General features: G+C 35.3%; 1 protein-coding gene across 2 annotated transcripts; it reads right to left on the reverse strand.

Annotated features, from left to right (window-relative positions):
- Nucleotides 1–5848: 5848 nt before the first annotated feature.
- On the reverse strand, nucleotides 5849–38121 carry C1GALT1 (core 1 synthase, glycoprotein-N-acetylgalactosamine 3-beta-galactosyltransferase 1). 2 transcript variants are annotated; one of them, XM_039878027.1, is made up of 4 exons: nucleotides 37918–38121; nucleotides 20360–20596; nucleotides 16230–16897; nucleotides 5849–10953 (listed from the first exon to the last, which is right to left on the reverse strand). In XM_039878027.1, the coding sequence occupies exons 1-4, from the start codon at nucleotides 37922–37924 to the stop codon at nucleotides 10738–10740; spliced, it is 1128 nt and encodes a 375-aa protein (XP_039733961.1). In that variant the 5' UTR covers nucleotides 37925–38121; the 3' UTR covers nucleotides 5849–10737. The 2 variants fall into 2 exon arrangements, with proteins under 2 accessions (XP_039733961.1, XP_039733963.1); XM_039878029.1 differs by lacking the exon at nucleotides 37918–38121 and adding an exon at nucleotides 37355–37628 and having other exon boundaries at nucleotides 10092–10953.
- Between the last annotated feature and the right edge of the window lie 33968 nt (nucleotides 38122–72089).

Genomic DNA, 72089 nt, shown 5'->3' on the forward strand with positions numbered 1-72089 from the left:
ACAGGACTCAGAGTGGGTGGGCTCCTCTCTTATTTGGTTCTCTGAGGACAATCCTTTGCTGAGCTCTGTGTAACTTCTTCACTTCGATGAGTTAGTCAGCAGAAGGTGAGTGGGGTTCTTGGGTTGACACTTACATATATGCCACTGCCACTGGAAGACTTTGGGTGGCACAGATTTTTATGGTTTCTGTAAGGTGAGACAGATTCACTTTAACTAAAGAACTACTGAGAAGGGTGATGTTCCTGCCAAAGATGGTATTCAATCAAAAATAATAAGAAAACGTAACTGAATTCCCAAAGGAGAAACTAACAACAGAAACAGACCCATGCGGGGCTGTGGATAATGGGGTAGCAAACATGGATTTTATAATGTCTAGGTTTAATATGTTTAAGGACTTAAAAAAATAAGACTGAAAACATTAGCAGAGGCCTGGGAATTTAAAAAATATGTACATCAAATTCTAGAATTGAAATATTTGATAAATGAAACCAAGAACAGTGGACAAACAATACCAACAAAACTATTCATTACAGAAGTTACTGGTTGACTTCCCTCACACTTTGATCTCACGAAAAGCTTAGCCTCTGAAAGGCAACCTCGTTCACCCTTCGCCCTGTACAGTTCTCCTTGAGGGCTTTGTTGCTTGTCAGATTGTTTCTGTCATTCTTTCTTATATGAAAGAGGGTATGGACTGACGAGTTTAGAATTAGGGTATTAGGAAGTTTGACGCCTGTGTTACCACGCCCCAGCCTTTTGGGTGTGATTTTGACTCACATAAGAGCTAACAAAACAAACGAAATATTTGCTGACCTTGTGTGTACAGAACAGCCTGGGTTGAATCTTGGGAGGAATTACCTCTGGGAGAGGTGAAAGAGGGAGTAACTGACAACTTCTAATTTTAACATGATATGCCATGAGGTGAGATTAATTTTTAATTCTTAGGTGTGAGAGGTCAATAACTACTTTAGAAAGGAAACCACTATCTGTCATATAAGGTAGAGTCTAGAGAAAAATGGTACCAGTTCAAAGGAAACCAATTACTTTCTTTAAGGTCATTTAAAAATAATCTCACTGATACTCACCGCTTCACATTTTCACAGCATCCATTTCCCTTGCTCCACTTATTTCAGTTCCAGTAACAACAGAATGTTTGAGTAATTATACATCAAAAGTTTTAAATGCAATGAGGAAAAAAGAAAACCCTTTAAGATATTCTCACGAGTGAGTTTCAAATAATTCTATATGCAGTGATCGAGTTATCAAAGAGCAAATTTAGAAAACAATCTGCAAGTTTAGGACTTGTAAAGACTATTTAATTAGGAAGAAGCCAAATAAATTTCTATTGCTTCATATACAGCAAAAATTCTATATTAAAGCACTAGTTTACATTATTCTGAGGTAATCGATTCCCCTAAATGAGGTCATTTGTGATCTTAAATGAAGAATTTATGAGCGTGCAGCTGTTTTTCATCTCTTTCCACCCTCTAAGTTAGTATATTATAAGAAGACCGGATTTTGCTGTGTTTTGGAACTTCAGATTCAGGTTAAATTTCACCACTCTGTTCTGCTTCACTTATTCTCACTGATTCACTTGACCTTTGAACACAAGTTTTCCATTTGGTAAATTTGTTTGAGGATTTAGTAGCCAAACAGGGTCCAAGAAAAACAAAACATGAAACAAAAGTCTAATGCCTGGCAAAGATTATGAGACTTTCGGATGGATAAAAACACCAAATATCATGATTATTTAAGGATCTCAGAAATATCTGGTCACATGTCTAATTTAGGATCACTAAGAAAATAGAGGTGATTCACTTATTCCCCAACTCTTTTGATTTGCTTCCACTTTCAAAATTTTGATAAAGAGGACAAAGACTGATTTGAAATTAGCTAATTTAAAAAAGGAACCATAATATAAATGAAATTATAAAATAATTTAACATTCTGTTATGTTTCAAGGCTGCATAGTATTCTAGCAAGCTAATCATGGCTGAAATTGAATATAAAACATATTTGAAACCCTTGCCACTCCATATGTGACTTAACTTCAGAACAAATTCAGACTTCGTGAAATATATTGATGTCAGACTATTGGACAATTTTCTTATTGTGGCCACAAATCCAGACCACACTTTTCTGGGTAAAGATGAGATGTGCTCTGAAGAGAGTAAATGTTTTCACTGCCAGTTTCCCAGGGGAAGGGTCAATTCTCCAGCAGGAAGTGAGGAGTAAGAGCTTCAGGCTGGGGTGAAGGAAAATCTTCATTTTTCTTAGGATAGATGCCAATTTGGCTCAGACTCTAAAGATGTAGTGGTATACAGAATGCTTCCAGTGGGGGTGGTTCAGCTAGCTACTTCTGGAGCCTTGGAAACAGGTGGTAAAGAAAAGACAGCTTGGTGAGAGGCAAGAGTCCCACTGGGTCTGAGCAGCTCTCATCAATTATTCTATGAAATTTTCCTCCTGTTATTCTGGAACATCCACAAAGTCTGGTCTCTGTTGTGCTGTGGTAATATGGGACAAGTTCTTCCCACAGGGCCAAACACGATGGTAGGAGGAGGTCACAACAGAAGATGGCAGTGCCCAGTGAAACAGCGGGAAAATCTCAAGCACCACTTTTGCCAGACAAGATAACATCAATTTGAGGTTAAATAAGGAAGATACTTAATGGTTTTCAAGTATTTAAAAATCCATCCATATTTTAGTTGGGTAGGTTCTCGGAAACACTTCCAAAGGGAAGGAGACATTCTAGGATTATGCTGGCACATATTCTCCAAGCCCTTTCTAATTCTAGGAATTTCTGCAGCTAGTGAGAGGGAACTGATATTCACATAAGAATTGTAATTTTTTAAAAACATCTGCTGATAGAAAATGGGGGCAATAAAGTCTTAAGAAACTAAAGAACTGCTGCCAATGAAAAGGAAAAAAGAAAATACATGTGATCAGAGAATAAAGAATAGGAGAAGAAGGTTCAAAGAGCCAGAAATTCAAAGACAAAAAGTGAGAGGAAATTCAACCAGGCAAGTAGGTTTATAACTTACTTTTTATAAACAATAAATCATCTCTATGCCCGATTATTCTAAGCACAATAGTTACTGTCACTTCATCAACTAAAATTACATATTATATAAATATACTTAGTATGAAAAAGCAAGTTTTAATATTTTAAAGAAAAATCCAACTATTAAAATGTCTTTTATTCGTCTCGTCTCTGACACACACACACACACACACACACACACACACACACCAGTACAAATACAGGAAGAAAGCCTTGTTTAAGACAAAAGGACAAGTTGAATCATTACTTCTCTTTCAAACTACTTTCTGGTTATCATTATCCTTCTACAAACTAACAAAAAAAATTAATGAGAAGTGAAATTCAACCTAAATTCTACCAGGAATGTAATTCTAGTGCTATAGGTACAGGAGGAGGAAAGACAATGCACTTTAGAATAAGTTCTATGAAAACAAGATTTGAAGTTGACAAAAGTCAGTACTTGTTGAGTTGTTAAAAGACACTGCACTCAAATTAGTTCTATGATGGCACATCACCAAGCAGTTGTACAAATGAGTAGGTACTTTAATCTAATCTTCTATTAGACATTCGATAAAAAACCAAGTAGCTGAACTCCTAGGGCTTAATTTCATAAAAAAAAGTGAATGAATATTTCATTACTGCAATGTAAGCAGCTATATTCAACTGCACTGTACGGAGGCAATATATAAAACAGAGAATATAAATGCCCTGGACAAATTTTCAGTCCTGGAAAAAAGAAACATCAGTAACAGAATATGAGAAACACTAGCAAACAACTGGTGGTTCTTTTGGCAGAAATGATACAACACAAAGATAGCTTCAAGAACTTGTTAATCTAAAAATAAAAAGCCAGAAAGAAGAAACAAGTGTTAATTTGAGATAAAAAAGAATATTTGGGAAGCAATGATTCAGGCAAAAACCCAAATATGTTTTGATTAGGTGGTGAAGGCAACGGGGTTTTTATGAGAAAGGGAAATAATTACATGAGTAGAAGGAAAGAATTTCTATAGGTGCATGTAAACTAAGTTATTCTTTAACTAGACATGGTGGTGCTAATTCTAAAGCATGTCTTTAATTTTCAGTCCGTATTCAGGACGCCTGCTTTCCTGTTAGTTTTGTAAACAGTTGTTTGAAATACTATGTTGGTTTGGCCCAACGGTTATTTTTTCCAGTTCAAACATACCACCGTTTTGAGTAGTAAGACATGCAAGATGTTCCTTTAGACTGGCTGCTCTCGCTCTATTTTAAAATGGCTCCACTTATGTTAACTTTTCACAACTATAGTAGTTAAAGTTCTAAGCAGCAATACTAAATTAATTTATTAGTAAAAAGTCAAACTCATGGCAAAACAAAGTTTATTTCTATGTTTTACTAATACTGACAGATTTATCCAGAGAATGTCAATATTGATGAACTTAATCAACTTTAGTTGTTAAATGTTCATTTAGTCTTAATTAAACAAAGGAATTTCTATTTGGACAATCTATATTGTCAGCATTATTAGATCTGACGTTTGAGGTAGAGCCCTTCCCTTCAGGAAGAAGATCAATCCAGCAATAATTTTGTATCCTTCCCAGAACTATACCTTTGAGGAACTTTTAATAGGTAGTAAATCTGTATGTATTCAGGCAAATAAATCTTTCTCTAATAACTTATCAGTAAACAGTACAACTAAATACAACGAATTGGAAAACATGGGATTAATCTGAATAAATCACAGACCTTTGAAACTAGAGCAATACAAAGTGGCATTTATCTCCTTAGCTTTTCTAAAGCTGTTTAATCCAAATAACAGCATGTGTGTATGGAGATGTGTATACATACATACATACATGTACATATGCATGAACAAGGGACAGACATACTGGGTAGATTACTGAAAATTGAAACATATAGGCTAGACTCAAGGGCCTTATGAACATTTGTAATCATTTGCTTTGGAAGAGGTAGGTTAAATTTTATTCATATCTTACAAAGTCCCAGACTGATCTAATATCAATAAATCTGAGCTTTGGATGAAATATGCCTAAAGACACAAAGTATGTGGCATTTCAGTGAGCCTTCACATGTGCCCAAAGCATGATTAAGCACAGGTGGAAACATTTTTTTTTTTAACACGGTAAGAACAAAGAACTTCATAAATATAACTAACTTATAAAGTACATTAAATGTGTCATGCAGGTCTCAGATCAAATATTACTTCCTTAGAGGTCTGCCTTCACACTCCCACCCAGAAAATTGCTCTAATATATCACTCTGTTTTATTTTCCTAACACTACTCTCTGAAATATCTTGTTCATTCTACCTATCATCTAGCTGTAAAATTAAGGCTCTATAAGAACAAGAATACGGTATGTCTTGCTCACCTCTGACTATATTTCTAGTAGATGCTAGGCATGATTGTTTGAATAATTAGTTGAATATATGAATTTCTCAGTGTATATGATAGATCAAAATATACTAACAGAAAAGCAATCTTTCTTTCTATATATAGTATACATATATACCTACACACACACACACACACACACACACACACACACACACACACACACACACACACATCTAGACTTCAGAGTACATGTTTCTATTTTAAGGTACATTATTCAAAATCAGAGGTGAAATATTTTGTTGCTTTGAATAAAAATAATATATACTGTAGTAAAAATTACTTAAGCCTATTCAAAGTAAAGAACTTTGATAGGAAAACAATTTAAATTAATATTTTTGGTAAAATGACCAAAAAATTACCCATAAAAGACAATGTTTCTCCCACAACTTCTACATCAGTTAAATAATCAGATAAAACAGTTTTAAACATGGTAATTTATTTTATGCAGTTGTTTAAATCCACTTTAAAAATGTTCAAAAGGCACTTTAAGAAACATATTTAAAAATACATTTCTCTGACTTATCGGTGATCACTTAAAATAAGCAAGTCACCAGACATTTTTAAACCATTCATGATACTATTATCTTACATAATTTTTAATTCAAAAACACAACTATTCACTGTGTAATATAGCACACTGCTTAGCAGTAAGATTAGTTTCCCTCTAATAATATACTTTATATGGACTATTAATTTGCAGAGCCCTGCAAAGTTATTTAAACTGATATAAACTGAAAACTAGAGAAGGTAAAGAAGTCGAAATAGAACACTAGTGTTAGAGTTGGTTTCTCTAGAGAATTTCTAAAATTTCTTATTCTAATCTGTATTAAAATTATATTTCAACTCCAATATATAAACAAGTCATTTTCTTAATCAATAGAGGTTACGTTTAGCATAAAATAAACCACAGGTTGCCCCCCAGATTTCTTGAGTATGTTTCTGTCAGGCCTACTGTAAAGAAGTAGAGAAATGAGGAAAGTGAGTTTCTTGTTTGTTTTTGAGAAAAAGGAGGTGGTGGTGGTGGAATCCAAATAACTTTACTTCATTTAATAATTGTATATCTAGAATTTGTTTAAAGCTGTGGACTTTTAAGTAGGGCAAGTATCCTGAGAACCAGCAGGCTTTATTCTTGGATCTTTACTTCTAATCTCATATGGAAAATTAAAATTAATAGGCATAAAATGATAAGTGATACAAATTCTAATCACAAATAACAGACAAATTAACCATGTGAAAGCAGCATTAATAGTTAGAAAACAGAAATTAGTTATAAAGGAAATAAAGAAGGGCAATAAATACAAAGAGGCAGAAACTGTCAAAGACAATAAATTAACTGAACAAATTAAATGGTGACTAAAAGGATAGACTTGGTCTAATCAATAGAGGGATTTTTTTCAAGCCTCAATCTGGTAATAATATGGTTTGATAGGCTCAAGGAAGTGAAAAATCAATACTCAAGAAAGAATTATGAAAAAAAGTCAGCAAATTTAATGTTCAAATCCAATTACCATATTTCAAAAAATATTAAAAACTGGTCAATAATTTATTTTTGACTTTTTTTTACAGTAGTTAACAAAAACTTCTCTGAAATTTAAGGTATTTGAAAACAAATAATTGAACTCTGGCCCAACAATCTGCTTTGTATCATCTATGAACCTCCCAACTGAAAATATAAGTATACTATTATTGGAGAACATAATATAGCAAAAACTTTATAAGACCACACTAAGATCATTTATTCAAATGACAGAGATCTTAATTTAAAAGGTAAGTCATTATCATCATGAAATCTGGTTTCAAGTGATCTACCAAATACTTGAAGAATTTTTTGCTTTATTAGGTCATATAAAACAATTAACTGATTCTTGAAAGTGATGAAATTTTGATAGTATGAATTAGCAAAAAAAATTCTATAAATGTTTTTAAAATGTTTTCATAAAATATTGTAAGTGTTTTTCTACCTCTATGTAAAATTTTTTACTAACAACTGTGAACATTTCTGATGACTCATTTCAGTGTGCTTTTAATGAATTAGTATGTACTTATTAGTACTTAATGAACCCTTGCTACCTCAATGTGAAATTACTAAACTTGGAGATTTAAGATTTTACTGTGGGCTCTGATATTAGTCACTCTGAAGAAGCTAAAGAATTTTGCCAAAATGAATGATCCACTGACCCTTTAAATCATCTTTAAAGTCTTTTACATTTAATACAGTTAATCTTGGACTACATATATTTAAAACATGCTTTATTTAAATCTTTGAAAGATGCCTTACTTATGGGGCAGTGATCCTCAGCATGTTTCAAGGATTATCTGCATCAAAATCACCCAGATGTTAGGGCAAAGGTTTCAAACTGAAGGGCTTGTCTAAACATAACTGCTAGTCTTCCCTGCAGAGTTTCTGATTCAGTAGGTCTGGGACGGGGCCCGGGAGACTGCATTTCCAAGTTCCCAAGCAATGCTGATACTACAGGTTGGAATCACACTTGGTAGGAATGCATACTCTTGGGCCCCATACTAGATTCAGAATTTCTGGGATTGGGGCCTTAAAATCTGCATTATAAGAAGCTCCTGGGAGCTTTATATGAACCACAATTTGAGAAGCACTATGACAATCTAGTTAATTTTACTATTACTGGCCAATGTATCAGATGTCACACGTCAATAAATAAAAATAGAAATAATGCTAAATGACTAACCTCAAGGCTGACATGGTACAAAGAACACACAAGATTTGAGTATAAGTCTTAGCTCTGTTACTTGTCAATTTTGTGACAGTGGAACACTTTAATTCTTTGAGCCTCAGTTTTCTCATCTATCGTATGGGAATCACATCCAATTTGTGAGGATTAACACTAATGTACACAGACTATCTAAACACAGTACTTGACATACAGTAGGCACCAGATAAAAACTAGCTATTACTTATAAGAAATGTACAAAATATTTCCTTCAATATTTGATTTGATTAAAGCAGATTTTTCATTCATTGAAAACAAATACTTACACTCCAAGTTAAGAGAATAATAAAACCTTAATCTTATTGCTCCACACTCTGGGCCAGACAGTATTCTAAAAGCCATATGTATATTCACTCATTTAATCCTCATAAGAATCCTGTGAGGTAGGTAGTATTACTGTCCCTAATTTATAGATGAGGTAATTGAGGCACAGAGATATTAAGTAAATTGCTGAAGGTTACAAAACTATAAGTGATGGAGCAAGAATTTAAACCCAGGCAGTCTGACGCTAGACCACAGGATTCATCACAATGTTAATTTCCTACGAGTAAATTTTAAGGTTTTTGGATGTTTATGATAAACCATTTATACTTCTAGTAGAGAAAAGTAGCATATATGGACTCAAATAAATTCATATCCACACCAAGGTGAAGAACCGTTCAAAGAATAGAATAAATGCCTTAATATTGGCAGATGATACCACCATGAAAACAACAGTAAACAATTTAATAGGTAAAAATTGGTGTGAGTTTTCACTGTGTGGACAGAATATCCATAATTAACTACGAAGATGAACATCCTCTCAAATATAGCATCCAAAGAGGTCGTGGTTTTGACATGTTTTGGCACAATAAATATAAACTATTTAGCTAAGCAGCAGAGTCAATGGCGTTGATAGCCATGTAAAATAAGCATAATGATAAGCATAAATGTAAATTGTTTGTAACATTTAAGATAATCTTATAGAAAATCTGTAAAATATTTTTTATGATACACTCAGATAGTATTGCTAAAGATAACAAAAAATAAAACACTTTTTTCCTTCCAGAAATTCTTTAGAGGGTCACTAAATTGGAACAAAACATTTATGAATGTGTTTTTGATGACAGTCTTGAATGGGTATTCTGCTCAGTGTGAATTATCTACCCACTGACAAAACAATCATCCCTAAATAGTAAGTCAGCATCAAAAGTCAGGCTGTTATTTGGTCTTTTAACACCTGACATATTTCAACTCGTTTAAGCATTCTGCATTTTCTAATTTATTTAATTAACTCTGGTCAAAATCTTGCATTCATATTATTTTGCCAGTAACTAATAGCCATCTCAGATGCTAAAAATGAATTTCAAAACTCTGCTTTAAACAAGTTATGAAAGGCACAAACAAGTTCTCATCTCTCAACAGGATGAGAATGAAAGGAACTGTAACTATGTAGTTAGAAAGTTTTAAATAATTGATTAAAAATGTCGCTTAGTAATTCCTGAGAGTGGCACTGATATAAGAAAAGCATTTCCAACTAGCACAGATTTACTATTTATTAATTACCCATAATTAATAATGGGTAGATATGGGAACAAAATATTTAAAAATCCATGTTTACCAAATGCCTTGAGTAAATAAATATTAATAGTTGAAAATGGTATCCAAGAATGGTTAAACACATTTAGAAGAGACAACAGGGACTCAGTATAGGCATACCTTCCTTAGAGATATTGTGGGTTCAGTTCCAGACCACCGCAATAAAGTAGTCTCACAATAAAGCGAGTTGTAATCTTTTTGCTTGTGGAGGTCTTACCTTTAATTTGTAAAAAATGTAACATATATGAAGCACAATAAAGCAAAGCGCAATAAAACAAGGTATGCCTGTAAAAGATTAATTAGAACCAAATATATATAAAATACAGTCAAGGCCCATGACAATTTCAAAATGTGGTTTTATTAATGCACTTTAGGACAAGTGCCATTCTTATTCTACCTTCTTCTGGAAGAAATACTGTCAGTTATAAATAGTAACAGCAAAATGGTGATTAGCCAAAAACTGCACATGGGTATGTGTGGGCAAGTTTGGTTCATTTGTGTCATACTGCAAATATAAACTCATGTCTTGAGTTTATAAACAACACTGAGCAACAATATTTCCTTCTAAAATTTTCTTTAAGGCAGATCTGTTCAGCATCGTGTGTGTTACTAACATGGTGCATTGCAGTTTTAGCAAATTTAACTATTTTTATTTCCCAGTGAAAATAATACATGTGGTCAGGAACAGACAACAAAATCTCTTTTCTAGTCCCTCTGCCTGGCCATCATTATAAAAACACAAGTTTTTCATATACATATATATATATATATATATATATATATACACATATATATATTACTGTATCAAAACACATTTTAACAGATTTTGCAGCTCATTAAAGCTTCAGTTTACAGTCATTTATATGAAAGATTTCTAATATGGAATGTTCACTCAGAAAGAATTCCTCACTGGAATTCCAGTGTTCTTTATCAGAAATGCAGAAGTTCTTCTTCAGTGCAATGTGAGACATTTTACCTCTGTTCATTTATGTTTTCCTTTCGAGGTTTCCCAATTTTACTTTTGGATCTTCATTTTTGTAGGCTCGATTTATTTCCTTTAGTATATTCTCAGGTAAGGCAGGTTGATATCTGTATAAATATCCATATGGACGAAGATGATAAACGAGGTATTCTAACTCATACATAGTTGTAGGATCAACATAGTGAAAAGAAACTGCAAGATCAGAACAGCAACCAGGACCCTAAAAAAGTAGTGGAAACAGGTATTACTAATAAATATCATGTTATCAACATACAGCATTCACATACTGATAAAGGAAACACTAATTTTAAAAGAATCCAATAATGAAAGCTGGCAAGGTTTTAAAGAGGCACCTAATTTATTAGACCTGTGGAAGAATTAGTTTCTAATGATTTAAAACCAAACATGACATTAATAATATCTAACTGAAGTAATATTCTCTCATACTCAACAGCGTTTTAGCAGAAAAAAATCTTGAGACTTCTTTAAACGAAAGGGGCAGCCATACAAACACTAAAGCTCTACTTCTTCAAGTTTTGCTTTCTCTTCATGTTCTCACTATAAATTTTTGCTTGGCTCTTTAGAAAGACACCTTTGGAGCATTCAGTGACAAAAAGCCTTGCCTACTATGTTAGCTATTATTGACAGGCGGCCCTCAGTAAGTCAGTTAAACCTTTGGTTATATAATTTTCACTCATTACTAAACAGTTGGTATGAGAAAGGTTTAAAACAAGACAAAAACAAAATAACAAAAATACAACAAACAGGAATGAAAAAGCATGAAAATAAAAAAACTAATCACAGAATTAAAGTCATAGGAGATTTGGGGATCAGAATTGGCACCTGGAGGATGTTTCACCCAGGTGACGCCAAGAAAATTTGACTCTAATGTCTTTACAAGGACTCAAGGAGAAAGACAGTCTGGCAAATTCCTGGAGAAGATTCATAAAGACATATTAAACTAAACATTTAATGATTCATGCTTGGAAGTATGTACCTTACAATGCAGTAAAAATTATCAAGAAATTGTACATTATATTTTCTGTGGCCTTCTCTTTGAACTTCTCCTTTGAAACAAACACTGGATATGTGAGAGTCTTGGATAACTATGTAGATACTGAACAATTATCTGGTGCCTACTTATATACATTTAGGAAATAGGAATAAATATGAAAAGTAAACATATAAGTCAATTTGTGATTACCCAAACCAGCTCTGTCCAATAGATGTATGTGAACCACATAATGCAGTTTAAGATTTTCTAGTAGCTACATTTGAAAAGTAAAAATAGGTAAAATTACTTTGAAGGTATTTTATTTAATTGAATAAATTCATGTTATTTTTTCAATATGCAATTAATATTTTAAAACTTATTAATAAAGTCATTCTTTTTAGTTGTGCTAAAGGCTTGAAATCAGGTGTGAATCTTATACTTACAGCACATCTCAATTTTGACTAGGCACATTTCAAGAGCTTAATATAGTTAATATATGGTTAGCAGCTACTGGACTGGCCAGTATATATTAAACTAAAAAAGTAGAACAATAGCAGTTAATTTTAAATTGCTGATCCTCTATGGAAGCAATTTTATATGAACTCTAAAATATTGTATTAATATTTTTGATAAGATTTACTGCATTATGTTACACTTTATAGCATTATTGTGTACTGAATAGCTAGAGTATTGTTATTACTAAGCAATATAAACAATAAAAGACAATAAAAAATAGCTAGAATTATTAGAAATAAAATAGTTCTATGATTATGGTTACCCCCAAAACTTAAGAGTCAAGTGGAAAATCATCAGAAATAAAGAATCCAAGAATAGAGCAAGATTTTTGAGATGCTTTAAAAAAACTAGTTTTCATACAGACCAGTTAAAAAGTTTTAAGAAAGAGCCCAAGTAGAATAGTAACAAAAATATTAAATATCTAAGGAACACTTAAAAGAAGAAAAAAAGATCTGAAGAAAACTATAAAACTTTACAAAGGGACCTAAAGAAAACAAAAAATCTTGGGCAAAGATGTTCACAGTCCCTAAATTAACAAATTTATACACAAAGATAAAGACATGAGAGTTGCCAAAACAATTTCAAAGAAAGAGAGAGAAATAAAGGAGAGAAATACACTCTTAGATTAATAACTTAAATATTCTGTAAAGCTACAAGGTACAAACAACATGGTGCTGAGTCAAAACCAAATAGAACAATGGAAGAGAACTGAAATTCCAAACACTGATCCCACTATAAGTAATGCTATAGTGTATGATAAAGGAGGTATTTTAAATCAATAGTAAGACTCAGTAAAAAATGGAACTGGAATAATCAGTTAACGATTTGGAAAAATCATGAGCTCTCTAACAACCATATGCCAGTAAGTTTCAGATGTAATATAAGTAAAATTGAAGAATAGAATAAGTCATATCTGATCAGTTCTGACCTATGAAAAAGGCAGTTTCACATGTAGAAGGATGGATATATACACAAACATCTATGTATATTTTAAATTCACCATAAGACTGCAAATTCTCTGGTGAAAAGTCTTTTCCTATGGAATAGACTCACTTTAGGGAAGGAGAAGGTGGCATGAAAGGGAACTCTATGAAGAGTAAGTTCTAAACAACCAAATTAAGAACATAATTCTTTCATCAACTAGAATATCTCACACCCTGACTTCCTAGATAAAAATTTTTTACACTGTATTTTTAGTTATTACTACAGAGAATGTATGTGTAAGATTTAGGATGGCTTTGAAAATAGTAACTCACTTAGGGAAGAGAAAATTAATTAAACGATGGATGAGTAACAATACAAGTTTGACTTCACATTGAGTTTATATAGAACCTTCGAAGAGAGAAGCAGCAACATTAGAAGGTTGGGTCAACTTTGGTACTCCCAAGGCTATTTTATAGTCTTCAATATAATGAATAAATTTTTATAGAAAAAAACATAAATTTTGCCATCCACTTTAAAAACCACAATTTAAATAAAAGATGCACTATAAAAAATATTCATTTTGTTCATATAAAGCAAAAAGTTAGGTATACATTATTTGTAGTGGAAATTGTAGGGAGCATTCTTAAAGGATAAAAAAAGGAAAAAAGAATATTTTACTGGTTACGAGATAATGATAATTATGATGTCCCTTTACTATTACTGTATATGAACCCAATATCAGATACTCTTGGTGAAAATTTTTATGCATTTAGGTGTATTTGTTACATGTATTTACAATGTTCTTGAGTTTTTGTATGGGAAAGAGTGCAGAATTACGAGTGGAAGTGGTCAAGTATTCTTGGAGTGGTCAGAATATACTAAGAAAAGGTTCCATTAAAAAGTATCCACTAAAAACAAAAATAGACTATAAAAAGGCAGGCTTGAGAATACATCTGTTTTATAGTCTAGGACACTGTTGCACCTGCAGTAGCAATAAAATGCTAGCATAAGGTTTCAAACAGCCTCATTTTATAGAACTGACCTTTACAATGTTTCTTCCTTAAAGGGTAAATTTATCCCAACAGAACATTTATTCTAACATATCCTCTCACCATCCCCCTTTTGGGCACTTATCTCATTAACCGTAGAGGGGAAATCATGATGAAAATAACAAGAGCTTGTAGAATCAGAGTGGTTTGCAATACTCCCTAAACTACTTAGCAGGAGAGGCAAGTCACTTTCCTGAGCTTCAGTTCTGTCACCTATTAAATGCAGAATTACTATAAGGATTAGTTATGGTGTCTGTATAAGTACCAAGAACACACTGGCGGTGACAGCAGCAGCAGAAGCAGTGGTGAGTTGCTCCAAAGTTTCCTTTTAAAGCTGATAACCTAAAGCTTGGGTCAGATGTTCTAGGTCAGGGCATTTTAACTTCAGTACTACTGACATTTGGGGCCAGATAATTCTTTGTTGTGGAGGGCTGTACTGTGCATTGTGGAATGTTTAGCATTTAGTGGGTTTCTACCCACTAGATACCAATAGCAACCTTCCAGTTAACAACCAAAACTGTCTCTGGATTTGCCAAATATTCTCTGGGAGGCAAAAGAAAACTCCTGGTTAAGAACCACTATTCTATATGCTGGTTTGAAAATACTGGCTTGTGAAGAAGAGAATGGTAGAATGAAGTGTCTTATTTGTATCTTAGGACGAGAGGAAAGAAGGTACAGAGTCCTAGTAACTTGCCCAAAGGCCTTATTAATAATAGAACTGAGTCTAAAAGCTACGTTTTGTGACTGCTGCTCTCCTTCAGTCATTCACTGTAATGCTCATATTAGTGAAAAACTGGCAACAACTTACTAATATATATCAGCAGGAGAATGGATAAATTACAGATATTCATATATTAGATTATACAGCAGTCTAACTTAATAAAGCAGATACATATATTAATGTTGATAAATTTTAATGTATGAAAAGGGAAAATGTATAAGAATATATATGGTATAATTTCATCTATTTAAAAACCTGCAAAAAAAATGCTATAGATTATGGGTAAACATAAAAACATCCATGGCAGTCAAAAATATTATATTTATGATCATGATTAACTTTGAAGAAAGAGGCAGGAGAACTGTGTTGGGGAGGGTACACAGACCTAAACTGTATCTATATCTTTTTCTTAAAAAAAAAAAAATCTAAAGCAAATGTAGCAGATTAATATTTGGTAAAGCTAGTTGGTAGGTATAAGATACTATATTCTCAAATTTTGTCTGTACATCTGAAATATTTAATAATGTACTTTCGATAAAATTCTCAGAAATGTAAGCTAAGGCATCAAATGAAAGCTAAGGTTTATTAGGTACTTACTCTGTGACAGGCACTGTACTATATATAATTACAACTGGATGAAGTATATCAGGTCTATTTTACAAATGAGGAAACTTATGCTTGGTAGGTGGGCAAATTCTGTCCATCCAAGATCATTCGACTATTAAATGGGAAAGCAGGATTTGAACCAAGGTCTTCCCAAACCTTAAAGTCTTTTCATGCATTGTTCCTGAAGACTAGAAGTCTCTTTAGTCTTCTTCCCATGGGCTTCTAGCCAGCTCTCTAACCTCACTCAGTTTTCTGTTCAAAAGTCACTCTTTAGGGAGGCCTTCTTTAAACTAGATACCCTACTCCCCTCTGGGTCACTCTCTTTCCTTTTACCTGGCTTTTTCTTTCAGGGCACATGATTTTATATAAAATCATATATCTTAACTAGTCTACCTGTTTATTGTATGTTTCCTCATCCAGAATGTAAGGTTCATGAGAAATGGAACTTGGCCATATTTACCACTCTATTCTCAGTGCCTGGCATATAATAGTACCAATACTTTTTGAATGACTATTGATGACACTTTTATTTTCATTTACTTCATCATATTGCCACTCTATAAAAAGACAAAGGGAGATTCCTAGTGGTACTAAAGAAACATTCACGCATCTCAACTAGGTTTTTTTTTTTAAGGTAACAAAATTCAGTCTAAGTATTTATACTGTAATACAATTTCTAAACTTACCTCTACAGGAGGATAATAGTTATAATTCCAGTACCAAAAGGTTCTAGGTAGATAACCCTTGATTAAGTGGTGTTCTGGTACAAAGGGATGAAAAGTTTCTTTCCCAGTGGTATCTCTGGAATCTCCTGCTTCTACATTTATAATTTCCATGCATTTCCCCAGTGCTAAATCTTCGATGGAGGAACTATGTGTACATTTCTCTGTTTTAAACGCATCGACAAATCTCTTCAAGGCTTCTTTGCTCAATACATATCCTGCTCCTCCACTCATGTAACCCTGCTTTACATAGGGCTTAAATCTTCTCCCAAAGTATATGGGTTCTTCAGGGTTGTGTTTTGAGAGAAGCCATCTCAAATTGTCTAGTATAACATATGTATCATCATCTGCTTTCATAAACCAATCGGCATCTTCTAAATAATGATCATGAACATACTGAAAAGCTTTAATTGTTTTCCAGTATAGTTGGTCTCTGCCTTCTCTGGTTTTTAACCCCACAGCAGGGAAGTCTTTATTTTCTTCAGAACTCATAAACAACACTTTGTTACAACGCTGGGCCCATGTAGCTTTGACATGTTTAGCCTTTTTCTCTAGATTTTGAGGCCCTGTCATAACCCAGCAAAGAATTTTAACCTTCTGATAGAGGTTTCCAGCGACGTCTGTGTTCTCATCTATTAAACAAAAATTTTAAAAGTTATATTTACACATATGTAAAATCCAAATAAATTATTCTGAAGACATTTTCTTAAACAATTTCAAAAAACAGCCCCGCGTCTACTTACTTATTTATCATTAGTGATTTAGCTGAAAGAAAGCAAAACTCAACCTAATATGAACCGACATTATGATTTATTGGTTTCATGTCAATCTTATCCAGGAGATCACTGGAGCTAACAACAGTGTCACTATGACTTAAATTCTTATTATTATGAACCATGGTTCATTTCCAAACACTACCAGCATCACCTGGGAGTGTGTTAGAAATGCAGCATCTCAGGTCCCACCCCAGACTAACTGAATCATAATCTGCATTTTAACAAGTTCTCCAGGTGATTCACATGCATTTTAAGCACTACCTTAGATAATCTTTGCTTTTCACTCCATTCTACAATGAAACTACAGCAGGTTAACAGAACATTGATAGGAATTTTTCGCTGCTCTAAATAAGCTTCTGAAGGGCAGGAAAGACATACCACTGAAGTGGCAGTTCATTTTGAAGCTCACAAGAGTCCACTGTTATGAATTTCTACAATTACCCTGAGGTGCCTTTAAAGAGGCTTTCATAACTACCCCAGTTTGATGGAGTTAATGGTTAACGTAGAGCTGACATTTCTGATAGTAACATGCCTCATTACGAAACGCAAATAATGGATGAACAGGTAGAAGCAGTATTTCCAAGATTGTTAGAGTAGTGTTTTTCAAAGTATTGGTTTGTAAAGAAACATGTAAGGAGCTTATGACAGAATATAAAGCAACATATTAATCTTTTCATTGAGGAAGTCTTGCTCCCCCCATGGCAAAAGTCCTAAGCAGTGAGCTTAACTGATTTACATCCTGGTGCAAGTTCCTTATCTGTGTGCAGACAGGTAACAAACAGCTCACAGACTGTCAGGCCAGGACCACGTACTGAGTAATGCAATTGCACAGGAAGAGTTTAAACGTAAAATTCTAGATCAGTACTTGGTAAAGGACAAATTTTTATTTCCAATAGTTAAGAGATCTATACTTTTATAAATATGCTAAAAATAAAATACTGAAATATAAAAATTAAAAAAATATATCAAATACAAGCCCCAATAAGTTTTTATATATAGATTTAGACGAAATTACTGTCAAATTACCATAAAAGTTTCTGTTTAATTACAATTTCAATACTTATTTAGTTGTAGATCAGCATGAGTCTGCAAAGCCACACTTTGTGTAGCAATGCTGTAGGCAGAATCCTGAGAAAGCATATCCTTAAAGTTAAGGTCAACCAGTGAGTTACAAAAATTTAGTCCTGTGAAAAATTAACAACGGGAAGCATAAATTTCTAGTTAACTGACTGAGAGAATAGAATAGCAGGGCATGAAAATAGACTCATGCCTCTCTGAATATTAAGAATTCATAATCTAAAAACAGACAAAATCACCCTATTTTCAGTCAGAGAGAATTCAAGTTTCTTATATTGAGGAGCCCAATCTCTTAGCTGTACAGATATACCAAATCCTGGATGGATCGGGGAATTGGTAGATATAGGAGACTCCAATATGTTTCATTTAGAACAAGACTTTCTCCCCACTGTTGGGATTTGGTAGATATTCTTTCTCATTCTTTCAATTATTTACTCATTAATTACTTTGAAGGAGATGAAAAGAAGAATAAGACACATGTGCAAACCAACACTTGCCACATACTAAGAGAAGCTATAACAGTGGTATGTACAAAGCGTTCAATGTGCCAAGGGAAAAGAAAGCGGTTGCTGATAAATCCTATAGAACAGTGCAATGGAACTTGGCTAGTACAGAGAAGGGGAGATAAAGCAATAGTAGCAAAAATAAGAAATGATGCAGAAGATAGGTCTTTAAATGAGTAGATGCTCACCAGAAGAAAGGACAAAAGGCATGGTGAAGTTTGGCTGAGTGCAGATACATGGGAATAACTGAAGGCCTGAAATAGGGAAATGCACTATAGATTGAGAGAAGAAATCTGAAAAATGGTAAAGAAGATGACTTGTTAGAATTAAGCGATAAATGGGATTGGTAAGTGAAGGAAAGCATCTACTATAACTTCACAGTTTCTGGCTTAGGCAGATGGTAATGAGCTATGTACAATAAGGAATATAGGAGACAGATGAAGTTTTAGAAGGAGGAAGGAAAAGAAAAAGTGTTTTATTTGTACATGTTAAGTTTGAGAGGAACAGACAACTTTTAGCATATCCTACATTTTGTGGGCTATCGAGGAGGACAAGTAGGTACCTAATATATGTGTCTGTAGTAAGGCCAACCAAGTGCAGCCTACTAGGAGTAGAGGAGCCTCAATTCAATTGATCATTTCAAGACCTGGAGTGATGCTACAGAACAAAGGCACAGTGATCAAACTGCTTTACTGTAAGAACCCAGAGCACCTGCTCAGAGATGAATCATTGTTATATAAAACATTCACACAACATAAGATAATTTACAATAGTATGCATGTGTTTGCTAGTTCATAAAACTCAACCAAGATTTGATAATTTGCCCTCAACCTCTGCTTGAGAAGGAAACAATTTACAGCCAGAAAGATAAGAGAAATAATGCTTAATGGGGACCCTCTGCACCCTATAATTCTAATTGTTTTCAAGTTGTATTCTTTTGTATATTCCTTTCTGTCAAATCAACCATAAAATCTGCAGAGGTCTTTTTATTGTATTAATGCTGTCTCATAGTCTTAAGAACTGGGTTGAAGATAAAGACAGTAAGGAATAGGTGCAAATGAAAATTATAGGGTTTGATGATATCACACAGGCAAAAAAAAAAGAGCCAAAGTACAGAAACTTGTCATTTAGCTCTGTGCCCATTAAACCAAAATTTAATGGGCACAGAGGACTCAATTGAGAAAATCTGGTTAGAGATCTGAGGCCAGGAGAAAATGGAGTAATAATAACACATCCCTAGTATTCTGCTTCCCTAGTTCTTTATGCTTCTCAAAAAGAGAAAAGATTAGTGATATTAGCTACTGATAAAAATATAAACTGAGATTTATATATACCTCTTGAGTTTCTCTAGGAAAACATGACTAAGCAAAAATTAAGACCAAAACAATAGCGGAAACTAAAGACACAAATATGAACCATGATAACAAAATTAGACAAAAATTTCAGAAATAAATCTAATCTGAACAAGTTTGCCTTTTGCCAAATTACAGCTTCTGAACTATTTCTACGAAAACTGCATACAAAATTAATACTTTAATACCTAAACAAATCTACGTTTCAACAATGTGTTTCTCCTGATGCAAACTGAGAATTGTCATTTCATATCTGGAATTAAGCTCATTTTCATCAAAAAATATGATGTGATATAACAAAATTTATATAAATTACTTTCTAATTCTCTTAGCACTTATATAGACTAAAAAATACTGTGTTTACTCCTTAATAAAGTAAATCATACCTTTATGTTGGCTAGCATCTGCATTGAAGTTCATCTGTCCTTTTTGATGATTCTGTCCATTATCATCTGAATGCCTAGCATGAGGATCATTATGAAGAATATTAGGCTGGGTGTCACCCTGTTCTCCCAACAAAATACTAAATAACTGAGAACATAAAAAAAATCCGACTGCTGATCCACAGAGGAAGGTTAAAAAATTCAGCCAAGATTTAGAGGCCATTTCCCGAAAGTGTATTTCTGTAAGAAAAGAAATTAGCAGGATGTTATAAATTATAAAGCAATATACATACCAAGAGCAAAAAGCGTGATAACTCTTACCTATACTGGAAAGTTAATTCCTTCCATTTAAGAACATTTCTCAGAGCATTTAATTTTAATCTATGAGTTTATCCCTCTATTTGCTGTTAAAACGCACTGATGGACGTCAATAAAAAGAATAAAATAATCATTGTGAGGGTGGGGCGTGGGTAAATATGAAGAACATTTTAAAAATACAGATTTCCGGTTGCAACTGAGATCTCAGATGCAAAAGATTTACATTTTTAGAAACAACTAAAATTTATATTTTTACTTTATTTTTTAAGGGACACTTTTGTGATACTATTTTTTAAAAAAACAACAAGCAGCAATAAAATACTGCATGAAAAAGAAAGAAATCACTCTATATCCCATGAACCAGAAACAACTTTTGATGAGTATCATCACAAATATGGGTAATACTTTTATGAATAACAGAGACAGAAGGAGAAATAATTATAGCTAACATCTGAGTCCTGAACTCAGGGCTTTACATGAATTACCTTAAACTACAAACTAGGGACAATTAATCCCATTTCAAAGACGAACTCACTCAGAGAGACCAGTGACTTTCCAGGGTTTAACAGAAATCTGAATCAAGAATTCAGATAACCATTTTGCTATAGTTCTTCAGAATTCAGATTATACTATTTTAAAGATTTAACATATTAAGTTAAATTTACTTGATTTATAGGAAAAATGGAAATTAAATGAATCTAAACAAACTTTGAATAACAGCTAAACGTTTATAACATGACCTCCCTCCTCTAAATGATCCCTTTGAAGATAAAGATTATGAAAAACATAAAACTGGAGGCATGTATAAAACTTGTATGATTAAACACTATAGAATCCTAATTTAAAAAAAAAAAAAATCTAATACCTAACTAAATGGAGAGACAGACCATGTTCATGGATTAGAAGACTCACATAGCAGAGATGTCAATTCTCCCCAATCTAATACATAGGTTTAATGTGATTTCTATCAAAATCCCTTCAAGATTTTCTGTAGACACAGACAAGTTTATTCTAAAATTTATATTAAGGCAAAGAAAGTAAATAACAATTTTTAAAATTTTAATTAGTTTCAAGTATTCAGTACATTGGACAAAAATTCTCTCCTCTGACTCTACACCTAGCCATTACAGTAATGCTGACTGCAGCTCCTATGCTGTGCTCCCCATTCCCATGACCATCTATCAATTACTAATTTGTACTTCTTTAACCCTTCATCCCTTTCTCCCAGCCCCTCAGTGTCCCTCCCCTCTGGCTATCAGCAGATTGTCCTCTATTTGTGAGTCTATTGATGATTAGTTTGTTCTTTTTGTTCCTTAGATTCCACATATTAAGTAAAATCATATGGTATTTATCTTTCTCTGCAACTTATTTCACTCAGCATAATAACCTCTAGGTCCATCTATGTCGCCGCAAATGGTATGATTTCATCTTTTTTTACTGGCTTAGAAATATTCCATTGTATAACTTCTTTATCCAATCATTTGTTGATAGGCATTTAGGTTGCTTCCGTATCTTGGCTATTGTAAATTGTGCTGCTATGAACATAGGGGTGCATAGATCCTTATGAATTATTGTTTTGGTTTTCTTTGGATAAATACCCAGAAGTGCAATTATTAGGTCAAAAGGTAGATCCATTTTTAATTGAGAAACCTCAGACTGTTCCACAGTAGCTGCACAAATTTGCAATCCCACCAACAGTATATGAAGGTTCCCTTTTTTCTACATCCTCACCAACAGTTGTTGTTCTTTGATTTATTGATAATAGCCATTCTGACAGGTATCAGGTGATATCTCACTGTGGTTTTAATTTGCATTTCTCTGATGATTAGTGACCTTGAGCATCTTTTCATATGTCTATTGGCCATCTATTTCCTCTTTAGAGAAATATCTATCCAGGTCTTCTGCCCATTTTCTTAATTGGATTGTTTTTTGTTGTTGTTGTTGTTGAGTTGTATATATTTTATTGTTTGAAATATATAAATTCTTTATATATTTTGGATATTAACCCCTTATCAGATGTATTATAAGCGAATATCTTCTCCCAGTCAGTTGTTTTTCATTTTGTGGAAGGTTTCCTTTGCTGTGCAAAAAGTTTTTAGTTTGATGTAGTCCAATTTGTTTATTTCTTTTGCTTCCCTTGTCCAAGGAGATATGTCCAAAAAGAAATTACTGTTAGCAATATCATAGAGATTACTGCCTATGTTTTCTTCTGGAAGTTTTATGAGTTTGGGTCTTATATTTAAGTTTTAATCCATTTTGAGTCTATTCTTATATACAGTTTAAGAAGGTTTTACATGTATCTGTCCAATTTTCCCAGCATCATTTATTAAAGAGACTGTCTTTACCCCTTTGTATATTCTTGTCTCCTTTGTCACAGATTGAGTGTATAGGCTGGATTTATTTCCGGGCTCTTTATTCAGTTCCACTGATCAATGTATCTGTTTTTATGCCAGTATCATGCTGTTTTGACTACTGTAGGCTTGTAGTATAGTTTGATATCAGATAGTGTGATACCTCCAACTTTGTTCTTCTTTGTCAAGATTGCTGTGGCTATTCAGGGTCTTTTATAGCTCCATTTAATTTTAGGATCATTTGTTCTAGTTCTCTGAAAAATGCCACTGGTATTTTGATAGGGATTGCACTGAATCTATAAACTGCTTTAAGTAGTATGGCGATTTTAATGATGTTGATTCTTCCTACCCATGAGCATGGTATATGCTTCCATTTATTTGTATCTTCTTCAATAACATAATTTTCTGAGAACAGGTCTTTTACCTCCTTGGTTAATTTGACTCTCAGGTATTTTATTGTTTTTGATGCAATTGTAAATGGGATTGTTTTCTTAATTTCTCTTTCTGAAAGTTCATCATTGGTATAAAAATGCAACTGACTTCTAAATATTAATTTTGTATCCTCCTACTTTACTGAATTCATTGATCAGTTCTAACAGTCTTATGGTGAAATCTTTAGAATTCTCGATGTATAGTATCATGTCATCTGCAAATAATGAGTTTTACTTCTTCCTTCCCAATTCAGATACTTTTTATTTCTCTTTTTTGTCTTGTTGCTGTGGCTAAGACTTCCAATACAATGTTGAAGAGGAGTGGTGAAAGTGGGCATCCTTGTCTGTTCCTGATCTTCAGGAAAATGCTTTTAGCCTTTCTCCATTGAGTATGATGCTACAAAAATTTTTAAAAAAGAAGACTAAAGTGGGAGGAATAGGTCTAACTGAGTTTAAAACATGATAAAGTGACTGAAATCAAGACTGTATAGTACTGGAGGAAAAACAGACTCATGGATCAATGGGACAGAGCAGAGAACCCAAAAATAGACATACATAAATATGTCAAATGATTTTTGACAAAGGTACAAAAGCAGTTGAGGGGTAGAAAGATAAGACTTCTCAATAAATATTGCAGGATATTCCCAGGCAAAAAAATAAGGCTTGACCTAAGTCTCACACCTTATACAAAAATTAACTCAAAATGGATCCTGGACAGACTTAAATGTAAAACATGCAACTATAAAGCTTTTAGGAAAAATATTTTTAAAAAATCTTTGGGATCTAAAGCTAGGTAAAGAATTCTTAGACTTGACACCAAAAGTACAATTTATAAGAGGGAAAAAAAATTGATAAATTGGACTTCATCAAAATTAAAAACTTATGCCCTTCAAAAGACCATATTGAGAGACTGAAAGATAAGCTACAAACTGGATGAAAATATCTCCAAACCACCCATCTAACAAAAGAACTAATATTTAGAATAAAGAATTCTCAAAACAGCAAAAACAAACAAAAATCAAATTAAAAAATGAACAAAAAACATCACCATACATTTCACTAAAGAGGAAGTGCATATAATAAACGAGCAAATGAGAAAATGTTCAAATTCATTTGCCATTAGGAAAATGCAAATTAAAATTAAAATGAGATAGCTCTATATCAAATGCTGGTAAGGATGTCGAGAAACTGGATCACTATAGACTGATGGTGAGAATGGATCAAAGGTAACTATGTGGGGAAAAATATGTTCTGACTCATTCAATTTCTTATCAAAGTAAACTAGTGACCCAAAATTAGAAAAATGACCAAGCAAATCTGAAGATGTTCCCAACCTAGTGAAGCACCTCTTAAGTCCTAGAGTCTAATAAGAAAAATCACAGGAAAAAGGTCAGATCAATTCCCTATTCACCTGTCCAAGGTCCCAGCTCCTCAATTTACCTCTCTCAGGTAGCTAAATAGCTACATAGAAACTAGCAGCAGCAGCAGCAGCACCAACACAAATCCCTAGCTCAAATTTTAAAGGAAAGATCCAAAGAGTACATAAAACAAGCGTCTGCACACACAAGGTAATACAAGAGGCTTCCATTTATACAATTTTTAAGCAAGGCTAGCTAGAATCGATTCTATTCAAAAATAAATAAACAGAAATAAATGAAACCTACATAAAAATCTTGCAATGAGAAACAAACATAGGAAGCAAAAGGTAGGTGAAAGCATAGTTTTGAATACTTCATAAAAAAGAAAATCTTAAACTACATAGGACTATTTTCTCAGAAATTGAAGAGATCAAAGCAGTTATTGAGATGATAGATATGATAGGCATTACAGAGACAACAGACAACTTATTTCTCAAATGAGAAAAGAACACATGAAAAACAAAAAAAAGCCAAATACAGTAAAATAAAAGAAAATGCACTGAAATGGATGCTATGCATCTGAATATTTAAAAGTCTCATATATAACTCAGTAAAACCTCATATAGATGGCTCAATTTTAAGAGATCCTGAACTTCACACTTAAAAAACAACAAGAACGAAAATCCCCTCTAATTATCCAGGAAAAAATAAGCAAGCTAAAGGCAAAACATTAGGCAAAACTACAAAGGAAAAAACATTAGGCAACGTTTTCCTCTTTAATATTATATGCCAAAAAAAAAAAAAAGCTGCAAAAAACCAAGTATTTGAGAGTGAAAATGTATTTCAATAGACTTAAATAATCAGTAAGTTGTCATTCAAAAATCAAGATAACAGGAAGATATTTTCAAATATGCAATGACTCAGTACCATATATCCTTGATTTACTACCTAATAAAGAAAAATTCATCTGAGAGTTCAATTCAGATTTTAAAACATTCACAAATAAAAAAAATGAAATACTATACACACATCACACAGAATGAATTATAATAAAAATGTGTTATATTTACTTCACTTATTATTTTGTCAATTGATTATAGAATTTCAATGCTTATCTCAGACATCAAGTCATCTCATTTCTACATACAATATACTTCTCTGAAAATTTTCTTATAAACCACAATACCATTATGAAATGCCTAACAAAAATGAACAATAATTCTATAGACTCATCCGACCCACAGCCTAATCAAATTTCCCCAACTGTCTTCTAAAATCAAATTGCATCAATTAGCTCACAAATGTATTTTTTACAGTTGGGTTTATTCAAATCAGGATTTAAATTATGTCCATATTCATATATAAAACAAAAAAAAAGAGAGAGAGAGAATAAGTTACATAACAAATAGCTACTAAACATGAAAACCTAAATGAAACACACGCTTCTTTTAAAAAGCAAATTATCAAAGCTTATTCAAGATATAAAACCTAAATGGACAAATAACCACAGAGGAAATAAAGAATGTTGTCAATGAGCCAGACTTCAAAAACATCCAGGCTTTTCATAGATACTTCAATCGTCCAAAAACCATAATTTTTAGGCCACACAAATCATTCCAGAAAATTAAGTAGCAGAACTTAATGAACTCTTTTATGTAAAAACTTTATACCAATATCTGACAAAGTGAGCCCCCAAAATAGATAACAGAGAAAACCTCAGTCCAATCTCACTCCGAAATAATAAATTATCGAAGAAAATGCAGCCAAATATTTAGTGGTCATTTTAAACTAGGTTCTGTGGAAGAAAGCTCTGAGATGAGGCATTTGTGTGAAAGTGATTTATTAGAAAGTATTTCCTAGAAACACTAATAGGGAAGTAAGACACAAAAGGAAGCCAAGCATGGGTAAGATACCAAGCAAAGTTCTATTGAGGATAGTTTTAATTCAACCCTTCAGGGTAGTTCTAAAGGGACCGTAGGCACAATTCAGAGCTGTACCCATACAGTCAAGCGTTGGTTAAGGGCTGTCCTTAGGAAACAAATTCCCCAGATACTTCCACAGCTTATACAGTTGCAAAGCAGGCTGCAACAAAGAACCTTAGGAGATAGATATTGAGAGTGAAAACACATCAGGAGTCTATGAGCAGCAAGGAGATATAGGCCTATAAAGAGAGCATTAGCGTAATCTGCCATAGTGACTTTAGGACAGAGAAAGTTAAAATCCACTTGGTTTGGATTTCACTATGGAATCCCCAAAAGGTTCAGCAATGAACCATTCCAGTTGGATCACCCAACAGTGAAGAGCAGTGGTGATAAGCCCCAAGAATGCATACAGAGATTTCAATTAGTTTAGTACCTGAAATATGAATGACCAATTAAGAATTGCCAGATTGTTTAAGAAAATGCCTTAATATGAAAAAAAAGGTCCAAGACAGTCAAATTTAAAGCAACTTAGAAGAGACTGAATGCAATGAGATGAAAACGTAAAAAAAAACCCTACCATTTATATCCTAATAAAAAATGCCATTCCATTTCATTCATGAAATTAGAACAAGATACTAACGTTCTAAAAAATTCTGAGAACAAAAAGAACTCCTACAAATTAAAATTTAAGAAAACCAAAACCTCAATAAAAAAGCTATAGGAAGTTAAGGATGTTAAGCAAAGAGACAATGTGATGAAAAATAAGTGAGAAAATTAATAACTAAAGATCAGCTTACAGGTGCAGATAAAAGAGAAGGGAAGACATCAACAACCAATATTTCAAAGAAGTTTTCAGACTAAAAAGGTCCAACGATATTCAACACAGTGATTAAAAAGACCCATAAAAAAAAAAAAAACAACCAACATTATCATGAAATTTCACAACACTTGGGTTAAAGAAATCATTCTGTAAGCTTTTGGAGAAAGGGGCAAAAGGTTACATATGAGAGATCAGGAATTAAATGGCTTTGGACTTTCATATAGCAACATCAAAAGCTGGAAAGCAATGGAGAAACGCCTTAAAAATTTTAAGGAAAAATGACTTCCGGTCTAGAATTTTATACCCAGCCAGACTATCCTATGAGTATGAGGAATGCGTAAAAATCTTTTAAAGATATGACAGACTTTGGTCAGATCAATACTCAGTATATCAGACTGTGTCTATTTTAAAGCATCAGTAGGGCACTGATGCAGAAATGTTTAGCAAACTGTTAGAGATGCAGGTCTGGAGCTTGGGAAAACATTCATAGCTGGTCATTGGTATATGGAATTACAAAATGAAAAATAACAGTCAAATCTAAAATATGATCTAGCAAATTAAAGTAGGTAACACTAAATAATTATTCAGTGCAAAGAATATTCTTCTAAGTGCTTTAAATTAATTCACTTAATTATTCCACAATACAGGCTAAAAGAATTGTATAAATTCCTAATATTTTTAATAATTTGCAATAATGGCATAATACTATAAAATACCCAAAAGACAAGTTAAGATTTCATTTAGCATATGCCCTTCTTTGCCTTCAAAATGTATTTCAGTGATTCAACTCTTTAAGGAAATTATCGTAATAAAAAATAACAAAAAGCATTTATGAATAGTACCTGCACATAAGCCCTCAAATATATGCTAAATGAAAGATTCATAGTTAAAAATTAGAATCAATAAAAGGGGAAATTATATAAAGTATACTCATTAAATAGAATATTACACGACAAAATTTTTTTGAAGATTACATAATAACATGAAAACATGGTTAGAATACAAGTGAAAAGAAAAGGATGCAAAGTTTTAAATACAATGTTATTCCAACTATGTGCTTAAAAATTATTAACAATTTCTAACTGCAATCCTAAATTCTAATTTCAGTGGTGGAATTAGGGGCAACTAAAATTATTTTTTTCCTTATTTTTCCAAATTGAGTTTAATGATTATACATTACTTGAGCAGCTCTCAAAAATTTTAGTCTTAGGATTCCTTTAAACTCTTAATTAGTGTTTATAACTTGTTTATGTGGGTTATATCTATTAGATTTTTATTAGAAACTAAAACTGAAAAGTTTTCAATATTTATTCATAAACAGTAAAGACAAACCCATTACCTGTAAACATAAATAACATTTTATGGAAAATAAGGTATTTCCTAAAAATATTAGTGAGAAGAGTAGCATTGATTTAAATTATTACAAATCTCAGTAATAAAAGACAGCTGGATCTGAAATTCCATATCTCATTCTCCATTCAATTTGTTCCAATATATTAAGTAGCTTCTAAGAAACCTGGCTGTACACTTGTGAGAGAATAAGTGAAAAAGGCAAGAAACATCTTGGTATTAGTATTAATAGTTTTGCATTTAAGGATCTCCTGGAAGGGTCTAGGAGATGTTACTTTTCGTGGACCATGCTTTGAGAATTACTGCATTATTTTGACTAAAAATTTCTCCTCCAAAAATATTTAATGGTGGCTGATACCTTGCTGGATCATGAAATAAATAAAATAGTGGCTTGAGAGTTCTGATTTTTGGGTGAATAGAACCCAAAATGGAACATTCTATATTCAAATTCCCTTCTCAACACAAAGGGTAATGTTCAAAGTAGGGAAGCAAAGTTTTGCCTTAGTTGAGTACTCTTTCTATTTGGTTTAGGTCCAATTCTCTTTAAGTTACTTACGCAGACTTGGAAATCCCAGTGTGAGTGTTAGCCACCAAGGAACAACTGTGGAAGGAAACTATGACACGCTTTTCCCTCTCCCTTTCTTCATTTTGATATAAAACAGTAAGTGTAACACAGTATTAACCTTAGGTATTATAGAAACCATTGGAGATGCAAAAATTATTTGTGGACTCACAGAATAGTAATAAAAAGGCATTTTCACCTTATGATCTCTGAACCTGAAACTGGTGAGAATAAAAACAACAAAAATTACAGTTCAAGATTTATACAATTTGATTTTAACTTGATTATGAGGTTTTATGTAATCTTTGGAAGGTGCTACTGATTGAGCACCTTTCGACGTATCAAATACTGTCTTAGGAGCTAAGGATATAGTCATTAGTATACAGTCCTCTGTTTAAAGAGTGTAAACTTCCAGAAAGCAAAAATAGTATTTTGCCTCTCAGAGTATGTAAAGATAAGAAAAAAATAAATCTTCTAAAGATTACATAACACTTCTCAATCAAGTTAAAATTAAATTGTAATAAGTCTCAAACTATAATCATATTTTAAAAAATATTCCCCAAATATCTGATTATCAAAAAGATATCTTTTTATTACTGTTCCATGAGAACAAATATTTTTTTGCATCCTCAACATAAATTAAAGTAGATATAAATAAATGGAGACATCTCAATTCATATATTGGAAGAATTAATATCATTAATACCTCAATACTACCCAAGTGAACTACAGATTCATTGCAATCTCTATCGAAATCCAACAATATTTTTTGCAGAAATAGAAATACCCATAAAATTCACATGGAATTTCAATGGACCTCAAAAAGTCAAAAGAATAAAGCTGGAGAACTCACATTTCCGGATTTCAAAACTTATTATAAAAGTTATGGTAATCAAACAGTGTGGCACTGGCATAAAGATACACATATGGACCAACGGAATAAAACAGAGCTCCCATAAACAAGCCCTCAAATTCATCGTCAAAAGATTTTCGACAAGAGGGCCAAGTCTACAAAATGGGCAAAGGACAGTCTTTTTAACAAAAGGTGCTGGGAAAACTGAATATTCACATGCAAAGGAATGAAGTTGGACCCTTACCTAATACCATCTACAAAAGTTAACTCAAAATGGATCCTAAACATAATATCTGAAACTTAAAACTCTTAGAAGAAAACAGAGGACAAAAGTTTCACAACATTGGAGGTGGCAATAATTTCTTGGATATGACATCAAAGGCACACGTAATAATAAAAAAAAAGTCAAATTGAACTTAGTGAAAAATCTAAAAATTTGGGTGTCAAAAGATACTATTAAGAGAGTAAAAAGGCAACCCAAAGAACAGGAGAAAATACTTGCAAATCATGTATCTAATAAAAGATTAATATCTGGCATCTATGGAGAACTCCTAAAATTCAACAACACCCAGTTCAAAAATGAGCAAAGGACATAAATACACACTTCTCCAAAGAAGACATACAAGTGGCCAATAAGCATGACCATGTTGAGGATAAAAAACACTCGACATCACTAATCATTAGGGAAATGCTCATCAAAACTACAATGAGATTATCATCTCACATCCATGAGCATGGCTACCATCAAAAATAAAAAAAAATAACTAGTGTTGGTGAAGATGTGGAAAGATGGAAACTTTTGTGCACTGCTGGTGGGAATTTAAAATGGTACAGCCACTGTGGAAAATAGTATGGCAGTTCCACAAAAAAAATTATAAAAGAATTACTATATGATCCAGCAATTCCTATTCTGAGTATATGCCTGAAAAAATTGAAAACAGGGTCTCAAGGAGATATTTGCACACCCAATAGCAGCATTATTCACAATAGCTAAATGTGGAAGCAACCCAAGATCCACCAATGGATAAAAGGATAAGCAAAATGTGGCATATACATATATACAATGAAATATTATTCAGCCTTTAAGGAGGAAAGAAATTTTGACATAGGCTATGACATGGATGAACCTTGAGGACATTATGCTCAGTGAAATAAGCCAATTACAAAATTACAAATACTACATGATTCTACTTATGAGAGATACTTAGTTTAAATCACAGAGACAGAACATAGAATGGTGGTTGCCAGGAACTGGGGGAGGGAGGCAATGGGGAGTTACTGTTTAATGGGTACAGAGTTTCAGTTTTGCGGGATAAAAACAATTCTGACAATAGATGGTGGTGATGACTGCATAACAATTTAAATGTACTTGTACCACTGAACCTTACACTTAAAAATAGTTAAGATGGTAAAATTTATGTGTATTTTACCACAACAAAAAAACTGAAAAAAAAAAATCAAAGATAAAGATGTCAACTTTCTCCACATTGATCTGTATGTAATGCCATCCCAACTAAAATACAATAAAAATTTTAAAAGTTAAATAAATTGGTAAAAAGTATTTAAAATGTATGGGAAAATAAACGTGTGAACATGGGAAATTGTGGAAAGGGGCATGAGGGGTCGGTAGACAAAGCCTACCAGACCTATTTAAAATACAAGATATTAGGCCTACCATATATTAAAATGTATTATTTACAATAAACATACATATAGTAATAAAAATAATTTGATATTCGGGTTGAACAGGCATATCAATGTATCTGTGAATCTGTAAAAAAACCAAAAGTTTTAATGCTTGTGTTCATACTATAGACATAGTGCTGAGAAACTTTTTTTTCCTCTAATCAGACTGTCAGAAAGTGTATCAATGAGATTGGAACATCCCACTCTTGAATAGATGATGGATCATTAATGAAAAAGCAGCAGCCTCAATTTCCAACTCAGATAGAGGTTCCCAGACACAACATTCCATATTTACCTTAATTTTACAGACTCCAAGTAAACAAGACTCTTGAGTTGGCTTCTTAGCCTAGGTCTGATGTTAATTAACCCCTTGGCATATAGTCTTGCTGTGTTTAAACTTATCGAATATTGCTTCATTTAAATTTTTTCTAAACTCCACCCTTCAAAATCCTATTATAACCCCATCTCTTCTTCATTTAGTGAAATGTTGGCAGGTCCTCTGGTGTTCAGTTTCCCTCACAAGAGCAAGTTAATTAACCTAACTTTGTAAGCCCGAAGATATCGCTGGTCGTCTTTATCAGATTAAAATAAAGAATCCATAAAAAAACAAATGCATATGGAAATTTAATACATAATACACATAACATTTCAAATAAAAAGATGGCTTATTCAACAAATGATACTGATTTAATCTTTTGGGGGAAAAGTAAAAAGCAACCAGCTGTATCCCTACCTTTCTTTCAAACTCCCACTGTTCCTAAGATTCCAATATTTAAAAAACAAAATTAAAACAAAACTAGAATAAAATATTTTTTATATTTTATATCATGAATTGAGATCTCCCCCAAACTCAAAAGCTATGACTATAGAAAAACTTTGAGGTTATTCACTGAATAAATTTCTGGTGGTAAAACTGTTGGTTCAAAGGCATGTTTCTGTATAAAATGTTCAAAAAAGTCTGTATAGCAAAAATAACCCAAAAAACATCGTAAAGAAAAAGACAAAAGATCAAACTAATATAAAAACAGATAAAGAAAATAAAAGTTCACAAAAAGAAAATACAATGGTCAAAGATGTTCAAATTTCACTCATATTAAAGTAAGGTAAATTAAATGAAGAGATACTATTTTTAACCTATCATACTGGCAAACAAATTTTAGTAACATTGAGTATTGACACAGATATGAGAGAAAACTGGAAAGCATACATTCTTTCTCACAATATACATACTTACTGTCTTTTGAAAGGGCAATTTGGCTATGTTTTTTAAAATGTTTAAATAAATATTCCTTGTCCTGTCATTCCATGATCAGAAATTTCTCTTATGGACACAGAGAAATCTGAAAGACATTCATGGCAGCCATAGCTATAAGAGGTTTGTTTATAAGGAACTAGTTAAAATATGGTACATCCACACCACAGAATACTCTGCAGCTATTAAAAACAATGATCCATATGTGCTAATAAGAAAAATCTTTGCATTTATGGCAAAGATTATGATCTTTTGTTAACAAGGTAAAACAAACCCAAAGTGAAACCATAGATTAAAAAAAATATATACAGAAAAGAATACGTTTTCTTTCCCACCTCTATCCCTAGTTCTCCCCAAAGGTAACTACTATTGTTCCTCGTGTATCCTTGGAAAAAAGTAACAGCTATATCAGCATGCATATATATATATATATGTATATATATACACACACACACACACATATATATATATGTCCATAAATGATGATACTCTATATCCATTAGTCTCCACTTTACCTTTTTTACTTATTTTCACTCATAACACAACTTCACTCACTTTAACTGTATACGATAAAAAAATTTACTTTTAAGACAAAGCACTACAATCTGAACAGTATAACTGCGTTTGGCTCTTTGAATGCTTCTGTATATATAAAAAATTTTGGAAAGATATATACAGTAGTTCCCCCTTATCCAGTTTCACTTTCCATAGTTTATTACCTGCGGTCCAAAAATATAAAATGAGATATTCCAGAACAATTCATTAAGTTTTAAAATGCGTGCTGTTCTGAGTAGTGTGATGAAATCTCGTGCCATCCAACTCTGTCCCATTCAACATGAATCGTCCCTTTGTCAAGTATCTAGGCTGTATATGTTCCCCTCCCCATTACTCACTTAGTAGTCTGGTTATTAGATCCACTGGTTTCCATCTGCAAGTGCTTGTGTTCAGGTCATCCTTATTTTACTTAATAATGGCCCCAAAGCACAAAAATAGTCATGCTGGCAATTCAGATATGCCAAAGAGAAGCCATAAAGTGCTTTTTTTAAGTGAAAAGGCATGTAGGTATATATCTGCATATAGGAAAAAGGAGTATATACAGGCAAATCTCATTTTATTGTGCTTCACAGATGTTACATTTTTTACAAATCAAAGGCAAAACCCCCCACCACCAAAAAGATTATGACTGACTTTATTTTAATGGTCTGGACCGAACTTGCAATATCTTCAAGGTATGCTTGTATAATAGGGTTCGGTACTATCTGCAGTTTCAGAAATATATTAGTGGTTTTGGAATATATCCCCTATGGATAAGGGGGAACTACTATATATAGGATATTTAACAAGGGCTATCTCTGGCAACTAAGACTGGGTGGTCTGGGCAAAAAGAGCAAAATTTTCATTTTATAACCTTTTTATGTTTTAATTTTATCAAGTACATACCTATTACTTTTCTGACAAAAATTAAATAAAGGTAGGCTATTTTATCTAGAGGGAAATAATATAAGAAAAATCAAAGAGCACTAATTCCTCCACACTCGTTACACAAAAAGATCTCTTGATCTTTTTCGTACTTCCCCAAGTTTCAGACTCATATACACACTAAATATTTCTACTTGGACCATAGGCATTCTTAAATTTGACATGTCCAAAAAAGACTCATTACGTTCCTCCTTTAAACCTACTCATCTTACCTAAATTACTGACCAGTGGGTTTCTATATACTAGGAGCCACCTGATTTTCTAAACTAGAAATCAGGAAGACACTCTTAACACTCTCCTTACCCTTACCTCACATCCAATTACATATCTTGCCAATTTTATTTCCTAAATATTTTTCTAATCTATCCTCCGCTCTCCATTTCTACTACTCGTCCTATTTCAGACCTCTCCCTAAGCTACTGCAATACTTAACTCGTGTCCCTGACTCAAGAGCTCTCTCCTCAACTCATCCTCATTCTGTCACCAGAATGACCTATCTAAAGTGGAAAGTTGACCATGTCACTCTACAAATCCTTCATGGAACCCCACCGCCTATAAGACAAAAACTAAACACATGATATATAAGTCTTCCTTAACCTCGACTCTACCCAGCTTTCTGGCCTCATATTTCCATACTCCATGCCTTATAATTTATTCTTTGGCAATCCTGAACTATCTATAGTTTGCTAAATAACCCAAAGCAGTCAGCTCCTCTATTTCTACTGCCTTCTTTGTCTACACAACAAACACTCTTTTCCCTCCACCATGTATGCCCAACTATGTAAGTCCTACTAAGCCAGGGTTTCTTGACACAACTGACATCCTGAGCTGAATAATTCTCTGCTGTGGGGGATGATGTCCTATTTACGGTAAGATGTTTAGCAGCATCCCTGGCCTATACTCACTAGATGTCAGTAGCACTTCCCCAGTTGTGAAAATGAGAGGTTTTTTTTCCTCTAAGGGACATTTCCTATTTTCATAGATTACAGATTTGGGCATGTGTTTTCCCCTTGGACATTTGAATTCGATGCAAAGTGAAAATTTACACATTAGATACACATTTATATTTTAAGAAAAACTGCTAATTTCTCTTTTTACGGAAAAATTCTCCATTTATTTTCTTCTTTCTTTTAAAAAACTGACCTTAATCCCACTGATTTTTGGGTAAAAGAATTTTATCATACTTTTCTTTCCACCTATAGTTGATACACTAGCTTTTTTACTCGAATATCAACAAATCCTCTAAAAGTAACATGGTTATACTGAGAAGCTTAAAATTTTAAGTGAATTTGAACTGAACTTCAGCATAGTTGTCCATTTTCTATTTAATGCTTGTTTATACCTGCCCTGTCACAAGAATTCCAATCAACAATTTTACCACACACAGATTACTTTAAATTATCATGGTTTATAAAGTTGTAAATAATGCAATTTTTATCTCAGCACAAATCAATATACAAATAGTAAAAAACATATGTCTAGAGACAAAACATATTTCTATGACTAGGTGAACATTAATTCATATGTACTTCTAAATAAGTTTGTGATAAAATTCTAAGAATTCCTAGATATTGAATTTACTCAGAAATATATAATCTACACCAAAAAAGCATATTTAAGAAAAACTATACCTATCTTTAAATACTACCTATAGTATTTTTAAAATGCTGAACCCTAAGGAAAACGATTCAGAAAAACATAAATTACAGGCAAATTTAAGAGAGACATTTAATAGTCCTTCACTAGTACTGAAAAACCATATTCTTTTCCCAAGAAGAACTTTAAATGAGTCATACTTTCCTTACTAAATCACTGTTTTACTTAACACAGGGTAAAAAGAATTAACTGTTCGGTAACTTGAAACTTTACGTTCACTAAAATTTCACAATATACACTAAGGATGGCAGAAAATAAAAATAAGTATAGTTTAGTATATTCAATACTTAGAAAACATAGCATCATGTGCATAAAACTCATTTGACATTTATCTGATAAGGGCGTGAAAAGCTATCAAAATACTGCCCTCAAACTCAAGATTCCCACTGTCTAAACTTACACCAGAATTAAACAACGTGAAATGATGCACAACACTTTTTCCTGGCACTCAGGCAGAGCTATGTTCTATGCCCAACTTTTAGTAAACGAACATATTTCTGCCCCTTAAAGATTGGCCTAATTATTCTCTCTGATGCATTAAAGTTCTAACTTTATAACTAACTTTTAATCCATAATGAAATCAATTCATTATTAGCGCAATAGTTTCCAATGTGAAAAGCGTTAAAAAGATATACCACTATACCTATAACAAATTCAGAGAACTAGATCATAGTCAACTTCCCCGCAGTGTGTGTGGTGTTTTTTGCCTGTTATTTTTTAAAAATAAGGGGCAAAAATAAATCCCCACCCCTAAATCAGGTTCATCTTTTAAGAGTATATAATTTATCCAAATTCAAAGCTGTATGGCCAACTCGCCAGCATCTACTAACCAAATCACACAGGGGGGCGGGAGGCTCTTTTCTTGCTCTTTCCCCACGCAGCAAGTGCCCAAAGCACATCAGGCTTGCTCATTGGGCAGGGTTGGGGAAACTTTAAATAATAAATTAGTCACAGACAAACCTGATGATCCAAAAGAGTCCGAAGGAAGTCCCCGGCACTTGTAGAAGGTGCCAACACGCTGGGCACTCGGGTGGCGCGGCAGTCCGACTACTATCGCGGAAGGTGCCCACACCTGAGCAACGTGTCCCGCCCAACCCACAGGTTCGAAGGGGGCGAGGAGGGCCCTGTAGAACAGGACCGCTAAGTGGTCCTGCCGCGACCAGGGGCGCAGTCCGTGCGTCACCGTCGCCGCCAGACCAGAGGCAGCGCGCGAGTAGGAGAGAGGCGCGAGAGGGCAAAAAAGAAGGACCCACAATGAAGTGGAGACAACATGTCAACAAAATAGCGGCCCGGTGGGCGGGCAGACCCGATGGCAGCTCGGAGAGCGCCGGGAGCAGGAAGTGCCCCGCGCTGCCCTCAGGAGCCGGCACGTCCCTAGCCCGGCAGCGACTTCGAGACACCTGTTTGGCCGCACAGGGGGTTTGGTTCCACCCTTCACGCTCCCCAACACACTCCGAGAGGGGGAGGGCAAGGGGAACCAAGACCTTGGACTTGCAGTCTGAGGGCGCCTCCGCCGGCCGTACCTGACATCAGCCGCGGCTCCCTCTCGCCCCTCCTGGGGGGCAGAGAAGGGGACGACACGAGACCGGCGACCTTCGCTCTTCTCGGCAGCTGCAGGAGTGGCCCGTGGCCGCTAGCCGGGGCCGCCCGCTGCCGCCCAGATTATTCCCCGGCGGCGGCGGCGGCGGCGGCGGCCGAGGCGAGCCCAGGGCGCGCTCCCGCCCGCTCGCTCCGCCCCTCCCGGCAGCGCGTCCAGGCCGCCGCCCGCCGACGGCGCAGCCACCACCCAGGGGTCTCCTGGCGCTGACGTCGCCGCCGCCGCACCAGCCCCAGGGAAGGGCGGAGCGAGAGGGGACCGGGTGGGGCGGGGCTACGGCGACGTGCGGACGCTGGGATTGGCCGCCGAGCTCACGCCCCGCCCTTCTGCGAAGGGGTCTGGGAAGTCGGGTCTTCTGTGAGTGATAGTCGCAGCCCACTTGCAGCTCCTCGCTGCCGGCTTTCCCCTTCCTCATACTGCTATAGGCTCTTGCAGTAGCTTCCGGACCTTGCGAGGGGTTAAAGCAGTGACACAACAGGGACTGAGGCTGGGGATGCCTTATGGACCTTTGTCTGACGGACCAGATCTAGCCCTACAAGAGTCTTTTGACCTCTAGCATGCTCTTACCCGGATTTTTACGTTTTCCCCCAACTCACCCGCATCCCCCTCCTCCGTACTCAGTATCTCTCTGGCCTCAATGAAAGGAAATACGGCAAGATGAGGTATGCAAACGGGTGCTGGCTAACCAGATGTGTGAACCAGGAAGGGCTGAAAATTCAGTTAGTGGTAACACCGCAAAGCCGCCTGTAGGCACAGGGGGTATTTGGTTCTGTCGTTACTTCAGCGCTGTCATAAAGCCCTTCTTCTTTAGTTTTGCAAAACTTATCTCCCCTTTAGTTGACAAAAGACTTTGAAAGCTGTCTTTTGATTAGAGGGAGGAGCCTACTAGCCATTGAGGCAACCCCAAAGCAATCGGGAGGTGGAAGTAATAAGGTCTTGGCTTTATTGGTGTTAACCATTGTCTACAAGGCCTAACTTGAGGGTGAGAAAGCTATCTTGCTTCCTTTAAATGCCCTCGTCAGGCAGTTCTTCAGTAACTTTCAGAATAGCTGTTAGGAGTGTAGGATCTAGGCTGGAATCTTGGTTCCTCCACTTCTTAGCTACGTAACCTTGTCATGTTGCTTAACAACATGGCTAGGAGAAATAATAAATAACATTTGGAAGTTATTGTTATTTTTCCTTTAATTTGATTCAGCTCTAGTGTAGTTTGCCAGGATGTGCCATTAATAGATCCGAAAGACTCTTCCAAAAGAATTTTAAAACATCTAGTGCTTGTTATCTACACCTCTCATTTTTCAGATAAGGTCAGAAAGATAAACTGATAGGCCAATGCTAGAAGAAAATTGCAAGTATCTTGATGTCCAGGTTAGTGCACTTTCCCTGGTCTATGCCTCCAGACTTCTCTTCCTTACATCCTACCACCATCCTCTTTTCTCTTCCCCAACCTGTATATATTACTGCCCAGCCTCACCCTCTTCCTTTCCACAGCCACTGTAAAACAGGGAAAGGAAACCTTTCAGAGGTCACAGTATTCCAAATAGAAAAAAAAGCAAAGGACCTCAGGATTCCTTATCTCATTTTAATTTTATCGAAATTTATAATGAACAAGGAATAACATTTTTCCAGTGAGCAAAGGTAAGAGATCTTTCCATGGGTAAGTTCGGCCACAGCATTTCTAAGAAAATTACTGGCAAGATGGAATGTTGATATGAGCAATACTGGATAAAATCAGCCCCTCCTACCCTTTTTAGTTACTTTTGCAAATAGCTACTATTTTGATGAAAACAATATAACTATTCAAAGAAATACAATTTTTTTCCCCAAACCTCATAATCCAGAGATAACCATTTTTAAAAGTTCATGATATATTCTTTCAGATATCTCTAAGAATAAAAAAAACCTGAGACATATAAATACAATATTTCATAAATGAGATCTTATATACACAGTTCTTTTCTCACTGAACAATATGTCACAAGTAACATTATTTTAAAAAGTTACATGGTATCCATTAAGTGGACATACCATAATTTATCTAACCAGTATTCTATTGATTTACATTTTTTCCAAATTTTTACTAACATAAACAACTCTTTGATGAACTTCTCTATGCATGTCCTTTTTTACAACTGTATAGTAATCTTGGAAAAATTGCTAGATGTTACATTTTTGTCAGCCAATTCTTTAAAAATTAGCAACAAGAAAAATAAGTTTGGGCCACTTTGGAAAATATACTGTATCTATGGGACTCAAATTGACCAGATTCTCCCATTTGAAACAGATAAATATTGGACAGTGTTGTTGTCTTCCTGGTGTGGTATTTCGATAATGTGTCAAGGCTCCTTGGAGCATGGTGGTAGATACTGCTAGTTGTTTAAGACAATATTCTTTCTTCCTTAGTAGCAGAACTGATTTTTTTTTTCAGGGTGATAATGTGTCCAATTAAAAATCTTTACTTCTTCAGACTCTTGTAAGCCATGGTTGTCCATGTGACCTATCAACAAAATTAAAGTGGATGTTGCTAACAGTTTTATGGAAGAACTGTTCATTTAGTCATTGGACTTGTACCCATTTTTTTTTTTTTTTAACTGGAACAGTGGTATGATGGTGAAGGTGGAACAGCCATATTTCAACCATAATAGCAAAACTCTACACACTGTTAATAGTGTAGGAAGACAGAGGTGTCTGGCTCATGATTGCTTTGGAGGGCCAGCTTACCAGCTCTGGATTGCTCATTTCTAGGCTTATTGTTACATGAAGGAAAATAAATCCCTCCTATTTAAGGTTTTGTTGTTTGGGTTTTCTATTCCAAGCACTGAATGCAATTCCTACCTGATATCTTAAGATAAAAGATATCATTTATTTAGCACTGTATGTAGAATTTTTCATAGAGTAAGATGAAAATGGGGACACAATGGAAACAAGCAATAAAAACAACAAATCACTCTCTTCTCTAATAAACTTAGTTTCCCTTTAAATGCCCAATTATTACAATTAGATTAACAGATCATTTTGTAATAATTAGATTAACATCCATAAAGTAAATTACATTCATTGATAGTAGTTTTAAAATATGTCCACAAGTTCTTTGATACTTCTTCCTTCGAAAGGTGGAGCTGAATTCCCCTCACCTTGAGCTTGGGCTGTGCTTAGTGACTTGTTCTCATGAATTGAACTTTGTAGAAATGATATAGTGCGATTGCTTAGGGAAGATTATAAAACATGCAGAGAGGCCCACATTAAGAGTAATTAAGGCTTCCAGCCAACAGCTGGTGAGAAACTGAGGCCTCCTGACGACAGCAATGTGAGTGAACTTAGAAGCATATCATCCAGCCTTTATCAAGCCTGCAGATGACTGCATCCCAAATCATCTTTACTGAACCTCAAGAGAGAACCTGAGCCAGAACCACTTAGCTAAGTTGCTCTTGAATTCCTGGTCCACAGAAACAGTGAATTAATACATGTTTGTTGTTTTAAGCCATTATATTTTGGAATAATTTGTTATACAGCAAAGATAACTAACATAGGTGGGTATAATAGCACCTAGCACAATGCCTGACACATATCAGTATTTAATTATTTGTTGTTTGAATGAATAAACAATTGAATGAATTAGAATATTTTTTTCCACTTTAATTGGTGAAATACAATGCTGGTATTATCTTTGATTCCCTGACACTTGTATTATATGAGTTTTCCAACATAATCATAGAGAAATCAACTGTGAATATTACTGAAATCTAAACATTAACAGTCCTTGGAGAAACATGTAGTGAATAGAGCAATAGAACCCTTGAGACTTGAATAGTGTTCTCAATTTTATCACTGCTTAGCTTAGTGGCCAATGGCAAGTCACCTAAACCCTCTATATCTCAATTTTGCTATCCATAAATTGGGGAAGATAACCCCAATCTGCCTCAAAAGGTACTCAATGAGATTATATGCAACTGTGTAATTGTAGAGCATTAATATTCTTTTAATTACATTAGGCTCATGAGGTCTATCCTATTGCATTTTTAAGCAATTAAGCATTAAATATTTTAGGTGTGTACACCATGAAAACATTTTTTTTCAAGAAGTGATAACTTACTGATTTTACTGTATGCCATTGTAAAATATTAGCATCATTCATAGTATGCAGTTAAGATTTAAGAATATCCAGGATGGTAGGTTGTTATATGTCAGATCTCATTTTATTAGCCTGTTGAAAATTTATTGCACTTTAAAAAGAATATATAATTATGACTGGCTTCTTTTTCTTTTCATGAATTAATTTGTAATTGTGGTTGGGTGTGTGCCCATCTTCATGGTAACAGTGGTAGTTAAACACACTTAGTAATCGACATACGTTAACCAATAATTTGGTCTGAGTCTAAGAGTTTATCCTAGAGCAAAATTGCATCCAGCAGCAAGAAAATAAATGATAGAATACATGTCTTTCTCTTTTAAAGAAGAGGACATGGGACACAGGAGAAGTCTTTATACAATGGAACATCAGAAATAGGTATTATGCAATTATTGATTGCACAGTTTGGTGGCCAGAGGTAAATATATGAGGATGAGTAAGACACAGTCTTACTGTAAGATTCGAGTCCCGATTACGTACTGGATGAATTATCCAAACTCCCTGGTTTTATGTGGTGTTGTTCTTTCTTGCTTTCTGCTATTCAGCTGTGACTCCAAATCAGTTGAAACCACTGGCTTAACTAGACATTAGATTATTTGTGATTGTAGATGACCCCTGCTACCTACCATCTTTATTAACTTCAGTAAGAAGAAGAACCCTAGAAAGAAAAGGATAGAGCTTCCTTTTCTGGCATTATTGTGCTTTTCAACAGAGCTTCTCATTTCATATTGGAAAATACCTGCCAGGATAAAGTATTTTCACTCTATGAAACGTAAGAGAGCATTTTTCAAACAATTTTTATTCCTTGCAGCTATATCTTCACAGAATCTACCAAGATTTTGAGATAGTTGCAAAGTTTGGTGTTATTTTCTGAATTGACTGACACATGAAGAGAAAAAAGGTGGAGAATGGAGCAGAGGAAAAGATAAAGGAAAAAAAAGTCTAGGAAATACATTTAACCTCAAGGGAAGAGAACTCAGCATGACTCACAACATATTAGCTTAAAAGTGAGACTGCCACGTGTGTACTGAGGGTTCGTGTTATCTAGAGAAATATTCTCAATTTATGAGGCTGGGCTTCCTGGGGAGAGAACTTTGTGTTTCTCTATTTCCCTGGAATAAGAATCAGGATATTCCTTAATTGTTTTTTCCTAGTGGCTCAACAAAAGTAGAGAACATTTGTTGCAAATGGAATAGGTGAAATTGGCTTTAGTTTAAAATCCCTAAGCAGTAAATGATTTATAAATGTGTATATTACCTCTATTATTGTAAAAAACGGACTTAGAAATTTTAGCTACATAACATGGTATTTTTTTTCTTCTTTTTTTTAAGTTTTATTTAAATCTAAAAATTGATTGTGATAGATACTTTTTTGGGGTTTCTATCCATCCTCCATAGAGAAGCATACACTTCCTCATCCCTTTTCACCCAACCAGCCTTTACAGGTTGGGTCCCCATAACCATGTTTATATGAAAGGACCTTTCTCCCTTCCTGGCTACAGCTGATTCAATAGGTTTTGATCCTTTAAGGAATCTGAATCAACCAGATTCTCTCTTTTGGGAATTTGAAATTGGGAAAGAGAGGCCTTAGTTACTCTCTGTTGAACAATGAAACTGTAACCCAATCGTGGGCTTGTAACTCAAATATGTAAACCCAAGATAAAGGGAAACCGCTTTGCAAGGAGAGACAGAAATGAAGCAGACTATGAGAGATTAGTAACAACCCTAGGCTTTGTGCTCCCCGAGAGAGAAAGAAAGGGCTTCCCACAGATTTCCCTTAGCCCCTGTCCCACAAATGGCCTGACTGGTCTTGAGTTCCATGAATCCCTACACTATATTCTTATATTAGATTAAACTATTTTAAAGTTAGTTTGAATGGATAATTTTCCTATCCTTTAAAATACATTTCATCACTTTAAGAGACATCTAAATAATTCTTTTAATTTATAGTAGGTAAAAAGCATTTTGAAAGCTTTGGTCTGAGAAATGACACAGGTTTATGAAAAGCACGTAAAAATTACAATCTTTTGAATAAAGAGCAAAATGGCAGAGTAGGAAGTTCCAAGCTCTCATTCTCCCACAGAAACATAGAAAACCAGGAGAAACTGTCGGAACCAATTTTATGAGAACTCTACAAAACAATCAAAAGTTTGTAGCAACCAAGAGAGCATTAAATCAAGAAAAAGGTACTTCAAAGCAGTATGGAGATTTTTGTGGCGATTTTACTTTCTTTCTCCTACCAGCTTCCCTGCATGAGGACAGTCTTATAATGTTAGCAGTCTTAAAATGGCAAAAGTCTTAAAGCAGCAGTAGTCATAAAGCTGCTGCAATCACAAAGAGACAGCAGTCTTAAGTGGTAGCCATCTTAAAGTGGCAGCAACCTATGTTCCTAGCGTGGGACTGTTTCCTTGGTTTAGAGGGAGCAAAGTGGCCTTGCTCATAGATTATTGTGATATCGGTCCAGGGGGTGCTGTGGACTGAATTCTGCCCTCCGAAATCCCAATTTTGAAGTCCTAACCCTTCGTGTGACTGTATAGCCTTTGAAGAGGTGATAAAAGTTAAATGAAGTCGTAAAGATGAGACCCTCATCCAATAACATTAATGCCCTTATAAGAGATGCCAGAGCTCTCTCTCCATCAAGTGAGGACACAGTAAGAAGGCAGCTGTATGTAAACCAGGAAAAGAGCTTTCCCCAGAAACTGAATTAGCTGGAACCTTGATTTTGGACTTTTGGTCCTCCAGAATGGTGAGAAATAAATTTCTATTTTCTAAATCATCCAGGCTGTGGTATTTTGTCATTTCAATCCAAGCAGACGAATATAAGAGGCAACCTGAAGGACTGAGGCAAGGTAATCTGCTCTGTTTCACCTAACTCAGAATTCAGATAAAAAAAGCTTGAAAATATTGTAAGCCAATGGAGAGGTAACTGTTGAAACATACAACAGACTGCCTAAGGCCAAAGCTAGAAGAATTTCTTTGGGAAATTATGACATTCAAATGCAACCATGTATTCAGGGGAATTCAGAGAGCCATGTGTACACCCAGGGCAAGATGCATGCTCAGAAAACATCCGAGAAGACCCTTAGCTTTCACCTTGGGCTGACCTGTTAGCATAATGAAAGTCTGGCAGATTGAAGGAGAACCCCAGCTCAGAGACAATTTGTAAAGACCGGGAGATTTCTGGCATTCAAGGAAATTTTTATCAAAACATTAGATGAACACAAGCTAAGGAACACAGACTTCAGTGACCACATTGACAATAATAGTTTGGGAAAGATATTAAATAAACTGCTATAGCCTTCAACAACCAAAACATAGCAAACCCTGTGAAAGCGAGAGAATTTGACTTCCAGTTACCTTATTATAACAGTCAAATGTCCAGTTTTTATCAAAAAAAAATACATATATATTACAAGGCATAAAAAGAAATAAAAAATTATGACTTGATCAAAAGAACAGAATAAATTGGTAGAAACTATTTCTGAGAAAGTCCAGGCATTGGAGTTACTAGACAAAGATTTTAAAACAACTGTCTCAAATATGCTCAAAAAACTAATGGAAAACATGAACAATGAACTAAAGGAAATGAAGAAAATAATGTCTGAACAAAATGAGAATATCAATAAAGAGATTGAAATAAAAAGGAACTAAACAGAAATTCTGGAGCTGAAGAGTACAATAGGCACAACTTGGATAATCTGTTCGCTCTAGGACAAAACAGCTTTTACACAGGAGATTCTGGACCTGGTCCCCCACCAGGGAATGATGTCCATTAACTCAAATTATAAATTTGTCACAGTTCGGTGGAAAGATCTTGGATCTTGGAGTGAGATTGATGTGTTTTAATTACAACCATAAATAAAAATAACAATGAGTAACATTAATTAAAGTGGAAAAAGCTCTAAGAAGGAAGAACTCAGAGTCTAGGACTTCTTATATGACTTCTACTGCTAACTTACTATATATTAGACACTATATTACATTTTAGGCACTATACTAAACACTTAACTCACTGACTTAATTTTCACACCAACCTGCTGAGGTAGGTGTTATCAGCCCTATTAGTGAGTAAAGAAACTAGTCACAGAGATTGAGCATTTGTAAGTAGTATAACAGAGATTCCAACCCTGTTTTTTTTAAAAAAAGTTTCATTGAGGTATAATTAACATGCAATAACTATACTGTGTTTTGACATATGTATACACCCATGAAACTATCACTACAATCAAGATAGTGAACACGTCTATTGCCCCCAAAAGTTTTCTCTTGCCACTTCCCACTCCACCCCATCTCTAAGCAACCATCGATCTGCTTTCTGTCACTATAAATGAGTTTGCATTTTTTAGAGCTGTATAAATGGAATTGTACAATGTGTGCTCTTTTTTATCTGGCTTTTTCACTCAACATAATTACTTTGAAATTAAACCATGTTGTTGACTTTATCAAGAGTTTATTCCTTTTTATTGTGAATAGTATTCCATTATAAGGATATACCACAATTTGTGTATCCATTCATCTGCTGCACCAATTGTTTCTGACCCTAAATCTGTGCTATACTCTCTCCCTAGTTCCATAACTTAGAAAACAGAATTATTCTCTTTGAGCCTCAGTTCCTCACTGTAAAATGGCAATAATCTTTTCTTTACAGGAGTGTTATTGAGATAACAATGAGATAACATGTAAATGCATGTCTGGCACACAGTAGATGCTTATAAATATCCATTTATTTTTCTCCAAGAAAGAAATATCTCCAGGAAGGAACTGAGAAAAAATATAATAGTGCATGCCTTTCTGGACTCTTTCTTCCTGTGTATTCACCTCTTGCTGGCAGCTTTCTCTAATTTTCCCTGCTTGCTTCTCATCTGTACCCCATGCACATGATGTTCTCCATCTTCTTCTAAAACATGTATACAAACTCTTTTTTCTTATTCTTGTAGCATGGCTGAGATAGCATGATGTTTTCATAAAAAATTAAGAGAAAAATTAAAAGGTTTTGTAAAGGTTTTTTAGTTACATAAAACCTAGCAGCATAAAAATAGTCAAGTCACCTAGATGTATACTTTTATCCCAAATAATTCCAGCAAAGTAAATCAAAGAGTCAGTTTATTTCATTTCTTTTTTCTTTTCAGTTTTTATTTTGTCATTATTGCAGGAAATAATGGAAGAAAGTTGCAAGAATAGTACCAAGAATCTCTGTGCAACCTTTTCCTTGATCGTTGTCTTAAAATTTTAATGACTCACTTGAGCTATTCCCTTATTCTCCTGCCTCCAAAATTTAAGCTAATAGTGGCTTTGCCATAAAATGCACAATTAATGTAATAATAAATATAACAACAATAACAATTCCAAAAATTGCTTACCGAATAAATACCTGATAGTGACAGACAGCCTGTTCAATGTTTGACTTGCACTATCACCTACTCTTAACAACGCTGTAGAGGTACTATTGTTATACTCATTTAATAGATGAGGATATTGAGACATAGAGAGCCTTAGAATCTTGCCCAAGATCTTGTGGCGCTGGATGCAAATGAAACCAACCCCATACCTGGGTCTATGTTTTTAATGCTAATCTTTTAAATTGGGTGTCAGCAAATTACAGCCTTTTGGCTAAATCTAGCCCATAAAAGAGCTGTATGTAGTCTCAGGTCTGTTTATACAAGATCACCACTCTCTTACACAGATGACTGGGCACAACCTGGTCTGAGCTCCTTCCTAGCCTGGCTTTTTTCTTTCAGTTATCTGGCCATCTCCTCTCACTGGCTACTGTGATTTCTTGTCCTACTCACAGAAAAGAACTTGCCTGACCCTTTAAGTTCTAACTTCCCAGACACCATTTGGTCCTTCTACTGAGGGACTCAGGTCTAAAAAGAAACATCTAAGTGTCCAATAAAGTTGACATGCAAGGTTAATCTTCACCAGGCTGGGGCATTTCTGGGGCATTTTATGATGATTCACCCCATACATCTTAAATAATATAAAACGATACTATACATGCAATCAAAGGTAGCAAAGCTGAGGTGGACACTGTGATGCGTTGCTCTGATCCCCCCTTCAGGACTGAAAGATTTAGTCCCCTAGCTGTTGGGAGTGCTGCCAGCAGACAACCCTCAGCTGCCAGCCCTCTCAGGTAATTGTCTCAGGTGCCGACAGCTGCCTCAACTCATTCTCTCTTTAAGGGCACCCACATCTAATGGCTGATCAACACAGGGATATGAAAACCCAGTCTCCCAACATCAACCTGTGACATTCTCTAGGGCCATTCCAACATCAGAGTTCCCCAGCAGATTGAGTAAAGCCTTTGTTAACAGTAGTTATAGCCCAGTTTTTCCCTCTGTCAGTCCTGCTTCCTTCTCTTCCCTTTCACAAGTGTGATCTCAAAAGCCCTCCCTAGTGAATTGTATGCATGCTGATCTCTGTCTCAGAATCTGTTTTCTGGGAAACCCAGCCTATAATAAAGCCTAAAGCAAGAGAAAGGCCGTTTTTCAACCCCCTTGCAATTCAACCTTCTGTTTAAGTATCTACAGTTAATAGGTGATATAATTTTGAGTGACTTTTGCCTACCTGGAGTTAGGTCTTCATAAGTTAACATCAATGCTCTACATGAGAAATGAAGAGAAATAGATCCAGTGCAACCTATCAGTCTTGTTCTCTGCCCAGAAGTGAGCCCATTAATCATTTCACCATACCGTTCAATGGTGGTTTGGACAATTATTGAAGCTTTTGGATTTTTTACCTTTAATCAGAGGTAGACTTTTAAAAAACTTTCAGTATGTCAGCCCTCTTTATGACCTCTTTATGACCATGTTCGCCTTAGGGTAAACTTCAATAGACTTTGTACTTGCACACATATTTTAAGGATACTTGAAAGATCACATACTAGAGAAAGAGTGGAAGGTGTTCATGTTTTCCTATCTTTCTGGTATCTTTTAAAAAATGTTTCCATGGTGATACAGCCTGATAAAATACTAGGTATTAGATAAAATGTGTTCTAATCCTGGCTCTGTTACTTACTAGCTGCTTTCTGAGCCTCATGGTCCTCAGCTAGAAAAGGGAGATGATGATGCCTGTATTTTAGAGTGATTTTGTTGGTTAAATGAGAGGATATTTACAAAGGCCTACGGTATTACAAGTACTCAATAAATGGTAGCTCTTTTTATGAACAAGTATAATAATGATAATAACTGCATTAACCAAAAATTTTAAAAGGAAATAACTTTTCAATAAATATTTCAATTTGTTGCTACATTTTTAGTCCCTTTGTAGCAAATATTAATTAGCAAACAAAGATATTAACTATATAAATTTCTATACTGATATGTGCATAAGTGATTTTCATCCAAGAGGTAATTATTTTTAAAGTAAAGGAGTTAGATTAAGTGATTTCTAAGGTTCTCTCCGCCCCGCCCCCTGCAGCAGTTAAAGCTTCATGGATTAAGATTATCCTCCAAAAATAGAAACAACTATTTCTGGGAATTTGAGTCTCTCTCTGTTGAGGGTGGCTATATGTCAACAGAACTGCAGTTCTAAGTTCTCTTGACTAATAGTCTACTTGAAAATAATTTAGACTTTTAGTCTATTATGCCATTGTTTGTACAAAATACCCATCAGTACAGTAGTCAGTAATGATTAAATTATTATAAAAACAAAAGTTACTGTCTATTATTTTGTCCTAGCCTTATAGTTGCTTAATCTCTAAATTGATTGTATATTATAGCTCAGTGCTTTTCTCTCAATACTAATTACTTCTGCTGATTAGTGCTATATTTGCATATGGAGGCATTTCTGCCCAAACACAAGTGAAGAGTTCTGCTTTCCCTCTGTCATCTGTTAGCATCGTTCCCAGGAACTAGTTTCTCTGATAACAATTCCTGCAGCTGCATCACATGTGCCCTCTATTTTATCTCTGTCTCTGGAATGAGTTACATGTATATGTCCATACTTTAGAACCAGTTTAGAGTCAAACCTTTCCTCTGCTTTGAGCTGGACTTACCTTCTTTTCTACTGAGTGGATTCAGACTAGCAGACACACAGGACCATCTTTATTTTCCTCCCCTTCTAAATATTTATCTCTATATCCATTTTCCTACTTCTTGCTTAAGAAGAGGAGTCTGACCTTTCTCATAAGAAGCAGGGTAGCATTTTGCCTCTCTTTGTGCTCTCCCTAAACCATTTGATATATGTATTGGAGCATTGTAGTCAAAATAACAAGACCTATCCCCTTATACATTAGACTTCCATCAAGGATATAAATGATGTGGGGAAATGGTAGGGGCTAGGGGTCGAGGGTAGAATGTGGAGGCTGATAAGCAGGAGGCAAACTTTATTGTTGAAGCTCAAAAGATCTAGATGGAAGATTAAGATGCATAAAGAAACAGAATACATAGAAATGTTCAGAAGAACCAGAACTCCAGTTCTCCGAGGAGACTGGAATTTGTACCCGATATAAAATGCGGAGAGACACTGAGGGCAAGAAGGACATACATGTGGGGCAGGAAAGAGTTGAAGGAAGAAGTAAAGATTAGGAAATTAAGCTCGGTTTTCTTCTTATGTACAAATGTTCATTCACGGTATTACTGCCTTTTATCTTTGAAGTACAATGTTCCGCCACGCCCCCCCCAACACACACACAATTTATCAACACTGATAAGTACAAAGTTCTCCAGGTTAGGAGAAAGGAAATGAGAAGATATGCTGTGCTCCAGTTTCCCAGGCCCCCAGCTGATGACGCAAAGACCAGTTCCCCTTTCTTTCATTACATGTTAAATACGCTTACGGACTTCCATGATGCTGTTTTAAACACTGTTTCTATAGGAAAATGCATTCTTACTTCAAATGAATTTTTGGAATGCAGCTCACATGGAGACAGGGATTTTTCTAGTTTACTAACATTAACCATCTAGATGTTGCAGATAAAGACAATTCAGGTGGTTGAACAGTGACCTGCCAAGGGCATTATGATGAAATTAAGCTAAAGTTAGAATTTCATGAACCTTCATTCAGTCTGTAAAACTTCTTTTTCCTTTGGACCTCTAAGGAGCCTTCTTTGCCTTGAAAGGATTATTGTGGAAGGGGACAGGAGGAGGGGAACAAACGACCACAGTCCAACAGCTGACCACTTTATTTTTCTCTCTCTTCCCCTCTGTCTCTCTTCCTCCTTCTCTCTCCTGCTTTGCATTTTTATTTCTCTAGGAATAAATTTCATTCCTTCTCCCCTTCCTCCTCTTCCTTGGTCTGTGTGTGTGTGTGTGGGGAGAGGGTCTTATTTGTTTGCTTTTCTCTTCTCCTTTTTCGTTTCTTACTGGCCTTTCACTGCTGTCGGTATTTGACTGGCCTCTTTACAACCTCTTTAATTTTCAGTTCTTGTTTTTAACCTGCCCCTCCTAGTAGATAAAAGAATGTCATTATTATTTTCATTTTTTAAAAAAGTTTAAGCTTAACTCGTTCTAGCTCTGTGCTAGCCATTGTAAAAAGGAAATTATATAGACAGTGTCTGACTTCCAAAAGTATAAAATCTATTGTGAGACCCAGCTGTGATTTTATAACACCTTTATGATTCTTGACTTTTTTTGTTGCTCAGTCCCATTAAAAAATTGTTGATAGCAATGAATTGCTTCCCTACAAAAAGTCCCAGGGCACAAACACGCCTGGTTCATATACTACTTCAGAAGGTTCAAAAACTCCCTGAACCCGAAGGAGTTTATGGTCTAAGATCAAGAATCTTCTGTTTGTCTCAATAGATTTCACAAATGTTACACAACTTGAGATACGAGGAGTATCTTGAAACATGATCAATTTTAATTCATTTTGGTAAGAAAAATCAATAGGCTATTTAACAGCCATTTTGTGTGGTTGGAGAGGAAAAAAGGAAAGAAATGTTATCAAATTATAAGTAGATTGTACTTGAAACTAATAATAAAATAAAATTTTTAAAAAATTCCAAGCAGATTGTAACATTATTCAAAAGGAACAAATATTTATGGAGCACCGCCTATTACATACATAACTATATATATAATTCCTACATGATACATGATACAGCTGTTGTAAAAAATTATATATATAGATTTGTGTATTTATATGTATACATATACACAAATATATACATTGTATAAAGAATATATTTGTAAAGGTATGCAAATATGTGTGTATAATATATTAATGATATGTATTATATAAAAAGTATAAGTATAATTTTCATAATCTGTATCATGTAGGAATTATACTCAGATATGGAAACTGAGGCTCAGAGAGATCAAATAAGTAACTTAAATAACCTACTAGTGAACAATGAATCAGGACTCTAACCAACATTTAACTCTAATGCCTCCTCAGAAGATGATTTCTTTTTTTTTTTTAATTTTTTAATTAACTTTATTGGGGTAACATTGGTTAATACAATTATATAATTTTCAAGTGTACATTATAATTTGACATCTGTATATTCTATTGTGTGTTTACCACCCAAAGTCCAGTTTCCTTCAGCTACCATATATTTGATCCCCTTTACCCACTTCATCCTACCCCTATCCCCCTAAATTTGATGATTTCTTATTTACTTTTCTACTCAACACAAGACTTAGCACATAGAAGGTACTCATGGAAGGTTAGAATGTTGATTGAATTAAATGAAACGGGGTCAAGTACAGAGCCCTGCAGTAAATCGCTGGAGAATAGAGATCACTCTTCCCACTCCCACCCCCTATTTAATTTCATTTCTTTAGAGACATTAAGGGGGAAGCATTCTAACCAGCTCTGAAGAGTAGAGGGAACTCTATAGAATTGCAGAGAAATACAATAAATTTACTCATCAGGGAACTATGTTAAGTCTAGCAGTGTGCAATATTAACTTTTTAGGAAACCATTTTTGATTTAGTGAATCCTCTGAACATTGAAGGAAGCTTTCTGACTGTGGGTCTTTAAATATAAAGAACAATTTGAAACATGCCTATGAGGAAAATACAGCAATTTTATCATAAGGAGGTTCTCAAACAGAGTCTGATTTTAAAGGAAAAAAGAATCTCATTGATTAAAGAAATAGTTCAGAATGTATATGCACATACTCTAACTGAGACTAGCTAACAAAGGAAGCTATCATGTGAAGAGAGTTGGTGAGGAAAGTGAAAGCAATATCAGAATGTGGGCAACTCTCAGATAGAGGCCGATTGTACAAAAGAACATCTTTAGGGAAGCTAAGAAACACTAAGTTGAACAGAAACTGTATTGGAAATATTTATACTCTTAGAAGCCAGTCAGGGCAATGGAGTGATGCAGAATCAGAGACAGTGTTACCCTGACTGATAGATTCATGCTTTTAAAATAAGCCCATCAAGGCAAGATCATGATGCATACTTTTTGAATTTCTTCAATCTATTCCTAAAAATATACTAAATAACTAGAATAGCAATAAAAAATTTCTACTCACAACGTCCTCTAGAAAACCAACTGACAGAATGTCCCCATGAACATCAGAAGAGCAGTGGATTTTGCCCCCACCTGAATCACAGACAATGTAGGACCCTCACAGGACATGTGCAGGTTTAGCAGCTGTGCAGAGGTAGCGGAGGGAAGAGAAAGAGAATTTTGATGGTTCTGTAAATGCAGCAGTATAGCAATTGCCAACAAATGCTCAAGAAGAGAGGGTCCCTTCTTGAATGGAGCTCTCAGCATGTGAATATTGTGAGAATAACAGTGAAGAGGAAAAGGTTCCAGGCTCCAATTGTGGATGAGTGGAATAAAATGAATACAGCTACACACTAAGGTACTGTGGAGAGATCAAATGTAGTGCAGTGGCTTAAGTCCTCAAAGAACTGAAGTATCTAATAAAATTCCTTTCCTGAGGAAAATGCTACTGTGAAAAGAATTCAAATTGAGCAGGACAGGAACTCTGCGGGCAAAGTGGAGAAAAGGATCAAACACTGTGGGTGGGTGGTGCTGGGGGAGAGGTGGGACCCCAGAGAAGATAGATCTCAGTAAGCAGGCGTGACTACACTGAGGCTATCTACATTTATATTTGCCTGTCTGTCTCTCTCTCTCATCTACCTTTCTACTTAGTAATAACAATAGAGGAGAAAGCTCTTAAATAGTGAAGCTAGGAAAGCTACCATGATGTATCCCAATCCATTACAAGGGAACTGCTTTCTAAAAACACAGAACACTTAAACTTTTTATACATGAACAACAGAAAAGGGTATGGTCAAACACCAAATATACATTATAGAAAAGAAAATGGACTAAATAATGCAACAATGGATAATGAATGCATACCAAAAATATATATAATCAGAAAGCAGGTGAAAACTAAATAATATAACAGAATTAGCTGAAAGAACTTAAGAAGATAATAGATGCTGTAAGAGAGCAGCTTAGTTTAGAACTAGGAAACTCAGAAATGGGATAGATAAACATCATTTGGGGATTGTATGATTCATATTGGGCTTAAGTCACTGTGAGGGCTGGTCTACTTCCAAGTCACCCTTACCTGTAAAGTATGTCCCTTCTTGGTTCCAATTGAAATTTATAGATCCCCTCTTGCCTGCATGGCTCTGAACTCCAATTTCCCCCCAACCCCCTGAATCTACCTGAAGTTTTCCTCAAATTCTCATCTTTTGAGCTATTTTTTAAATTATTTTATTTTATTTTAATTGTTTATTGGGGTAACATTGATTAATACAATTATATAACTTAGGAGTGTAGTTATAATTTGACATCTATCTATTCTATTGTATGTTTACCACCCAAAGTCTAGTTTCCTTCAGCTACCATATATTTGATCTCCTTTACCCACTTCATCCTCTCCCTACCCCTCTATATTTGACCCCCTTTACCCCATCTACCTCCCCGTTCCTCCCTCACCCCCTACCCTCAGGCAACCACTAGTCTATAGTCCATGTCCTTGAGTCTCTATTTGTCCTGTTCATTTGTTGCTTTTAGGTTTATATTCCACATATAAGTGATATCATATGATTTTCTACTTTTTCTGTCTGTCTTATTTCACTTAGCATGATTATCTTGAGGTCCATCCATGTTGTTGCAAATGGTGATATTTCATCTCTTCTTATGGCTGAGTAATATTCCATTGTATATATGTACCACACCTTCTTTAGCCAGTCATCTATCGTGGGACACTTGGGTTGCTTCCATGTCTGGGCCACTAAGAATAATGCTGCTATAAACATCGGTGTTTGAGCTGCTATTTTTTAATAGGCAAATGCCTCAAGTCTAAAAGCAATGCCACATGCCAGGCTCAGCCCTCTGGGATTCCTTTATCTTCTGGATTACATCCCCTTAAACCCTTACTGCCTGAGTGAGAATTCTTCAAATAACCTTCAGATGGTTCTGAAACAACTTAGTCAGAAATAGAACTTGGAAAATACAGTTTACAAAGGAAGGAAAATAAACAAACAAACAAACAAATAGAATTCAAGGGAAAATGAGATATAGAGGACAGGAAAAAGATCCAACATAAGTGTAATTTATTTCAAAGGAAGAAAATGAAACCATAGAACAAAGTAAACATAAAAATTAATAATTTAAGAAGATTTCTTTCAAATTAAAATAAACATTTATAGTGAAAGGGAACATCATTGACCTTGCTTGGGAAATGAACTCACAACTCTCAACATCAAGACATATTCTAGTAAAACTGGACAATAAATAAGAAACTCTGTACATCCAGGCATAAAGACCAAGTCACTTATAAAGGAAAAATAAAATCATCTTTTCATCAGATTGCTCCACAGAAAAGACAATACAGCAACATATTTAAGATACTCAAGGAAAGAAAACATGAAACAATGATTTTTATAGATACACAAACTTGCTTTTTTAAGTATAAAAGTTACAGAAAAAGCAGCTGTGAACATACAGTAACCCATTACATATTGTTCCCTGAGAAATCTACCTAGAAAACAAGCTTCAAACAACCAAGAAATCATAGAAAATTTTAGCTTAATTCCAAGCACATAATGTTACAAGCATGCCAATAAATGCTAGTTGAACAAATAGATGTATGGATACCCAGGTTAAAGAATAAATTTATGAATTTCAGGATATACCTGGCAGAGAAAAGGGAAGGGCCATCCATATTACTACTTACCACAGAGCTAGGACTATAAAGTCAAAGAATGTTACTTCTGGGAAAATTTATTTAGATCAAGATGAATAAACTGTGTCTCAGAGTGATTTGCCCAAATGGCCCATAGTGAGCCAGGAAATTGATCTATAGTTTTCTGATGCTTAGTGAAGTTTTCTAAAAACTCATTCACTGACAAAGTATAACTTTTAAATAGCATTATTCATTTTTCTCCAAAATAAATGAATCCTGTTCTCTGTATCCCATAGTAAAATGTTTCTGGAAGACTGAGCTATAATTTTTTTTCATTAACTTTTAAAATTTACAACAGCGATATATGTTTATTATAGAAAGATTTGGAAAACATCTTTACTTATAATCCCATCATCCAGACGAAGCTATTATGTTATAAACACTTTTGACTTTACCTTTTTAGATGTTTTAACTCTTTGAACAAATATACACTAGTATTTAAACCAAAGCTAGAATCATGACATATTGTTTTGTAGTCTTTTTCACTAAATATATCACGATCATCTTTCATTGTCAATAACTGTAGAACTGAGTCACATGAAAAAACTTTAAATGGATCTTATAGCAATGAAAATATAAATTTTAATATTTACCTTTTATTTTCTTGAGCATTTAATCATTTCAATTCATTGATTGTCATTTATATTTAGTATAACTTTTGTTGGCCCCTAATTTATGTTTTCCCTTTATATTTGATTGTCATAAATCTTAAACTTGCTGAGCTGACTAGTTACAGCTCCTTGGTACCTCCTGAAACCCGGAGGCAGTGTTGTCAGATGGCATTTTTCCTTGGATGGGGGAAAAGTGAGAGAAAATGAGAGGGGGAAACTGTTGTAAAAAACAAATAAAATCACAACTAGAACATCTGCTGACAGAGAACATTTTCCAGTTTTCTTATGTCAAATATATACCTGATCCTGAGTAATCCTCTTGCGGAGGAAACAAAAAACATTCTTGTTTTTTGTAATTGAGGGACCAGAGTTATTTAGTTTGAATATTAATGTGTATTATATGTATTTATTAGAGTGGTGCAAGTGGATTAATCTTAGATAGCTTATAGAATTAACTTTTTACCAATAACAACAGGTTCTGATGGTAGACAGCTTGGATTCTATTCCCAACTCTGCCACTAGAAACTGAGTCATTTAAGAAAATTAATTTGCCTCTCTAAGCCTCAGTTTTCTCATCTGAAATATGGGAATAGTAATACCATCTATTTCATAGGATTATTGCGAAGACACCACGAGATAATGCATAAAAATCACTTTAGTATCGAGTTTGGTATGTATTAATCCCTTTGTAAATGTTAGCTATATTATTGTTAATATCCCATCTATTCAAAAGGAGACTTCAGCCAAGAAATCAAGAGAAGGCTGAAACTTGAAAGGGCAGCAATGGAAGAATCAGGTCACCAAGAGCAAAGATGTGTCATTAGAGACCAAAGCTAAGGTCATCAATACCTTTGTTTTCCCAATTAGTATGTATCAGTGCAAAAGCCGGACAGTGAAGAAGACTGATAGGAAAAAAAATGATTCATTTGAAATGTGGTGTTGGAAGAGAGCTCTATGGATACCCCGAACCTCCAGAAAGAGGAGCCATAGGTCCTGGAGCAAATTAAGCCTGAAACATCTCCGGAGGCAAAAATGGTGAAACTGAAGTTGTCTTACTTTGGGAACATTATGAGAAAGCAGCATTCTTTGGAAAAGATAATAATGCTGAGAAAAATAGAAGGTAGCGGGAAAAGAGGAAGACCAAATAAGAGATGAATTGACTCCATAAAAGAAGCCACAGGCATGTCTACAGGAGCTGAGCAGCGCTGTTGAGGATAGGATATTGTGAATGCCACTCAGTCATTGTGGCCACCAGGACTCAGAGTCAACTCAAAGGCATGAAACACAAATATCTAGGGGTGACAAAGTGGTGAGTATCATCAGAAGACATCTGATTAGTTTTTAATACAGGCCACCAAAAAGAGTGTTTTATTATTAGAGAGAAAGTCTCTCTCTCTCTCTCTCTCTCACACACACACATACAGAATATGATATGAATTACTTATGATATTAATCATGTACTTGCTCCAAACCAGGGGTTGGAAAACTCCAGCCCATCATGTTTTTGTATGGTCCATAGTTTAAGAATGGTTCTTGCATTTTTAAATAGTTGGGGGGAAAATAAAAAGAAATTTAGATATAATAAATCTTAGCATGATAAGACTAGGGTATTATTTATCAAGAAATAGAGTAAAATTTATGTTAAAAGAAGATATTTCCCTACTGAGGATAGAGTATTTCTATAGGAAATTAGAATCTATAATGTAGTGGTTAAGAGCTCTGGGGTCAAATTGTCCCACAAGCCTCAGGTTTGTTTTTTTTTTTACATGTCAAATGGGAATATTAAGAGCACCCAACTTGGAGGGATCCTGTGATAAATTACATAATGTATGCAAATTGCTTAGCATAGTTTTTGACAGGTCTCAATAAATGTTAGCTGCTGTTGCTGCTACTGTTGTTGGCATTATTATTATTACTGCTGTTATCTCATATAAAAGATGTAAAAATCCCTGTTCTCTCCCACTGTGGCTTCCTGTGGTTATTTGCATAATGGGTTTCACCAGTGTCTAATCTTACAGGTGATGGTAGTTTTTCTTTCTCACCAATCTATCCTATGAGTGTTAAAGGCTCATTTTGTGGTTTTTGTTTTTGTTTTTGTTTTTGTTTTTGTTTTAAAAAGAGTTTTCAGCAAATGCCCGGTACCTGTTGGACCACCGGTTGGCATCTTTTTGATAGATTTTGGATTGCCTTCCTGGCTCTTTATTCTGATTTGGCATCGGGCATATTGTTATTATTGTTGCTGTCATTGTTGTTTGTTATCCTTGGACCTTGGCTCTGCAGCCCAAAGTTCAGTGCTGTTCCACACCCAGGCTTCCAAAACAATTGGCTAAATCTCACTTACCAGCACCTATTCAAATGGGATCACACAAGAGGCTGGGTTACGGAGTGGAATAAACAAGCATTTTGGAATTAGGCAGACCTGGGTTCAAATCCCAGTACCACTGTTGTTTTTATACCTTGGATCTATCACCTCTCTGTGGCAATTTTAGTATATGTAAAAGGGGCAAGTTAATGCCCATTTCAGTGTATTTTGAGGAGGATAAAATAGGATAATGGATATACCTGGTATAAAGTAGATACTCTCAAAGTTAGTTTTAACTACATTTTGTATATTTAAATTTGCACAAGTTTAGATTTACATCTTTTCTTCCTTCTTTCTTTTATGATTACAGTTCAAAGGTTGCAACAGAGATATGCATAACAATGACTTCACATTTTAGTGTCATATTTGAATAGCACAGATGATAGTTTTCTAGCTAATAAATAACTTGCTATTATGTAGATAAGGCCTTGTACCTCATTTTTAATCTCTCCTTCGGAAATTGCTTTTCTTAGAATCATTTGTTTCTATGTACTTGACCTTGACTCACTTTCTGACATATTACTTAACATAAGCATTAGCTTGTTTATCTATTTATTTGAGAATTTTTTTCATTTTAATTAGTTTCAAGTATACAGTACATTGGTTAGACATTTATAAAGTTTATAAAACAATCCCCCTAACTGCTCCTTCTCTCCTCTGGCTCTCCACCTAGCCAGTATATTAATGCTAACTACATTCCCTATGTTGTGCTCCCCATCCCTGTGACCATCTACCAACTACTAATTTGCACTTCTTTAATCCTTCACCCCATTCTCTCAACCGCACAATCCTCCCCCTCTTTTTGTCACCAAATTGTCCACTATATTTGTGATTCTGTTTTTGATTAGTTTGTTCTTTCTGTTCCCTAGATTCCGCATATAAATGAAATCATATGGTATTTATTTTTCTCTGTCTGACTTATTTCACTCAGCATAATAACCTCTAGGTTGATCCATGTCATTGCAAATGGGTAGCATTTCATTTTTTTAATGGCTGGGTAATATTCCATTGTATATATGAACCATAACTTTTTTATCCAATCACATGTTGATTTTTAATTCAGTTTTATTGGTACCTGAACATGAAATGCCCTTGTTTGTTTTTTTGGCCAAGTTTCCCCTTTGCTGATTGTAACAATTCAGTCAACTCATTTTGTCCTTTGTAATAAATGTGATACTACTGTCTCCATATTTATCTCAAAGAAATATCAATTAAAACTATGTTTCAGTGCAGAGCATTTTAACAATGATATCTATTTTTTAAAATAGAAACGATTGATTCTTCAATTAGTAAAAAGCTCATTTATATTATACCTTCAATTAAAATGAAAGTACAAGAAACCGACATATTAGATTTGTCACTACAAGCCTCCATAGGTATATATACTCCTATGACATAACTATATAATTTACAATTGATTAAACGTGGTATTTCTGATCAGCCCTTATGTTCTTGTACAAAAAGCTAAATCTTCTCTCATTATTGTTTGTATTTTAAAAAGCTTGATTCAGTTATTATCATTTTGATTTCCAATACCATTTCAGTTTCCCTCAATGCTCAAATAACAAGGTTAGCAAGGTGGTGGCCCATTGAAGTAAGGAGGGTTGGGTGACTCTAGGAAAGGAATGGTAGGTACACACATACGTGTGCTTGCACGCTCAGTGTTGAGAGAGGATAAAAGCTCTTTGTCCTTCAGAGTTTCTAAATTCTGGGCCCTTTTACCCCCCCAGGGAAGATAAACCAGATATTCTAAGTTCCGGACCCTTTCTCAAAAGTACTATAATTCTGTTTTCAGAGGAATAGGAGATCCTTTGTGCCTCAGGACCTAAAGGTAAGAGATAGGTGGTATCTGAGGATCCGTTAAGGCCCAAGAAATGTCAGGATTTGTGCATAATGAAAAGAACTACTATGAGTATTGCTTCATGCTTCAAGCTTCATGCTTCATGTGGTGGCCAGAGAAGGAGGCCTACCCAGCCCTGTGTTCCTGGGGTCTCTTATGGCAGTAATAGCAGGAAAAATGAAGAGGACCCCAGAAGTTTTATATTTCCTTTGTAGTTTCTTTGATTCCACTGGTCCCTGTGCCCTGTCAAACTCTAGCCTGCTCACCAGCAAACACCCTGGAGACGCACTGACGGCACTGCCAGCTTCTTGGTCTGGGGTTAGATCATTGAAAGAGAAAGGACAAAACCTAAAGAGGTTCATCACCTCTCTCCTCCATTCTTTACTCTGACTTATCTTTCTTCATAGAAGAACTCTATCACTTTTTATATGTCTCTTTGTTTATTGTCTGTTTTGCTCTATTAGCCCAAGAGAGCAAGAACTTTGTCTTGTTTATTGCTTTCTCCCAGTATCTAGAACAGTGTCTGGCACCTATTATGTGTTTCACAAATATTTGCTAAATGAATCATAGAGATAGAGCGAATTCCAATGAGGTAGTCAATGAAAGCCAGGTAGCCTTGTGTATTACTTTATCTTCTCTTTCTAAAGTACTCTTATATTTTAATACCTAAAATAAATATTGCCTTCTCTGCCTCTTTTTCTAAAAGTGCTTGTAAAGTTGCAGGAAGCAACACCCGACAGAGGAAATTTGGATGCTCAGACAACTTTGTTATAGGAAGGAGAGTTTATTAGGCTGGCGGAGCCTACAAAAGCTTTATGTACCCTGGCAATGTCCATGCAAGGGGCACGTGATTCCTTTCTCTGAGGGTCTACTGTGCTCTTCCTGACTCAGGATGGGAGGGGAAGTTTCGGGCTGGGGCTGCAAGGGGGAAGGATAGGACCACCAGTCCTATCTATTTACAGATCTATAGGTATGGCAAGAGTTTCCAGAAGGCCATTTTAAGATCTATAAGGTGTCGTTAATCTATAACTGGCTGACTGGGTCACTTCTGCAAGCCCTTTCCTTTGCATTTTTCAGATGCCTCCTCTCTTAGTAATGCTGCACCATTTACAGTCTACAGAGCTATATAATGAACATGTGAAGTAAAAAAACTCGTAGTCTCTAGTCTTCTAGAGCCTTGCAGAGCCAATTCTTTTCTGAAAGTCCTCTTATGAAAGATCTATGTGCAGTTTATAATCTTCTACTTCAATCTGTATTTATAATTTGAAGCAAAAAATTGTCTAATTTCTACATGGAAAAACAAACCTTTTTTTGGTAGCTATTATGTACGTTAGAAACAAGGAAGCAGTAGCCTCAGAAGCTTCCACCCCCCTCCTCCCCACCACCGCTTTTGTCATCGGATTTTTTCCCCATTGCCCTCCCTCACCTAAGAGGGGAAGTAACGTTGGGAAAGAAGGGCAAGCCGCAGTAAGTTGAGGAAAAGATTATAGGAGGATTTTCTCAACTGTCATCTCTGCCAATGAAATTTAATAAGATGCATCATTTTCTATTTCTACAGTAGTTGTTTGCTCATTTTCTAATAAAGGGTTTATTGATGTACAAAAAAAAATTATTTAGGCAACCTCAGTGACTGTGTTTGTGACTTTTTTTTGTTTTTATCAAATATCAATCACAGGCTTATTCAGCTTACCTAGCATGACCTTCTTTTAATAAAACTTGTGTCAATAAGTTTCACACCTTTCATCACTTGTTGTTTACATATTGATTTTCTTTTTAGTGTTCTTGAACCTTAATTTGAAAACTGACATTAGCTTTTTTGCATGCTAGAGTTTTCTTTCTTTTCCTTTCTTATAGATAGCAGTCATTTGCTGTGTTTTTCTCTTTGGGTAGTCCTCTTGACTCTTGAGATTTATAGTGCTTTACTATTTTACCTAGCCTTTTTTTTTATGCTTGTAGTAGCCCTTTAAAAACTTTTTTGATATACTCTACCTCTTCCAAAAGGTCAACACAGCATTTTTGATAAAAGAATGACATTTAAAATACTCAAATGACATTTTTAAATGCTCGAACTTCTCTTGGCTTTCTGATGAAGAGCTCCAACTAATTTTCCTTTTCCAGCTTCTTAGGTTTCTGTGTATTGTGGGGGAGGAGCAAACTTGCTCCACCCTCAAGTTTCCTCTGGCTGGTCTAACACTCAGATAGACTAGAGACAGGTTAGCAAGATAAAATAAGCAAATTTAATACACACATATGTATGGGAACCCCAAATACATATGAAAGTCAGAGCCCTGCCCCCCACCCATGTATGAAAGGTTCAGAGATAGAAAGGGGGCTCTAGGTAAATAAGACATTCTGAGCTAGGAGTGAGATAATGCACCTTGGGGGCTTCACAGGGTCAATTCAGAATGATAAGAGCAGATGTTTAGTAAGTAGAAGTTTGCCTTGCCATACCGGTGGATTGAAAAGAGATTATTGCTGATAATCTCCTTTTATGGGCAAGGCCCCTAAATTAAATTCTTTTAGGTAATTAAAGGGAGGGGGAAGAAGTTCTCTTGAGCTTGAAGTTAAAATTGCCCTTAGCTCAAAACAATCCAAATACTGAAGAAGCACATCTTAGGGTGACTTCTTCTGAACTCTCCCAGTTTTAAAAAAAAGTAAAATACTTTTTGGAGGGTAAATTTTATAATGTAGAGAGTACCTGCATCTGACCCTGTTTTTTTTTTTATTTTAAGCGTTGCCTTTCCTTTTAGTTTTCCTATTTCTTATCTGTGTGATTAAGAGTGAATATTCACTGAGGCTTCATTATGTGTGAACACTGAGATAAGGACTGTACTTTCCCCATCTCATTTGAGCCTCACCACAGACCCGTAAGATAGGTACTATTCTTGGACTTATTTTTCAAATGAGAAAACTGAGTCTTTGAGAGTGTCTGATTCAAAGTAATAGCAAAGTACATGGAAGAACAGATCTTTAAATCAATATCTGTCTGACTCAAGACTCTATACTCTTTACCAGCATACTATAATACTTCTAGAAGATTCTTGCCTGGGATAATTATCCCTTTCCAAATCTACTATTTCTTCAGTTTTCAATCTTGTCTTCACTATAGTGTACACATACTAGCTGTGTAATTTTGGGCAAACTATTTAGCCTTTTATGCCTCAAATTCCCAATCTGAAAGTGGGGATTAATAGTGCTTACCTCATAGGGTTGTAATACTTAAATGAATCATCAATATGTTTAAAGTGTTTGGAATAGTTCCTGGTATGTGGGAAGTGCCCAGTAAATAGCTAATATAGTTACTGATTATTTATTTATTATCTACATATTTATTAATTCAACACACATACTTACCGAGTGCTTTACTCTGTTACTAAGTGCCAGCCATCATGCTAAATTCTAAATATAGAGGGAAGGCTACCACAGAATCTTTCCCTTAATCTAGTAGTGAATCATAAAAGACTGTGCTCACAAGAGAGGATACGCCATACTTAGACAGTCCAGATATTGGGTGATCAATAAGTTCACCAAATTTGTAATTAAATCCATAATGAGTGGTAGAAAGAGAATCTGCAGCCAAGTGCATAGCTCTCCCAAGCTAGTGCTTTCCACTGGAATAAGTCATTTCCAGAAAGTCGTCTTACTCCTCCATTCCACTTGCCATTTTGCAATGTGACTTTTCCAATCTTCCCATCAAGAAGTGATATCTATTTCCTTTACCTTGAATTTAGAATAGCTCCAGAACTTGCTTCGACCAATAGAATGTGATAAAAATGATGGGCATGACTTGCAGGCCTAGACCCTAAGAAGCCTTGCAGATTCTTCTTTTGCCCTCTTGAGATCTGGCCTCCATGTAAAGAAGCTGAATCTAGATTACTGAATGATGACAGAGGGAGTGCAGAGAGAGAAACCTAGCCAGTCTCCTGTTATTTCAGTCACCCCAGTTAGGGCGTCAGTCATGTAAGTAAGCCTGGCACCCTGGATCCGATAGCTTTTGTTGAGCTCCCCCAGCCAATTCCTGTTAAATTGCAGAATCATGAGCAAATAAATCAAATAAATGGTTGAGTTGTTTGGGGATGGTTTGTTTCACAGCAATAAATCCCTGGAACTTAAGAGGCCTTGCTGCTTCCCTTTTCACTGTCTTGGAAGTCAGCCACGATGTATAAAGTTTGGATTAGACAGTGGAAGAATGAGAGATCATGTGGATAAAGTTAAGTCCCGGCCTTCCAACCATCTCTGCCAAAGCCTCAGAAATAGGCAAAGGCACCACCTTAGACCTCCTAGCACAGCCTAGCTTCCAGCTGAATGAGCCATATGAGGGAGCCTCAGTAAGTCCAGCTGACAAATCACCCAGACAACTCACAGGATCACCATTGTTGTCTTAAGCCACTACATTTTGGGGTAATTTATTACTGTGCAGCAATAAGTAACTGCAAAACTCACAGTGCACTATGACTTCCCAGAAATTAGGTCCTTGGCTTACATTGTGTCTGAGGAGTAGTATTTTATACCATTAATGAAGTACCTTCTATGTGCCTGGTACTTTACATATGCTGCTTCGTTTCATCCTCATGGTAACCCTATAAAGCAGGTTATTTGGCAGATGAAAAAGCTGAACTTCAGAGATGTTAAGTAACTTGTTCAAGGCCTTGCAGGTAGCACAGTCACAGAAGGATGGTATAAGGTGTAATATAAATGCCTCATTTTAGGCTCTCTCCAACTTTCTTCTCTCTGTGGCAATGGTCTTCTAACTTGTCTCACCAACTTCCAGTCTCATAACCCTCCAGTAGATCCCATTAGTTCTCACTACTGAAGCCCATGTTATCAAATATCTATAGGATCTTTGACTCACTCTTAATACCTGACTGTTTATAGCATAAAGTCCATGGCATACAAAGTCTCTCTTCTTATTTCTCCAGCAGCATATCTTAGCACCTCCTTTATCTATCTTGTTACCACATGGAGTCACTTGCACAGCACAGATTTAAAACACCATTTTGTGTCATCTGTCTAAGCCTATGCACAGATTGCTTCCAGGACTTAGCTCAGGCTTTACCTTGACTATGAAGCCTTATTATTGGGTGTCCCCACTGAAACTGTACACTTTCCTAGTAGAGCATTGGTAACACCTTATTGTTTGTAAGTCAGTTTTTATCAACCTGTCCATGAATTTCTTAATTCTATATTTATCCAGTATCCCAACACTTAGCCTGGACTGGTCTTTAATGAGAAGTACTCCAGTAAAGGAGAGAAAAGTGAGACCCCAAAAAATCAGGTCAAATTGTCAAAGGTATTGAATGTCATCATGGTATAATCCAAGAGTCTTGTCACCTGGATGATCCCAAGTCCTCCCTGGAATTCTTCCAGGGTCACCCTTTCCTCTTGTATCCAAATTTTCAAAGTGTCCAGCTCCTGTTTTATGGAAAGCCCAACATCACCATCCTTTTCCTCAGGTCCTCCCCACAAATATCTCTGGAGCTTTAAGGAATTGAGAGTTAAGTTAGGGGCTCCCAGCTCCCTTTGTCTGCTCTTGCTTCCATTTCCCACTTGTGCTGGCGGTGTCATTTTTCTGTAGCTACTATCCACTTTCTATACTGCTTCATTCCAGATAGATTCTGCTTCAATCTTCGTCTTCCCAAAGCAGCTTGAACACAAGACTATGGTCGTCGGATGACCTTTTTCCCCCTAATTGCTTTAATAATTTGGAGTAGATAATATGGCCACATGGTTTGAAAATCAAATAATATAAAAGGGTGCATAGTGAAAATTCTCACTCCTACCCCTGCCCTCTTTGTCTGTCCAATTCCCCCCACCCACCATTCTCTTCCCCAAGTAGCTATTTTATTAGTTTCTTTGGTATCTCTCTAGAATTTATTTATGCAAATATATAATGAAAATATAGCAAGCGTTTTTTTTTTTGTTTTTTTTTTGTTTCTGTTGAACATTTCTGGCAAAAGCTATGAAAATATGCCGCCTGGACCCAGTTTCAAATCTGTGCTGTTGCCTGCTCTCTATGGAGCTTTCTCCCTACCCAGAAAAATCCTTTCTTTCCTATTTTCTTACAGGGATGATTTCCATGGTGACAAAAATAATTGGGGCATGTGGTCTGAGAAGTGAGTTTTTATAAATTATGGGACCAGATAGTAGGTTTGCCCCAGAAAATGTGGGACCAAGTTCTCTCCAGCTATTCCAATCCTCCTTAATCCTGAAGGCCAGGCCCTTTCTCTGGGAAAGCAGACTTTTAGTATTATTTTGGTTGATAAACAGGACTACAGCTCAGGAAAGAATTGAGAATAACTTAAACATTAGAAATCATCGTCCTGACATGGGGGATGTATCACTAACCACTCTTTTCTTTAGAGCTCCTGCCAGCTGCCATCTGACTAGACCACCTTGCCTCTGTAAGACTCACTCCTCAATCTTTTTATTTTTCTTCCAAGTCCTGGAACTCTCACTGGTATCTCCCCTTCCTGGACAGCCCCTGAAAACTCCTACTTCCTTTTTGTTTTATATGTGGAGCAATTTAATTTGGTGGGAGGGGTCGCATGTTGGGGCACTCCTATGGGAACTAATAGAAGTAATGGGGGGCTCTTTGAGCACACTAAATTTTAGCAATCAGCCAAGCTATAATAGTTTGCATATAGATGGCAGGGCTTCAGAGTGCCCCCTCATTAAGATGAATGAGATCAGAGTCTCATTGGATTTATCATCTAACAAAAATCTCACTTTTGGAGTTGATGCATTTTATACACTGATTCCCTGTGTAGTTTTATGGCAGAGATAATTAGGGTTCCCCAGATAGTCCAGGTGTTCTCCTACATTACCCACTTAGGGTGCAGTTAGGGTGGGACATTTAACTTGTTCTGGCCAATGATCTGTGAGTGCAAGTGGTGTGTGTCTCTTCTGGGCTGAGGCAATTAAGAACCAATGTGCCTTCTTTGTCCCTTCCTTCCCCTCAAGTGGAGGCCAGGCATTCCAGATGGCATAGCTACAAGCTGCAGGAGGGCCATCTGATCCACACTGGACCGATACGAGTGAAAAATAAACATTTATTATGATAAGCCACTGAGATTTTGAGATTTTTTTATTAATATTTAATTGTATATCTATGCTACTCCAGTCAATAGTTTGGAGAAATTAAAACCTAAAACCTTAACTCTCTAAAACAATCATATGTGAGTGCATGTATGTGCGCGCATGTATTGTTTAGAACATACAAATGCATCTTCACATTCTGCATGAATTACAGTTTGAAAATCTTTATAATTGTTTATATGTTTGGAGATCCTATGAATGTATGAGCAAATTTTATTTAAATATTCTAGTATCTTAGCATTTCTATTCTTAAAGCTAGCAAAGACATTAAATATAAGCTTATACTGTGTTGCTCTTTCATTTACTCCTAGTTCTGTGCATTAAGATACAGGTATAACTTCCTGTTAGGCCCACTTCTAAATATCTTTAAGCTTTCCCAGAAACAATTATGCAAAATTCTGGTTGGGGATTTTTTATTCTTAAATTTTTTCAAGATAAATTTAGTAATCCTCTGTTGTTAGGGAAGTTAAATTAATTTAGAAACTTTCTATTTAGCAGCCTGTCCTAAGGTTCCTGGTGACCAACTCAATTTTCTGTCATCCAGCATTGACAAATACCAGATGCCACTCTGGCTGCTATAATACCTATTCTTCTGTCAGTAGCTCAGGTATCCTCTCACACAGTGCTTATTTGGTCTGGAATTTCATTCATGCTTCCATGGCTGTCATATAGATGTCTTATTAGTTTTCTAGGGCTGCCATAACTAAGTACTACAAACTGAATGGCTTAAAAAACAGAAATTTATTGTTTCACAGCCTAGAGGTTCACAGTCTAAGATTAAGGTGCCTGCAGGGCCATCGTCCCTCCGAAGGCACTAGAGAATGCTTTGTTCTAGGCCTCTCTCTTAGCTTCTGGTAGTTCCTTGGCTTGTGGTAGGTTAACTCCAGTATTTACATGGCTTTTTCCCTGTGTACATGTCTGTGTTTAGATTTTCCCCTTTTTACGAAGACATCAGTCATATTGGAGTAAAGGTGTACCCTACTCCAATATGACTTTATCTTAACTAATTACATCTGCAACAACCCTATTTCTAAGTAAGGTCACATTCTGAGGTACTGGGGGTTAGAACTTAAATATATGAATTTTGGGGGACATAATTATTATATCATATCAGCAACGTTTATAGTGTCAAACATGTGATCATCATGGTTAACAGGTTAGAGTCATACTCATTTGTGTTGGAATTTCATTTCCTGCCATTTGAACTTCAGTTTGTCTCTAAAACAAGAGCATTAGCCATTATCTTTAGTGTCGTTATGATCATTACACAGCATTCTGTCTCAATTTTGGCCACAAAAACCAAAATTCTATGTCTTCAAAGACCAGAAACGAAATAAATAACTGCAAAGTACCTCCATATTCTAAAGTGAGCTGCTAAAGCACATATGTAAGACATGCTTGTGTAGTATGAGTCTACTTCAGGTGGCATATGGAATCACCCATCTTCTACTGGTGAAGGAGTTAAGGCTGATGTGGCCAAAAAGAAGAATTTTTTAAGGAGAATTTTTCACCTTCTCCTCATGCAGGAGGGGAGAGTCAGGTGACAGGGACCCTTCAGAGAGCTTGAGGGAAATAGGGATTAATGTTTGAAAAAGCAAGGAGACTTGCCTCATTTCACTCATGGAGTAGTAGACAAATCTATTCATGGAGTTTGAGTAGGATGTAGAAAAGAATAAAGGTGTCCTCATGTACCTCATTGAATTTATCCTGGCAGAAAGTCAGTACTCAGTAAAAGTTGCTATTAATCGGATGATGCTGGTAATTATTCTAGTTGCCATTGTTACTGAAAACCTACACCACTTATCATGGTGATGTCATTGTATAGTTCCAGGGAAACCGGAACAATACTCCAGCAATTATAAGAAGAAAGGGATTTAATACAGGTAATTAGATGCTTGCAAAATCATTGGAGAGCTAGAGGAGGAGTCTCTAAACTGAGCCCCCAGAAATGATGCCCAGGAGATAACACAAACTGATTTGCCAGGGAAGCTGTTGTCCCTGCCACAGTCATAAATACGCGAAGTCAAGAGTCTCTTGGGGAAACTTGCGAATTCTTGCATACACTGCCATCTGAGGATCACAAAGCCACTGTCACCTTGCAGCCATTAACTCATAACACTCATAAAGCTGGACACTGGATATTAAAATGCTGTTGCAGAAAAACCCAATGCCTGCCTGACCCTACCTGCCAGTAGCAACAAACATCAGAGCAGGCAGGTGGCCCTGGTGTCACTCTTGCCTTTCAAGTCTCTTGAGTGTATTTAACTCACAATCTGAATATTAGCTGTAAAGGTAGTTAGAAGAATATAATTTCCAGCTTTTTAGCCTTACAATACAAGAAGGTAGCATGGAAGGTGGTTGGAATGGATGCTGAGAGCCAGGGTTTCATATGCACCATGATGATCCCACACATATGAAAAGGCACATTATGCCAGTGGCCCCAGCTCTACCTGGAGGACTAAAGACTGGATTCAGTTGGATTTTTAAAAAATCAACTTTATTGAGGTATAATTTACATATAATAAATACACGTATTTTAAGTGTACAGTTCAATGAGTTTTGACAAATGTAGTCAATATCGTAATTAAAATATAAAATTTTTCCATTATTCCAAAAATTTCCTTTTTGTCCCTTTGCAGTCAATTCCTTCATTTCCCCTGCCCTGATCTTCTGTCTCTGTAGACTAGTTTTCCCTGTTCTAGAATTTCATATAAATGAAGCATACAGTAGGATACAGCTGTTTTTAATATTTGCAAATAGTTTTTCTCTTGCCAAGAAGCCAGCATGGCATAGTGGAATAAGGAGGATTTTGAAGTTAAACAAACTCAGGGTTGAATCCCAATCCCCCCAACTAATAGCTCTCTACTTATTGCACGTTGTACTTGCTGAGCCAGATTTCCTAACTGTAAAATGGTATTTAAAACAAAACAAAAAATCTGTCAAGGTTAGAGCTAATAAATGAAAGGTACACAAATGGTACTCCGTGAAAGGTAGCTATCATTATTCTTCTTGACGATGGCCTATTATTTTCTGTTCTTGCTGGTTTTCCAGTCAATTGCATCTAAACTATAGTGTTTCTGTGGAGAATTTTATTGCTTTCACATGTGACTCTCATGTTAGAAGCTATTCTCTGGAATGTCAGATTGCTTAACTTCACATCTAGGTTCTGCCACTTGCTATGTGACCTCATGAAACTCCCGAAACTTTCTGTGCCTCAGTTTTCTCTTCTGTAAAACAAGAATAACAATGATAGCTAGAATTTTTATGGGAATTAAGTGAGATAATACATATTACCTTAGTAAGTAAGTACTCAATTAGTTAGTTGTTAGTATCATTGTTATATGATATTGAAATTTCCCTAACATCCCATCTCTGTACCTTCACCCAAGCTCCTTTCCCCAAGAGGAGTGTCTCTCTCTTTCTTTTCCAGCCAATTAAATGTTCCCATGTTAGCCTCCCGGAACCTCTCCCTCCTCTAAATACATGTATACCCTCTCATTTGGCACTTATCCCACACTTCATATTACCATTGAACCATAGAATGTTTGAAATAGAAAAAACAGTTCACTCAATCCCGCTCCTTTTACAGCTGGTGTAATAAAGGTCCAGTAAAGGTAAATTATTCATCAAGGTCATATCTTTAGAGCATAGACTAAATTTGTACTCGGTCTCCTAACTCTCAGTCTGGTGTTTACAACATAATTTAAAGTGCTTAGCACATAATATTTAAATCGCTTAGTACACAACATTCGGTCGTTTACTGGCTCATGTGAATTCTTAAAATATACTGTGCTCAGCTGATTTCTAGAGCCAAATACAAAGACTTTGCTTGTCACAGTGTGTGAACTCTTGTCATTCTCTGAGATTAAAGAAATGATATTCAGCCCTGTCAAAGTGGAATCACAAAGATTATCAGGAAAATTACCTGAAAATAAGTCATGCATATTAACACAACATG

The sequence above is a fragment of the Pteropus medius genome, unplaced genomic scaffold (genome assembly GCF_902729225.1).
Source record: "Pteropus medius unplaced genomic scaffold, Ma_sr-lr_union100, whole genome shotgun sequence".
NCBI lineage: Eukaryota > Metazoa > Chordata > Mammalia > Chiroptera > Pteropodidae > Pteropus > Pteropus medius.

Excerpts from the sequence above, each read along its gene's own strand:
- C1GALT1 (XM_039878027.1), bottom strand. Across the intron at positions 16,898-20,359 it reads AGATGCTAGCCAACATAAAG|ATGAGAACACAGACGTCGCT; the intron begins GTATGATTTACT and ends TTTGTTTAATAG. Across the intron at positions 10,954-16,229 it reads ACTATTATCCTCCTGTAGAG|GGTCCTGGTTGCTGTTCTGA; the intron begins GTAAGTTTAGAA and ends CTACTTTTTTAG.